Source organism: Arvicanthis niloticus, chromosome 7 (genome assembly GCF_011762505.2).
Source record: "Arvicanthis niloticus isolate mArvNil1 chromosome 7, mArvNil1.pat.X, whole genome shotgun sequence".
Classification (NCBI taxonomy): domain Eukaryota; kingdom Metazoa; phylum Chordata; class Mammalia; order Rodentia; family Muridae; genus Arvicanthis; species Arvicanthis niloticus.
The window spans coordinates 63597206-63669294 of NC_047664.1; the positions used below are offsets into that span (position 1 = coordinate 63597206).

The following is a 72089-nucleotide window of genomic DNA, read 5'->3' on the forward strand; positions in this document are numbered from 1 at the left end:
AATTATTTCACAAGATGAGGAATCACTTTTCAAAAATTCTTGAACATTTCATACATTTCACAGTTCAAAATATTTCCATTTTCATTTATATATTCTTTTTCATATTCATATATATGCATATATATATATTCCATTGAATGAGTTCAACAAAATTTTATGTAAGTAATAAGTCATTTACTTGACTCAAGTAAGTATTTTACCTGTGTCTATGACATGATATTAAGCTACAAACTGTGAATTATTGTTTGCTAATCATCTTCTATCACTATTTGGTGTATGTGAAAGAGTATGATATATACATTCTACTTTTGAGGCTCTCAATTTATAATAATAATTAAGATATGAAATAAAATGTTATTACAGCAAACAGTAACAGCTTTTGTAATATCTGACAGTTGAATATATAATATGAATAGAGAGAATTACATTTATATTAGTCAAAGATAAGAAAAGTTCCTAAGAAATAAAGTGTGTATCCTAACTCTAAATTTTCTTAATTTAGCAGAAATGTATGAAATTGAAGTACTTAAAGGAAAAGGCTATGATTTAAATTTTCCAATTATGTACTATATATATCCATGAACACATTTGTGTGTGTGCATGTACATATTGCTAACACTGAAGGATAAATTCTAAACAATATACATGAAATATTCAATTTAAAATTTGAAACAAAGAACCCAATTACAAATTTTATTATGTATGCCGACAATTTTAGGTTATATCCTTGAACTTTGCCAGAAGTTGAAAACTTATTGCTGGCTTTATGTATGGATGAAATTAATTTGGTAATTTACTATGCATATTCTCCAACATACATATATTTATACAATGTAGTAATATTAAGGAATAAAAATAGTCTTTTTAATTGACAATAAATTTTGTGATTTTATTTTAAGGCTATCTAAATATTTTATGAAAGTCTTTATACCATTATGCACTGAAAAATGTAAATGGGGCCTAAAATATGCCTACTCTTCTTAAACGGCCAGGTAAATATGAATAATAAAATTCTTCCACAGACCGGCATTCTTTGAGTTCTGCATGGATTCCATTGTAGTAAATGGTCATTACAGTTATATGGCTGTGCATTTAAATTTTTTCAAATACAAGGATTAATAGCTTACTTATGTCATAATGTGTAATTTCTGCAACTAAACTATGACATAAAAATATATTGCTCTATTTATTTAAGATTGGAGGTGCTAAAAACCTAGCTAAATAACAAGTAAATTAAAATTGGAATCTAAATTATCTAACCCCAAAGTTATTTTACACTTTTCCTCATTTGTTTTAAACCATATCTTCATTTACATGGCTTTATATGTATAATATAATATTTATAATAAAGAGAACTTTATATTTATATGAGAAATTGAATCACAGTGGTTTTTCCTATGAAAAAATCAAGATAAATATCTTTCTTCTTAAAACACATGTAATTTTTTTCTTGTAACAAAGACAATAAAGATATATTATTAATAAAATTTTCTACTGTCTGTAAATTCTTACTTGTAAAGACACAGTTATTTTTCTTGCTACCAAATAACCACTATTTTTCCAGAATATTTTTTGTTGAACTTTTAAAAGATACAAGGATTATTTTATAATACAGCTAATTTATCATCCTTGATTCAGTGTTTTCAGTAATTTATAAACATTCTTTGAATAACAGCTATTGTTACTTTAAAAATGCTTCTAGTGATATTTGACCTCTAATTTTGAGTTAAGAAATATTTTAATTGACTGAAATTAGAAATAATAATTACTAAAATATTCAGGATTTCCTTTTGTCTGTAATTCATCTTCAAATGCACTGCAAGTGTCTGATAGTAAAGTCTATGCAGAAATATTTGCTATACTTCCTTTCAAAGGCTGATTTGGTAGTGTAATCTAGACTATATTTAATTAAATAATAGTACTATTTTAGTTAGAAAAACTATGTTTTTTTTTTGCTTGGAAATGTTCTTTTTTTCATTTTCTTACACTCTCCCTACCTCTCACTCTTTCTGTTGCTTGTAGCAGAAATGAATTATGATTCCCCAAACAGGTGACATTTTCTCCTTAACAGTATTCAGAATCTGTATGAGGCAAGAAACGGGTAACTTTTTTCTGAAGAAATGAAAACATTTCTAAACAAAAAGTTCTCTCCCTAGAAAATGATACTCAGTGGTTTTAAACTTTAAGTGAAAAAAATTTGTCTTCTAATGTGTTGGGACATTTTATTTTTCACTCTTTGTTAATGTTACATTATTCCTGTTTTGTACTAAATTAACGTCTTAAGGAAAAGAGTGTCAGAAATCTGGCTTATGCCATAATTTATTTCACTGTCCAGGCATACCAGGTATTTCTTGGAAGAAACAAAAAGGAGTAAAGTGTCACTTTTCATAAAATAAACTGAATTAATCAAAGAGAAGCATCAACATGTTAATTTAGCATCTAAATTATTCAACTTTATCTCTGAAAAAAATATGAACCTTAAGCCCTATTTTATAATCATATCTTCAATTTTACTAAAATGTTACACAACTCATAATCATTCATTAGTCAGCCATATTTCCATTGAATTTTACCAAATTATTTTTCACCTAAGATTAATATAGGCCTTTCACCAAAGCAAAAATTGAAACTACCAATATCAAAGTTAAAATGTCGGAAGGTAGACTGTCATTTTCAGGATAAGATTCACCTTGCCAAGTTTCTTTAGTATTTATGTAGTGTGGAAGTTTATGCAAATGCATATAACTCTTACTGTGGAATAATGTGGAGTCATCATTTTTCCCTGTGCCTCCCCCCCCCCCCCAAAACACACACATACACATCTCATACTGCTTTTTCTCAACCATGGAAGCATGTTTCAGTGCTTCCCAGAATCCCAGCAGACAGTAGTGGCTTGGGAAAAAGCAGTCCATCTTCCCCTGGTTTGCCTCCCCAGTGTCCATGCTCAGCAGAGGGATGGAACGAGGACCCACACTATTTTAACTCTAAAAGTTGTTCAATCATATTTTGAAGTTATTCTTTGAAAGTTTCAAAATGTGTATGTTATATATATGGATCATATCCATCCTTTACTTTGTCCTCATAATTCATGTCCAGGATCTCCCATTACATCTTTCTGTCAACTTCAAGAACTCTAATGAGCTATTTATTTATTTATGTCCACTGAATCCAACCAGTGCTGCTCACATAAACATAGGTATAAAATGATCCGGTAGACAAGCATAACCTTACAGTAGCTAACCTCCAAATACAATTACTCTCCCTCTCTCTGCACCTATCAGGTGCCAATTGTTGGCACAGTTAAGAATGGGGATTTTTAGCCCATCATGCATATATGCTGGGATTTTTAGATAACTATTTTCAGATTAAAATAATATCAACATTTCCTTTTTCCTGTTCCTCTCTCCAGACATTCCCATGTTCTCCTTCCCTATCCCCCTTTGTCTTTCTTTATCCTTAATATATATTCCTAAATTTAACACACACACACACACACACACACACACACACACACACCTGTTAGTCCAGTTGATTTTACTTACATGTATATGTGTTTACAGCTGACCACTTGTTATTGAATAAAAAATTGGTGTGATGTTCCCGAGGAAAGATGTTCTTGGACTTCTCAGCATTTTCTTGATCTCTATAGTTTCTCTGTTGAGGAATCCTGGAATTTCCCCTTCCTTGTGAGCATGTCTAATGTTTTCAGTCTTGGTCAGACCATGTTTAGAAAATCTTGTCAGTGAGACTTCATCAGTATAACTTTCTAGAAAACATAATCCCATAATAAGCTCTTTAATCCTCTGGTTTTAACAGTGGTGAGACGGTTTTAGAGCCAAGGTGATTTTACTTTGTGTAATTGCTTACAGCTCACAAGTTTAATTTCATTGTCCTGTAAAGTAATATTTCACTGTATCTATGTGCCACATTTTCATTTTGCCTTTCTCAGCTTATTGTCATCTTGGTTGATTTCATTTTCTTGATATTGTGAAGAGAGAAAATTTGCAATTATAGCTGTAGTAAGATTTAAAGTCCCTTATAGTATCTGATTGGAGTTGGCAGAACTGGGTTGTATGGTAAATATATTCTTAAGATTTTTTTTTCTAATGTAGACATTCCATTTCCACAAGAAGTGCAGAGAATTTCTCCTTTCACTGAATCCATGAATTTGTTGTCATTTGTATTTCTGATGATGACCATTCAGACTGGAGTAATATGAAATCTTAAAGTAGTTTTCATTTGTGCTTTATTAATGCTTAAGATATTGAATGCTGATTAATTTTTGTTGGGGGCCGACTTTTAGCAGAAAGCGGCTATCAGCTTTGCAGCCATCTTGAGCCATATACCCTGACATGAGACTTGGATTACAATAGCCTACAACAGCTGAGCACACTCCGATAATCTTGGTTTAGATATCTTGAGATTAAAGGTGCGTGAGATTAAAGGTGTGTGAGATTAAAGGTGTGTGACTTAAGAGTATGACTTAGAAGTATAGAGATCAGAGTTAGAGACAAGACCTAAGGGCATGATTAAAGGTGTAACAGAGGTGTGGCTTAGAAGTGAGACATATAAAAGGCAGAGACAGAACAGAACAGAAATCAGACTATAGAAGACAGAACCAGACATGAGACGATAGAGGGAGAATCAGACAGGAGACACTTAGAGGAAGAGAGACTGAAGAATAAACGGGATTGAATCATACCCTGTCTGGTCTCCATTCTTTGAATCTGCCCTCACCCTCGCTCTTGCTGAACCCCGACCCGCAGACCGGAGCAGCAGCTTGGGCCAGGATACAGTGGCCGCCCAAACGTGGGTCGGACCAGGCCTCAACATTTTGCCTGGTCTGCAACATTTATTTTGGCCGCCCCAACGTGGGGCTAGTGTGGACCCCAACATTATTTTGGCGCCCGAACAGGGACTCGAGCTTTGGCCTCAACAAATTTTTTAAATTTATTTTTATTTATTTATTTATTGAATAATTTATTTACATTTCAGATGCCATCCCCTTACCCTATTTCCCCTTCCTAGAAAACCCCTATCCCATGCCCCCTTCTCCATTATGCTTTTATACAGTTTTTAAATGTTAACCAAAGGTTTTATAAGTTTGGTAGTGCTCAATATCAATCAGAAGTGTAACCCAGTACCCAACCTAGATATATCAACTATCTTTGACTGGCAGAGACATGTGAACATCCGCCTCTATGTCCTGCCCCCCCCACACACACACTTTGCCTCTCTCATCACCTAGCTCCTCCTCTCCTGCTCCTCTTTCTCTCCTTACTCCTCCCACCTTAACTCCTCCTACATATCACCCTTCCTGTTAAAATAAATCTTTTTTTCTCAAAATACAATTAAAGAATAACTATACCAATATGTGTCAGTAAGGTGCAAAATAGACCTAATATTCAGTCCATCACTTTGTTGACTAAGCAGAACCTCTGTCACCCTTCCTAACTAAAAGATTTAGTTCTGAACCTGGCTTTTTTTCTTGGCTTTAGAATGAATGTCAGCTGAAAAACATCCACTCAAATCTTTTCTCTCAAAGTAAATAGCCAGGATTGGCTATGAGACTATAAGTTTTCAACCCTGTCAGAAATCCAGAATGACTGAGTTAACTGAAATTATGGGAAGCACAAAGCATAGCTTCTAAACCTTAGCCAATTTATAGAGACCGCAGCACACCTGGACAGTTCCTATACTACAAAATGTTGGAGCATCTGATCTTCAGCCTTAGGGCGCAGGATCATCTGACAGACCTTAGTGCTGCAGAATTATTAAGGGCTGATTACTCTGTATTGGCAGATATAATCATTCAACTATTCTATAAGTTTGTCCTTTTCTGGACAGCAATTTGTCTGTAGTGGCTGTCTCACCACAATTGGAGTAACTCCAAAAATGCTCAATTTTTTCTTAGAATCTAAGACAGGAAGCTGTCAGGAGCAGACAGGTCTCTAATCAAAATGAACATTAATGCAGAAATGTTTGTAACATCAATTCTGTGGACTTCTGATGTTTTGAAAACCAACTATCCTTGTAAGATAATCTGGACTGTTGTCTGTTAACTCCTCTCAACTATTTTTAAATAAAATATAGAAAACACCCTAACAATAAACTCAAAGCCATGGATTTTCTATAGGCCCTTAACTCACAGTCTAACCATCTCAAATCAGTTTAAAAAAATGAAAGAAGGACTGGGTCTAATCCTTGTATTCCTAAATGTGTTATACAGGCACAATGCCTATGAGAGTAATAATATTCATTTCACTTTTATATCGATAAGAAGCTCGTACCAATAAAAACCTTAAATTTGTAATCAAAGTAAATTTTGTACCATTTAAGAAATTTTAGCTTCATCTCAATAACAATTGTACATATTTCTACCAGTAGGTTATGGCTATACAATTAATCCTAGCTAATCTTCCCTGTTCCAACAGAACCACTACTTTTCCCTAGAAACAACGCCCAATATTAACCACCTCAGTTCCAAAGCCCTGGGAATAGGGGCTCTGACTCTTCATTAACTTCTTCAAGCTGATTATGGGCATTGAGATATTACAAGGGAGGCACAGGGGAGAGTTAAAAAAATCCCTTAAAGGATTACAAGAGAACATAATCAAACAGGTGAAGGAATTGAGCAAAACCATCCAGGACATAAAAATGGAAGTAGAAACAATAAAGAAATCACAAAAGGAGGCTACCCTGGAAATAGAAAATCTAGGAAAGAAATAAGGAGTCATAGACGCAAGCATCACTAACAGAATACAAGAGATAGAAGAGAGAATCTCAGGTGCAGAAGATACCATAGAAAATATCAACACAACTGTCAAAGAAAATGCAAAATGCAAAAAGTTCTTAACACTAAATATCCAGGAAATCCAGGACACAATGAGGAGATCAAACCTAAGGATAATAGGTATAGATGAGAGTGAAGATTCCCAACTTAAAGGGCCAATAAATATCTTCAACAAAATTATAGAAGAAAGCTTTCCTAATCTAAAGAATGAGATGCCCATAAACATACAAGAAGCCTATAGAACGCCAAAGACCAGAAAAGAAATACCTCCCATCACATAATAAGCAAAACACCAAGTGCACAAAACAAAGAAAGAATATTAAATGCAATAAGGAAGAAAGGGCAAGTAACATATAAAGGCAGACCTATCAGAATGACACAAGACTTCTCACTAGATACTATTAAAGCTGATTAATTTTTATTTATATATTTTATCTATTTATTCTTCATTTGTGCCCAGCCTCCACTTCCATTCTCCCTCAGATCCACTCCTCTAGTTTCTTTTTAAAAAGCGCAGGTCTCTAAGGAATATCTGCCAAGCATAGTGTAATTAAAATTAAGACTAGCCATATATCCTGATATCAAGCTTGGATGAGGCAACCTAGTTAGAAGCAACAGGTCCCAAAGCAGTCAAAAGAGTCAAAGAGTCCTACAGTTGGAAGTCCAACAAGAACATCAAGGTACATAACCATATGTGCAGAGGAACTAGGTCAGATGCAAGCAGGCACCCTGGTTATTCCTTCAATTTCTGTGAGCCCCTGTGATTCTGTGTTCTTGTGGTGTCCATGACCCAGATGGCTCAAATGATCCTCTCTTTCCATCTCTGCAGTATTTCCCAATTCCACCTAATATTTGACTATGGGTGTTTCTTCATTTGCTCCTATCAGTTTCTGAATGAAGCCACTGATGACAATTAAGCTAGGCTCTGATCTATGAATATGGCAGAATATTATTAGATATCATCTTCTTGACTTCTTTTCAGTCATGTTTGGTTCTAACCTAGGCCTCTGGGCTATCTAGCCTCTGATCTCTGGCCCTGTAGTCGGTGTCAGGCATGGGTTCCTTCTCCACAAGTTCTGTGTCACCTTTACCTCAGCACATCTTTAAGGCAAGACACAGCTATTAAAAATAATGAATTTGAGAAATTCTTAGGGAAATGTATGGAACTTGAAAATATCATTCTGAATGAGGTAACCCAATCACAAAAGAACACACATGGCATTTACTCACCGATAAGTGGATATTAGCTCAAAAGCTTGAAATAGCCAAGATTCAACTCACAGACCACATGAAGCTCATGAAGAAGGAAAACCAAGTGTTGGTGTCTCAGTCCTACAGAGAAGGAGTAACAAAATACTCAAGGGAGCAAATATGGAGACAAAGTGTGGGATAGAAACTGGAGGGGCCATCTGGAGACCATTCCACCTGGGTATCCCATGTGCAGTTACCAAAGGTAGATGCTGATGTGGATGTCAGGAAATGCATGCCTGACATAGCTGTCTTCTTTGAGGTCTGCCAGAGTCTTACATATTCAGAGGCAGATGCTCACAGCTAAACATTGAACTGATCAAGGGGTTTCCAATGGAGGAGTTAGATAGAAAGAGCTGAAGGAGCTGAAAGGGTTTGCAGCCCTATGGGGAAAGCAGCAATACCAACCAACCAGAGCTCCCCAGGGTCTAAACCACCAGCCTGGAAGCACATAGGGAGGGACCCATGACTCCATCTGTATATGTAGGGGATGATGGCTTTGTTGGGCATAGGTGGGAGAAGAGATCCTTAGTCCCATGAAGGCTGGACACCGAGCGTTGGGGAATTCGAGGGTGGTGAGGTGAGAGTGGGGTGGTAGGTGGGGACATATCCTCATAGAAGCAGGAGGAGGGGAGATTGGATAGCGGTTTCCTGGGGGTGGGGGTGGGGTAAGGGTATAAAATCTGAAATGTAAATATAATATCCAATAAAACAAACAGGGGAAAAAAGGCAAGACAAATTGTAGATCAAAGGTTTGGGGGCATGTTTGGTAACAAATTTCCTCCACTGATCGCTTGCCTCTTTTCAGTATATGGCCATTTCAGACTCCATATACTCCATTACTAGGATTCTTCACTAGGCTTACCCTAAGAAATTCAGGGAGTTTCCATTGCACTAGGCTTCTGCTCTGTCCCCCAAATTTCTCCAATTCTAGATGTGTCTCCCAGTACTTACTCCCTTTTGGTCTCCCTCCCAACTTTTGTCCCCATTTCCACCAGCTCCCAGTCCCTGTGATATATTATATGTCTGCTTCCCAGGGAAATCAATGCATGTCCACTTGAGCTATTGCTGTTATTTAGCTTCACTGGGCTTGCAGATTATAGCATGAGTTTATAGTTAATATTCACTTATATATAAATACATACCATATTTGCTATTCTGGCTCTAGTTTACCTTATTCAGGATTATATTTTCTGATTTCATCCATTTGCCTACAAGTTTCTTGATGCCATTTATAAAAATCAGTTGAGTAATACACTAAGTTGTGTAAATGTACCATATTTTCTTTATCCATTCTTAGGTTGAAAAATATGGAGGCTGTTTACACATTCTGGCTATTAAGAATACTGCTGCTATAAACATAACTGAGTGTTGGTCCCTGGTTTGGAAGGCTTCCAAGGAAGATCTCCAGCCTGGCCAGGTACGGGGTTCCAGGCCAAGGGGATAGAGTGTGAGCAGAGAGGAAGAATCACCTCTGCTGCCTCCATTGATGCCTCTGCCCTTGTGTCCTGAGTTGCTGCTCAGTTGCTCCCAGGTGCTGCACCTGTCTCTCTGTGCTGAGCTGGTATGGCCTGGGCTGGGCTGGTGAAAATCCGGCAAGCTAGCAAAGAGGGGAGGGTCCTGAAGGTGCTTCGGGAGAGCAGATCTTTTTCCAATTGTTACAGCTCTTGCTACGGAAACTCTCAGACAGCATGATGATTCTCGCACACCTTTACTTCTCCCGAATAGGGCTCTTATATACAGTTTTGGAGTGGGTCAGGATCTGGCAGCAGATAACACCTATTGGTTTGGTCTGAGAGCTTGGTGATACCTCATCTACATGTGTGAGGGCCTGAGGCACTGTTCTTATGTGACTGATGGCCATAGACCTCTCTGTGGGAGAGTCTGTGGAGGGCTGAAGTTAAGTGGAAGGAACCAGGGGCACAGAAGCAAAGCTGAACACCTACCTTCACGTTAGGGTCTGGGGTTCGAGGTCTGTGCTTGACCAGGTGCCCAGCTGCCTCTCATAGCCCACCACCCCACAACTGAGCTTGTTCTTCTTCTGAGAAATTAATTCTCCATTTTATACTCCATTTCATAACTGGGTTGCTTTCTTTCTTTTGTGTTTTATTGGGCTCTTCATATATTCTAGATACCTAACATTTGTTGCATGTATAGATAACTTATTTTTTTATTTGGCTATTTTATTTATTTACATTTCAGATGTCATGCCATTTTCCCATTTCCCCTCCCTAGAACTCCCATCCCATCCCCTACCTCCATTTTGCTTTTATGCAGTTTTAATTATGTGCATGTATTAAGGTCAGTTCTAGGTTGAGGGTCTAGCAATACAATAGAAGCAAATAGTCAAGGAACAAGCAAGACAATAAACACAAATAGTCAAAGAACAAGCAAGGTATTTTACACAATTCTGTGAACACTCCCATGATCACTTTTTCTAAGAGCTTATCAGGATGACCAAAATATCAGAGCGGACTTGCATCCTAGCCCAAAGTAATTTTCATGTCTAAAACCTACTTCCTTGTTCTAGTCAAAAACTTAGAATCCTGTCTGAAATTACTTCATTGTTCTAGCCCAACACTTAGCTTCTTGCCTGAAATTATGTCCTTGTTCTAGCATAAGATTTAGATTCCTGGCTAATATTACTTCTTTGTTCTAGCCTAATGTCAGATTCCTGCCTGAAGCCTATTTCCTTATCTTGGCCAATGCCATATTCCTACCAATCAGACCATTTCCTTGTCCTTGGCCCATGTCAGATTCTTGCTAAGCAGTCCCAAAGGCTCTCTGCCTCTCCCCATTTTTTATTTCATTAACAAGACTGAGCCTGTCTTAGGTCATTCTGACAAGAATGCCTTTCTTATCCATCATGAAATATGCATTATCCAAAGCAATGCACGTCTATCTAAGGTTGGTAAGGCTCTGTGCAGAATCTTATCTGTCTTTGGCTTGCCAGCCTGTTAATTTAATAACTCTGTCTGGGGGTCCGTTTTCAGGTTCAAACCATATACTTGGCTGCCACCATGTTGATGTTGTTGAAGATATGCTTTAACATAATGGGCAGAAATAAAAGTATTCCCAGGAAAAAAAATGACTAGCATGATCAAGCTATATATGCCATTCTTAAAGCTTGACCAAAATAGAAATACTGACCTCAGGCCATAGATAATTTTTTCAGCATTATCTGCTGCATCAACACTCAGCAGAGCAGCATTCTTGAAATTCATAAGCTCAATATGTAACGTTAAAACATCCAGAGTTATGTTAGAATTATGCCAAATACACTGCAAGTGTCTTTAAACTTTTTCTTAGTTATAATGACTACCACTGTAAATTTTAGAACTAACATGAATCCAATGGTATTTGGCATGAAACTCATGATGGCTCCTTACCCTTAAATTCTGAACCTCTTTTCAATAATTTGAATAAGATAAAGGGCATCAATCCAGTCTTCAAAATGCCTATCTAAATCCTCTTGTATTTTCAACAGATTAGTAACAGTTTTACTAAATGATTAACAAAAGTAGCTGTCTTAACTTCTTGTGTCACAGCAATTGCAGAAACAGTGGTGCTAGCAATTAATGTAATTAAAGCTTTTATACCAGCAATAATTAAGCCCACTACCTTCTCCTAGCTTTTTTAGAAATAGCATCCATTAAGTCTCAAATTAGAAGTCTCAAAGCTCCAAAGGGTCTATTTCCTACAGAGACTCAAAATTTAAAACTAACTAAAGTGGCTGTGGCATTGAAACCAATGTTGATTCATGGGCAGTGGGGGAGTCAAGCATATATATCACACACCCAAGCCTCATGGTACGTTGCAGAAGAGGACACATAAAGAGTGGAAAAGCTAGAATAGCATTTGTTGTGTTGTGTTTTCTTCATGTATATACTTGTCCAAAATTTAGCACAGAAACCTGGTATGTGAGAGACTCACAGGACTCCATGGGGGATAATCTTAGCCACAATACCCAACAGTGGGGAGATAGACAGGGCCCCAGTGGAAAGATGGGGGCACCAACCTACCTGCATTGTTTTTTTTTTTTTTTTTTTTTTTTTTTTTTTTTTTTACCCAGAATTGTCCCTGTCTAAAAGAAATGCAAGGACAAAAATGGAGTAGAGACTGAAGGAACTGGCTCAACTTGGGATCCAACTCATGGGCACCAAAGCCTGACACTATTACTGATACCATGTTGTGATTGCAGATAAGAGCCCAACATGACTGTTCTCTGAGAAGCTCTACCTGCAGCTGACTGAGATAGATATAGATACTTACAGTCAAATGTTTGACTGAGGTTGAGGACCACTATGGAAGAGTTAAAGGAAAGATGGAAGGAGCTGAAGAGGATGGTAACCCCATAGGAAGAACAACAGTATTAAGTAACCCTGACCCTGACAACCTCCAGAGAGACTACGCCACAGACCAAAGAGCATACATGGGTTGGTCCAGTCTGTGGCCCCAGGCATATATGTAGCAGAGAATTGCCTCTATGCCCTCATTAAGAGAGGATGAGCCTATTCCTGTAGAAACTTGATACCCCACAGCAAGGGAATGCTGGAGCTGGGGGGGGGGTTGCAAGTAGAGGTGGATGGGTAGCTGAAGGAGTACTCTTTCAGAGGCACAGGGGAGCAGGTGGAGTGAAGAACTCTGGAGTGGGGACAAAACAGTGGGGCAACATTTGGAATTTAAATAAATAAAACAATTTAATAAAAAAAGAAAAAGAAAAGTAACTCAAGAGTCTCAGGAAGCTTGTCAAGCCTGCCAAGTCACTGTTCAAAGTCAAATGATCTGAAAAATCTGCTGAGAAAAAAAAAATCTCCAAGTTCCTGAATGTCTTGCATGTCATACAGGCAGCCTCAAAGAAGCATCTTGATAAGATATCCTATCCTGGCATGGCATTTTCAGTCCACACAGCTTCCTACAAACCATCCTAACTCCTTAGTTTTTCAAATAACACAAAATAAATTCAATGGCTCACTATGCTTAATTTAAAGAGAATCTTTCCTTCAATCGTTTATTTGCCTTATTTCACCCTAGGAAAAGGCACATAACAGCCGCCATTTCACTAAAATGGACTTTCCTTGAAAAACACAAAAAATGTTGCTCATGATAGCACAAGCTTTTAATTCCAGCACTGGGAATACAGAAGCAGGCAGATACTTGTGAGTTTGATCCTAACCCTGTTTACAGAGTAAGAAACATCTCTTAAAATCAATCAATCAATCAATCAATCAATCAGTAGTAAGAAAAATAATATAGGAGGGTTTTTTTTCATTCAACCCCTAACTATACATATTCTACTCTTAATACCTCATGCTTTGTTCACTGTGACAAGAAAGCAGTATGAATTAGGGAGCCATGCCAAGGGGGGAAATAATCATGTCAAGCAGGATGAGTTAAATTATACCATGTTTTCATATAGTTCTGACATCATTCTCGACTTCTGAAATATGGTGGATAAAACACCTTGTAGATTGCTATGATGTAATATTTTTAATATTTTAAGTGCGTTCCCCTTAATGTAAGGCATTTTGTTGGTCTAGGGTTAAAAGATGAAATTGATTTGTTTTTCTTGTGTTTACATACTGTAAATGCATCTGATGACAGAAGGTGAACATAGCAATTCGTATATGAGCCTGCTGGTGTCTGGAGATTGAATTGCAGAACAACCAGAGGTATATAATCAATGACTGAGAAAGAAGCAAAAGAACAGATAATCTTCGCCTTAGTTTTCAATCCGTGTATTAGTTACTTTCAATTGCAGCAATCAAATGCCATTACTAAATAAATGTTTAGAGGAAGCATTTATTTGGGTGTACAACTGCAGTGGAATTACAGTGTGCCATGGACAGGAGGCATGGAGCAAAAGGCAGGCATCCTCTTTAGAGAAGAAAGATAAGCACTCAAACATCAAACCCAAACACAAAGCATTAGAGAGAACTAGCTATGGTGTGAAGCTTTTAGTCTCAAAATCTGCCCATATTGATGGAGACATACTTTCTCCGTCAATGCTGTACCATCTAAACTTCTCCTAACCATACCTTCAACTAGAACCAAGTGCTAAAATTACTGTGTCTGTGAGGACAATTCTCTAGCATACTGCCACACATACTTAATGTGATCTGTCATTTATTACATATCCAGAGCATGGTGGATGCGAATGGCCAGGAACAGGCACCTCTAAAACTATGAGTCCAAAGAAATCAGCTGACTTTTATCTTTTATAAGTTAATTTTCTCTGTTTTGTCAGTATAGTGATGGAAAGTTAAGTAGTAAAGTTTTACTTGAATTTCCCAGTCACTTCGAAGGAGTACATTTTTCTCTTAATGTTCTTCAACTCTGCTTTCTATTAATAGTCATAAGCCAGTATGATTTGAATAGGAATGATTCTCCTTGATAGGTGAATTATATTATGTCAAAAATTTATCAGAGTCAGTTCTCGATGAAAAAAGCTAATACCCTTGGATCTGCCCTCTGCTCGGTGTTCTTAAAATCTTAAGAAGATTCAGCTGACAAAGCAGGAAAAAACAAAAATTGTGAAACAAAGTCCATAACTTGACTTGCTTTTAGAATCAAAATAAATTCTAAAAAAATTATATCTGAATGAACTGTAAGCGTCTGTGTATCTTTGTAAACAACTGGATAGCCCATAACACATCACAGATTCACTTCCAAGCTATTACCTCAATTAGGTTTGATAAGAAATAATCAGATCCTGGATACACTGTAGATTCTGACACTATTCTGAATCAATCACATATTCTAATCTGGGATATTTGCAAAACAGATGAGTATTAATCTAATCTTAACTTCCTTGGTTAAATGTTAAAAGTTAATGCTGTAGTGTTTGAGGTACATTAAAGAATAGAATCCATTCAGCATAAAGTGTGAATCTATGCATGTGTGGCAGAATAGCTCCTGGGCAAATCTGACCTGTTACCAGAAATAGCTGGTTTGAAAGCTAAATCCTAGGCTTGGTAATGCTCTTTCCTCAAAGCATAATGCAGATTTATCACGCCTTTCCTGTAGGTAGATGAAGTGCTGACATTACAGTTTGTTGCAAAACTCAGTGTGTTCAAATCCAAAAGGACAAGCTGCTTGAGAAACACTTTGCTCTTCTAGAGGCAATTTACAGTGCCATTGTTGCTCTGAAACTTTGTCTAAAAACTTTGTCTATTTCTCCTCTTAAGAAAACACTTTAAATTATCTATGTTGTGACCTTCAATTCTCATTCCCAGCAGCATCTGTAACCATTATTTAAAAGAAAAGGATATCCCTAATTTATGTTAATGTGTGTACATTTAAACTGTATCTACCATATGCATCTCTCATATGCGCGCGCACACACACACACACACACATAAACACACACATGAACTTCATTTGTCTCTATTACTTAATAAGTCATCTTATTTCAAAAGGTCACAGGCACACACACATACACACACACAAACACACACAAATGTCACTGTGATTTAAAGCTCTATTGTCATCACAAAGAAGGTAGGCATCATTTTCTGACACAAATGTCATCTTCTGCTTCTCCTCATTAGCAACTCGATCAGTATCATTATGCCTCCTATTCTTTACTGTATGGTCTTCACAAAATCGCACAGTGGAATGTTTTTTGTCCAAAGATGCCATGAGGTTATGATCCTACATAGGTAGATATGCTGACACAGTTGTTTCTAAATCTTTGACTTAGAATACAGCGACCACTATCTCTCTTTCCTATATATCTTTGCAATGCTGAGTTGTATTTATCAGGAGAGGCTGGGCGTTTGTGACTAATTAGATGGGATAAAGGTATAACTATGATGCCAATTTATGAGAATTTTGATGAATTCATCAATGGCTGTGAGTAACATTATTCTCTTTTTTTTTTTCTACCAGAAATCATTCCAGTATCATCCTTGGAAAATTGCTATAAGAATGTAGAGTTACTATAGGCAACATAGGGAAACTATTTATAAAACAGAAATTTTTATGCATGGTATTTAACATGCAGAAACTTTTATGCACATATTTAACCATTTCTTTTATTATATAAATTCAGATAAATACAACTAGCAGTCTATAGTCCCATTACTTAAATTTTTTCCAAATTTAGATGTTTGTATAAACCATACATTACAATGTCTTCAATGACTCTTGATACTTATAAATTATTTCACATGTTTTCAAGTGTATACTGAAAAACATACAAGTAGTTAATGTCTTAACTGATGAAAGCTTGTAGGAAATATTATGGGATTTTAACAAAGAGTTTTGTGAGAAACTGTTCAATGACAGTAGAATAAGAAGAAATTGTAGTCAACGATGCCCAGAAAAGATTATTTGCTTAAAAAACATATGAAAATTATATAAGATAGTCAAATGATCTCCTTGTACCCACTTTCCTCCCTGGCCTGTAGACCCCAGCATTCTGTCTACTTTATTATTTTAAGTGTTCAAATTGGCTTCCCCAGACCTCTCTCTTAAAGCATTAATTTTTTTAACCATTTCTGGGCACCAATCTAGTTTGATGAGATATATTGTATGCCACCCTAAAATCCACGTTTAAGGATTGGAAACTATGATCTGCATAGAATAAGTATGATAGTTGTTTTTCTGAACCTGGGTTACTTTAATCCATGTGAAATAAATTTTCAAAATAATTGAACAAATTCTATGTTTTTTTAATATCACCTTAGTGCCATGTTAAGATGTTAAGTTTAATTGACTTTAGGAGAGCAATTTTTTGTTTGTTTGCTTACTTAATACAGGTTGTTAAACCCAGGCAGGGCTAAAACTTGCTAAGGAAGTTTAAGGACACAAGATCCAAGGATACCCTTGAACTACTGATCTGTTTTTACCTCCCAAGGGCTAGGATTATAGAACTGGGCCACCATGCCTGATTGAGAGCACAAGTTTTTAATCTTCTTTAGAATAGCAGAGGAATCAAATGGTACTGGATTAAGATGATATCATTTTATACATTAAAGAAAATAATAGATTGAGTTAAATGTTTGCCTTGATGCTTTTGATTCATGTGACAGTAGTTCTTTCGCATAATCTCAAACATCCATCTTCACCCTTCTGAAGACTAAATAGGTATGAGTTCAAATTTCCATTATCGCAACATTGGTAGGAGAAATATACTTTCTTATCTAGTGTTTTGAAGCTTAATAAAATTTTTCTTGCATGTCGTAGAAAATTTAAAATCTTGAAAATAATGATGAATTTATAGTCAAAGGGTAATGAACAGGATATATGCTACTGGTTCATGTACAGATGTTTTATACTTCTAGCTTTAATAGTCCATACGTGTGTGTGTGTGTGTGTGTGTGTGTGTGTGTGTGTGTGTGTGTGTGTATGTGTGTGAAGAAATGACTCAATGATTAAGAACCCTGGTGGTTCATCTAAAAAACTGAAGTTAAATTCATGAAACCCATACAGCAGTTCATAACCCTACTATATTCATAACTATATTCTAAGTGATCTAATAACACCTCCAGGCCCCTCAGGGTACCATTGCAAGCCCATAGTATGCTGTTATACATGCAGACAAAATGCCCACACACAGTCAAAAATAAATAATAATACTAACTAATGTTAAAAGTCTCTGAACAAGCTCTGTTATATAAGTAATATTAATTTTATGATTAGTATATTGATATTATATGATACTCTACTGACATTCTTAATATTGCTTTAAAAATCTTGTTCTTGGGTCTGTAAAAGCCTCATCCACCAAAGATAGAAAGTTTTTATCTTTTGTCTCATTTTGTTTTTTTTCAACCTGTTCTTGCCTCTAACAAACCCCAACTGAAATAAAAGTGTAAGTTTTGATGGATGTTCCAATGTGGTGGCAAATCGTGTCATTGTCTTACAAAATCCATGCACATTTCCAATCTCATAACTCTGTCTTTGAAATTCAAGAACATATTTAAGATAGCACAATGCTTCCAAACTGTCCTCAGGGATTTCCATTCTTATTGCCAGTCATTGCTGAAAGAGGAAAGGAAATTCAGTGTGGAAAAGCTTTGCCAGCTTAGTGCTTTTATATTATCTTCTATGTAGCAGAACATTTTATCTATCATTTCTAAGACTGTTCTGAGAATCTCCTAATTGCAGCACTTAGAATGAAGACATAATTTATCATCATTTTGTTTGCGATTGTAACGATTCGCTCAAATTCAAAAGTAGTTTCCTAATTTCATTCCCGAAGGTTGTGTTGACCTTTTCTTCATATTGGATAAGTCCTAAGTTCCTCCTTTTTTTAAAAAAAGTAAATCAAGCCTATTCCAAAATAAATGACTTGTACTTTACATGTTATGTTCATGTGTTTTTGACACAGCACGTTTACATTTTTAAATACTTCTATTACACTATATTTAAATTATTTCCTGTTTCTCTTTGATTTCTCCAAATTCCTCCATAATTTTCCTCTTTTTCTCTTTCAAATTTCTTGACTCTTCGTTGTTTGTTTTTACATACATGTACACACACACATACACACACACACAAACTTCCAAATCCATAAATACAACATATCTTGTCTGTATAAAGTTACCTATAAGTATGTTTTATGGCTACCCATTTCATTTAAAGTGACAATATTCTCCCTGAGTATTTCTTTTACTTTCATCATTCTTTGTCTATAGTTCTTTGTCCTGGATCGAGGCTTCATGAGAATACCCCCATCTACTTTACTACGATCTCTTGGCTCTTAAAATCTTCCCATGTCTTTTGACCTCAATGGTCCCTAAAACCAAACAGTAGTGTTCTACAGATCTCAGTTAGTATTGGAATCCAAAACTCTGCATTCAATTGGTTGTAAATTCCTATTATTTTTTTCAGTCTTGCAAATCTCCCTTAATGGAAGCTAGAACTATACTAATCTGTAACTAAAAAAAAAAATATATTTATAATGTTGTTAATAACTAGGTATTATTCTTGTTTAGTAAAGTGGTCATTGTAGATTATCCTCCAATAATCACTCACAACTTCACTAGCCCTGGTAATGGGCTAATGGATTATCAAGTTAGTTTTCTTTATAATTACTGTGCCATAAGCCAATTTAGAGAGCTGTTGAGTACCACAAAAATATCTACCACCATTATTGTACACTTAACGATTATCACTCTGTGTTAGTGTTGTGCAGAAGTGACCTGAAAGCTTCCTTTGAGAACTACCTTTCATAGCACAAATGTATAATTTTTTAATTTATATTTATTTTATTTTATATATGTGAATATTTTATGAACATGAATATTTGTGTGCCACATTATACTTTCTCAAAGCCAGAAGAGAACCTCTGAGCCTATGGAACTGAAATTATTGAAACTACAATGTGGGTACTAGGAACCAAACTTGTTTCCTTTCCATAGTAACCTATTGTTCAACCACTAAACCATCATTGCATCCCCTGATTCAATACATTATATTTATTCCACCTTCTTTCATATTATACAACCATGGGAGTGGCAGCCATTTGGTATTTCATAAAGCGTTTTAGTAGGTCTTTAATTTAAAAAGAGGTCTGATGGCAGATTAGGTCAAACCTGTACTATTTACCCCAAGCAAATGTTTAACAATCCCTATGGAATCTGTGTCATATGACTTCACACAAACTATGTGCTGATGTAGAAATTTTGGGAAATATACATATATATTTCTATATTGATTTTGCATGTTTTCTAAATTATCTTATAGTCTTAAATATCTTTGAAATCAATAATGGATTAACTTATTTCAAGCAGAGAGAAGAATCAATGCAAGTCTATTGTATATTTGGTTTCTGTTTATGAACACTTTTATTTAATGTCTATGTTTTTATGATGAGAAAACCTTTTAAATTAATAAAACATATGCAATAATTGAAAGAGAATATTGTCTACAACAATCAGTTGCTTTCACTGTAGGGAAATTTTAATTCAGCAACATGGCTGATCTGGCAAAGGATCACAATCAAAGACCTTCTATGTCTGTGTGACCTGGCTGCAATACAGAAAAGCCTTTAATCCTAGGAGAAAGAGGAAAGTATATCTATGAGTTCAAGGCCAGCCAGGTATAGAGCAAAGTTCAGGTAAGGAAAAAAAAAAAAAAAAAAAAAAAAAAAAAAGAAAAAAAAGCTTAGGTCCAGGTTTGGTGGTACAGGCCTTTAATCCCAGAACTCAGGAGACAAAAGCATATTGATCTGAATTCTATTTTTCTTGTTTTTGTCTTGTACTTTTAAAAAATATGTGTATATGAGTACATTGTAGCTGTCTTCAGACACACCAGAAGAGGGCATCGGATCCCATTACAGATGGTTGTGAGCCATCAAGTGGTTGTTGGGAATTGAACTCAGGACCTCAGGAAGAGCAGTCAGTGCTCTTAACCACTGAGCCATCTCTCTTGAATCAGTGTGATGAGAAGTTCCAGCAAGTCAGTTTGTAGAGATTAAAGGAAGTGTTTTTTAGGGACAGTTTTACAGAGAGAGGTGTCAAAACGAACAAGCTAGACACAGGTGAAGACAGATCAAGCTACTGAATAAGAGGCTAAAATATTAGATTGCCAGAGCTAGTTTGAGATTAACCAAACTAATTCAATGAAAAGCTGAAAGACGTTAGGTGGAAGCAGTTTGTAGAGGAGATTTGAACTTGAACAGCTGAGTTGAATGAGCCAGTCAGACTTCAGAAAGAGCTCGAAAGGGTGAGCTTATTCAACAGTTAGCCTCTGAAACCAAAATTGCAGCTGGCAAATAAAAACTACTTTTACAACTAGAACTATTTAGATATGTATTTATATGCTTATTAATTTTTTATACTATCCCATCATTCACTATTCCTTTTTTCAATCATTTTTCAAAAGTTGGTATCTCGTTTTTCAGTCACTATCATAAACAATGAAGTTTGCTAGGTAAAAGGTTACCTGACTGTGTGATTGATATATTCTAGAACTGCTCTGGGTCTCAACACCAGTACTAGACCAAGTGTTGGTTATGAAGTGTTATGTGTATTTGTAAGGCAAAGAGTTTGCACTAGCATTTAGATAAAATACTTTTTATTTTGTTCTCTAGAGTTGAACTACCACTGCATGTTTGTATCAAGCCTCTTGTTAGATGAGAAATAGAGCCTTGATTTATAATGTTGAGAAAAAACCTTCATTCATAACATTTTTAGATACACTATTATGTCTTCAAGTTGGTGTATGCACTCTAAACATTTCCTAATCTTACGGTAGTATTTTTCCAATGTAATACAGTTCTTATATCTTTCTTTCATCCATTCTTTTCCTTTCTTTCCTTTTTCTTTTCTTCCTTTCCTTTTATCTTTTTAAAGGAACTCTATTTGTGGCAAAATTTGTGGTTGAGATAAAATTCTATTAAGATCCATCTATGACTTCCACAATTTGTAAATTCAATAATTATATTGTCTTACTCATGTAATTCTAGAACACAGTACAAATAAACGTCTCTCAAAATTGTAACTATATTTATATGTATAACAATAACATTTGTTCATATCTCTGAGAATGGAATGAGTCAATTCTTCAAGATTAAGTGTTATTTGTGAAGCTCATTTGATGTTTTAGCAGGTAGAGGCACTTGTATACAAGACTGAAAAGCTGTATTTTATCCCCACAAGCCAGAGGCAGTAAGAGAAAATTGATTCTTAGAGAGTGTTCCCCTGACCTCATGTGAATTATAATATGCAAGCACATAGACAAACCAACCGAATAAATAAAGTTACCACTAGGCAAGAGAAAATAGGCATAATTTTCTAGATGCACAGATCGACATTTGTATTTGTGAGTACATGGCTGTATAGTTGCAAAATTTTGACATTAACTACAGTTTCATTCCAGGGTCACCTAAGAGAAACATGATTATTATGTCTTTCTAGAAATTCTTCTCATAATTATTCATAACTCAAAAACCAGGACAGAACAAATATCTTTGGTTTATAATAAATTCTAGTGTGAAGTTTGACATACTTTTAAGAAATTTATAAAAACCCAAATCTCTATTTTCTAGGAAATATATTATGAGAGAAGCCAGAGTTAGATCATATCAAACTAGTACATTATTACCATAAATTTTTGATAGTGAACACACCTTAGAAAATATCTAAAATTTATTTTATATGTATGTTTCAACAAATGCATACATCAGTGAATAGACACACCACATAAGAAAAACATGAATATTCTTAATAGGCAATGTAGACAGGTCTTTTAAACACTGTCCACAAACTTTAGAGATACTAGTCATCAAAAATGAATGTGCTCTTAAATGAAGTATATACAGTAATGATTGACTTGTCATTAAATTTTAAGTTAGATTGGACTAATATAAACATATTTTCTCTGCTCTGTGTTTTGTTCTTTCCCTATATCATTCTATTTCTTTTAGTATTTTATTGTGTTTTTTTTTTTTCATTATGATCACAAAAAAAGTATCCAAGATTTGTCTTTGTTTTTCTGAGTTACTAACAATATATTATGGAAATTTATCTTTCTGTATTTTAGAGTAGTATGTTTCTTGGGGAACTCTCTCTCTCTCTCTCTTTCTCTCTCTCTCTCTCTCTCTCTCTCTGGGGGGGTGTGGGTGAGTGTGCATCTGTCTCTTTCTATATGGCATGTGAAGAGGTTGCTGAATATGCTAAAGAAATAGAAAAATTTTCTCAAGTGTTTATGATGGAAAATAATAAAGGCATTTGATGATAGCAGTTACATGAAGTCTATATATTTTGCTAGAAATAATCTACTTGTTGCCATCATTCCTGACCTGGGTATTTTTTTGCTTGATGACATTTTATTGCTATTTCAATCTAATGACTCATTTTTTTGTTGTTGTCTATATACTCTTGGTTTAATTTTAGTGGAACATTTGTGAGTATATATTTATGAATTTATTTTTTGTACCCTAATTAATATTTGAAATTTGTTTATAGAAAAGTGTTCCCTGATGATCCTCCTGATTTTCATAAAGTCTCTTATAATGTCTCTACTTCCATCTCTAATTTTATTCAATTATGTTATGCTTGGTTGGTTTAACTCAAGTCTTGCCAATTCTGTTCATATATTTTCTTTTATCTAATGAATGACATCAATTCTTTGTATTGTACTTTTGTCTCAATTGCTTTCATTTTATTTACTCTGATCTATATTTTAAAGATTTATTTATTTGTTTTATGTATATGAGTACACTGTTGCTGTTTTCAGACACGCAAGAAGAGGACATTAGATCCCATTACAGATGGTTGTAAGCCACCATGGGTTGCTGGGAATTGAACTCAGGACCTTTGAAAGAGCAGTCAGTGCTCTTAACCATTGAGTCATCTCTCTAACCCAGCCCTGATCTTAATACTTCATTTTGTCTACACATTGTATCTCCTTTTTTCTACTTTTTTGAAAAACAAAATTTAAAGTACGCTTGTCTTGACTAGTTTTATTTTAACTTGACATAAGCTATGGTCATTTGAAAGAAACTTCAATCAAGAAAATGGCTTCCTAAAATCCAGCTATAGGGCATTTTAAAAATTGATAGGGATGGCCCAGTTCACTGTGGGTGGAGCTATCCCTGGGTAGTTGATGGTTGTAGGTTATATAAGAAAGCAGGCTGAGCAAACCATGATGAATAAGACAGTAAGGACATCCCTCAATTGCCTCTACATTAGCTCCTGCTTCAAACTTCCAGCCTTGCTTGCATTCCTGTCCTGAATTCCTTCAGTGATGAATTACTATATGTAAGTATAATCCAAATAGACTATTTCCTCATCATCTTGTTTCTTGGTGACAATGTTTCTTAAAAGCAACACTAACCTTATGTTAGTGCTATTGATATTTTTTTATTTGAATGGCTAACTGAAGAAATTTATTTACCCACTTATGTATTTATTTACTTTTTATTGGATATTTTATGTGTTTACATTTCAAGTGTTATTCCCTTTCCACGTTTCTCTTCCAGAGCACCCCTCCCATCTTTGCTACCCCTACTTCTATGAGGATCCTCCCCCTCCCACCTTGCATCCCTAGAATTCCCATTCACTGGATTTAAATGTGTACCAACAGATGAAAGGAATGCAGAGAATAACAATGCAATGAATTATTATTCATCTATTAAGCAACAAATGAGCCAGTTACAAAAAAAGTAAATAAAACAGAAGTCATAATATTAAACAAAATAAGCCAGTTCAATGAAGACAACTAGCAGATCTCTGCCCTGACATATGTAATTTAATAACATCAACATGAATGTAGAAGGGTAAATGTTTGTAGAAATGTATGCTCACAGGACAGAAATAGAAAAATAGAGGTAAAAGGAGAGTGGAAGGTACATTATGGAATGCAATTAGCTGCACAAATGATATATATTAGTAATTTAAATATAATATTAATCCTTGTGAGAAATAGAAGAAAACATGGAAACAATCATGAGTGTAATCCAGATTTAATAATTAAATATTATAGTTACAATTATAGTAGTGATGATTGATTTACTAGACTACTTCTCCTCTCCTTCTCTCATCCAAGCATCTTGTCAACAAACTGTCTTTTCACTTGAGATGTGTTTTACCACATCACTAAAACCTGACTTTTTTCAGATGTAACAGTGGTATCCTTTTTTATTTCTTAAAAAGAAATTAATATTGGTATGGTAGTCTTTGACTATGATCTCTGAAACTCATGAGGTTGAGGAAGACAAGAACAACTTGATTTTATAAAAGAAGATAAGCTGACATAGAGATTTATACAAAAACAGGTTAGTACCTAAAGATGTGAATGCATAAACAACAACAAAAGCCAAACAAAAAACAACAAGCAAACAAACTAAACAAACAACTTTATGTAAATAGTAGAACTTCAGTGACAATGAAAGCAACCTTTCACTTGAGATAAGAGGAAAAGTACATATAAAATTGGATAAAATTTGATGAATAAATGTTGGAAATCTGATTCAACCCTGTGTTAATGAAAGCATTTGTTAAGGAACCATAAAATGTGTTTGCTCACCTCCAAATATTAAAAACATAACTGCATGAGATTCTCAGTGAGAAGGCTCAGCAGAAAGAAAACACTAGCTTTAAGACTCAGGGTTTTTGATTCTGTGATAAAACACCATGAGCAAAACCTACAGTGGGAAGAAAGAAGCTTTTTACATTTGAAAGACTGTAGTTAGTCCATCACACTGGGAGGTTAAGAATTCACAGTAGGAACTCAAGACTGGAACTGGTGCTGAGACTATGGAAGAACACTGCTTCCCTTCTTGCTCTCTATGGCTTGCTCTGGTTGATGCAATTCAGGACCACCTGGCAGGACTGAAACAACTGAAAATAGGTTGAGCCCTCCCACATCAGTCATCCCCCAAGGCTTCACTAAGGGCTAATGAAGCATTAATCCATCTAACGGAAGCATTTTCTCAACTCTGGTTCATTCTTCTCAGATAACTCTATTGAGTGTTATGTTGGGAGAGAGAAAAAAAACAAAAGAATATACAAGCTTGACAATATGAGTGTGAATCCTAGAACTCACATGAAAAAGCCATATGCCGTGATGTGAAGTGCATCAGGATCTGGAGTGTTTGTGGGATACATTCCTAGCTGCTCAGTAGTGGGCTATACAGCAGAAGCAGTAAAGGGCCTGCCTCAACAGGTTGGGAGGTGGCAAAGTTGGCCTCTGACCTTTAGATATCCACTGTCTCACATGAACACCAGCACATATGCACACACACACACACACACACACACACACACACTCCACATACAATACATGCATAATAAAAATCAATGTATTAAATGATTTTAATGGGTAAAAAGATAAGAATGATAATTCTAGAGAGATGAATTAAGTGGGTCTCCCTGTGTTAATATTTGAAATGAAAAGATGAAAAAATATTCCATTTTGTACCAATAAGGTCAGCACTATAATGAAATATTTAGAGGTTCTCCCCACCTTTCTAGGCATCTATTTATGAGGGAAATCATAAAGCAATAGACCTCTACTTAAAAGTTTTGTGATCTCAAATTCTATGATGCATGCCATTTTCCCCATAAGTCCCCTCAAATCTGTTTGAAAGATAGATACTGTCAAAATCCATGTTTAAACTGGAAGTTAGCCTTCAGCAATTGGCAATGGCACAAAGCCACCTTTATGAATGCATTTATACTTGGAAAATCTGCCTGCTTTATGTGCTTCATCTCATAAGCGCTCATGTTAATTCCATAGTGGACATAATATCTCATTAGAAGCAATATGATATCAGCCGGTTATCTGCATTAAACATAAGTGTTACTATTCATTGTAGAAGTAAATCTATTATTTCTCAGAAAAATCAGAGTCATTAGTTCAAAAAAAAAGCTTACTGAAATCGAGCACTACAAAGCTAAAGTGAGGATTTCTATTTTAAAAGGAAATATACATATCATTTCAAAGTAAATGACACTTTAATAGGCATAATTAGCACTATAAAGTGTTCAAGAGTCTTGAGAAAAATCATATGAGTATTGAGCTTGAATGTGGTAGATTGCTTCACAGGCCATCTACATATTCTATTATGAGCAGGTTTAAGGGCATTAGTGCTTTAAACAGGCTTATGAAGAAATAGATATTCTTTGAAGCAAGAAACTGGAAAATGAATATGAGGAGAGAATTGAACTCTCCAAATTAACAGAGATCACCACTAAGTAAGCTTTTTCCTGTTTGATCTTCATGAGGAATTATTGCCTTCTATTTAAACATAATTGTCATGTAAAGTTAAGCTTTGCAACAACCTCATGCTGCCTCTCAATTTCCCTGGGCAACCTCTGCTTTGGTCCTATTAGATAATAAGATACTGTCAGAGTAATCATCTTATCATATCAGACTCCTATGCATGGTTGACAGATGCTCTCCTAGGTGTGCATCTATGTATATGTCATGGTGTTCTCACCTCTGTGCCTTGTCCTTTATTTGCTTCTCCTCTGACCTTTATTTTCCTAGCTGTTTGAATATCCAGTGACAGGTTATTAGGCTTTGTATGCCTGCTATGTACCCTGTTTGTATTACGTTCCTACTGTGACATTGCCATGATTCTGATCCTGCTACATTTAATTTACTTTTTGCTGTATAAGCTGTGTTTTCTATGGAACAGAGTCAGTGCTGGAATGAACATGAAATCATCAGATATCAAGAGCCTTCCTTGTCTTAATTCCAGGAGATACATGGTTCTTTCTTTCTTTTTTTCCTCCTATATATTCTCACATGATATGCTCTATTCACTTGAATAATGACATTCTAATGAAAGTGATTCTGTGACATTATTAATTGAATGAGTAAGGAGATCAGCAAAATATTCTAGTTCTTTGTCTTGAAGCCCCAAAGGCTGTTATGAACACAGCAAACTGAAAAACAAGAAAATAGATTTTCATGTTTTCTTGAAAAATGTCTTAGCCATTAGAGTATTGATCAATACCAATGCCATCTGTAATGAAGACTAGTAACTTTCAGCATATGCTCAGAACATGTAATGAAATAAACACAAATCAATTTTATGCTGACAATATTATATCCCTCCCCTTTGTTTCTTTTGTTACATAGTTCTGGGCATGAGACCCAGGGTCTAATGAATGATAAGAACATGGTCAAAATGTTAGTTACACTCAGATCTCTTCAGAATTAAAACATTCAATAAGAAACAATGAAGAGATTCTATGTTTTTACAGATTTATTTTTAATTGTTAGGTGTCTGATCTGTGGTGTGTGTATACAAAAGAGAAGGTACAAGTGGTATCCAGAAGCATCAGAACTCCTGGAACTGAGAGCTTCCCAGTGTGGCTGTGGAAAGAGACTCAAATTCTCCTCAAAAGCATGACCAGATGTTTCCTGCTGATCTATCTCTCCAGCCTCTAATTCTACTCATTTTTAACTCTGGTCATTTTGTTCTGGTATTGACACAATTAAACTTAGTATTCGTATCAACTCCTTCATTCCATGTGGTACCATTTTTAGTTTACTCAACTGTACTACTTTTATATTTATCTTTTGGCACATCACATATTTTGTCATTGTAACTATCATTTGCAAATAAAAATTCAGTACACAGAAAATTAAATGGTATCTTTAAAGATTATTGTCATAGATTTTTCAAGTTTCTTCTCACAGAAATAACAGTTTACTTATATTATTAAATTCAGAGATTTTCAAAGAATTTTTCACCCTATAGTTCTTTTATAATAGTAACAAAATATTATTTACATTTAACATCTGACTTGGTATCAACACAACAAAATTTAAACATTTTCCTACTTAAAGTTTTAAATTAAAAGTCACTAAGTAATGGTACTACTTGAATTAAGATTTACATGAAACTAAATATGTAATATGATTATGAGCAATATATTTTGTAAACAGAGTAATTCCATGGTGCTTAGTAGAGTCAGATTTGTGAATTATTGTCTCATAATATGTTTTATGCAAGTTAATAATTTTAGAAATCTGTGAATCTAAGGATATGAGTTTATCATAACCTTAATATAATATACAAACACAGAAGTAATATTATACTAATAAAAGGTCATTTCACAAAGTAAAGTTTGATAAAATAATGTAAAATGTCAAACGGAGATAATTTCCACTTCATCAACTTTAATTCTCTGTTTTACTAAACTTTTGAGCTACATGATATTTCTAAGAATCATTTTGTAAAACTTTTGCTATAAAAATCAAGCTCAGAGCAGACAATAAACACACTTAGTCAAAGAAACAAACAGCTTAGTAAATTGTGAGCTGTGGCGTTCTTGTTAGCATTGCTTAGATGTGGGCTAAAACTTTCACCCATTCCTTTCTTTGGCCATAACTCATAAGTCGTTTTTCCCTTATGGAGCAATGATTTAGACATTTTAAAGGCATGATGTATTTCCGATATGTATGCCTTTTCTGTTTCTAATTTCTTTTTTTTTCTGCTTATTAGCAATTGGTATTTTGCTTGAGTGTATGTCTATATGAGGGTGTAACTGGAGTTTCAGACAGGTGTGATCTGCCATGTGGGTGCAGGGAATTGAATTCAGGTACCCCAAAAGAACAACCAGTACTCTTAACCAACTACTAGGCCATCTTTCCAGCTCAATGTGTGGATTTTTTAGTCAATGTGTGTATATATACTAATTGTTTAATTTTACCATTTTCAACTGTAGTTTAAATATCTTTTATTATAGAGTCTTCTGCTTCGTTCTTTCTGTACATTCCATTTAAGATACACAAGTAGCACTTAGCAAAACAAGGATTTTGTGCCAAGGTTCTGTGAAATTTGATATTTTCTATAGCCTCTGAATTTTCTACAAATTGATGGCAAGCTATAAAGTTTTAATGAAACAGAATCTTATTTCTTTGAACAAAATCATGGAAAGATATTTTGATTAATTTTGGTGGGAAAAAGACTTTTGAAATTATAATCGTAGTGATCTTATGCATCCATATGCTAGACATGTTTTTCTACTGAAAAAATTTATACCATATATGTATCTAGTTTTGTTGACACCAAAAACTGAGTTACTAAGCTTTCAAGAAATTACTGAATACTACATGATTTTTTATTGTAACCTTTTAATATATAAACTATAGCTAATATAAAATAATAATAATGTTTGCAATTATTAAGAGTAACACAGCAAATATATTTTTCATGTTGTTTGTTTTCTTACTTCAATTACAACTAGACACAGAATATAAACCATTTTTTACATTATCATTTAACTATAAATACAAACACACATCTAGCTATATATATACACATACAAATAACTTGTTTTATTGAAATAATGTATTTTAAGACTACTTAGGTTGAAATAAGATTCATCACATAACTTACTCTAGTTATATAATTATAATATAATTAGTTATTTTTGAAATCATAAAATGTTGTTTTTATAGATTCAGACAAAACAGGGTCATTAATTAAATTTTCCAGTGGTTTCTCAGTTTGGATACATGATCTGTGGTTTCTTGTATAGCTACTGAAAAATTAGGGAAATATTTTCTAACAAAAACTTCTCAAAATTACATAATCTATCTGAAGTTTTCTCAGTATCACTTACAATGCCTAAATAACCACTTCTAGTCTTTTGTATTTTAGAATATTTCATTTAATTTTATTTCAGATTTCCTACAGTGTAGTGTGTTGGCTTAATTTATAAGTATCCTACTTTCTATTCCAAATTTTCCCATATCCCTCAATTTCCTTCAAATTTAAGACTTCTCTAGTTATATTTATAATTAATAAATACATTGAGTGTCTAGAAATCTTCATCTATGGGTGGGACCTTCTGAGATTTCCTCCATCTATGTTGGCATTTCAGCTAGTTTTGTGAATATAAAAGTCTTGTTTAGGATACCATATTGTTGACACTTCATGGGTACAATTTCTCTTTTATATACAGAAGTCACAAACTCATAAAACACACTTTTTTGTGAGTGTAAGACCTTATCTTACAGTCTCTCTTTTTCTTCCATGAGAGACCCTGACATCATTTGCTATAGTTGCATTGTAGATACATTAATTGGTAATGGGCTTCACAGGGCAAGCTGTTCTCTGTGTTTTTACCAGTATAGATTTCTGTAATTGTTTTGATTTGAGCAGTAAAGTGAATCTTTGAGATGGAACAGTGATAAAATGATCTGTGGGAATAAGAATAAGTATATAGGATTCAGTTAAATATTATACAGGTTTGTAAAAGTAATAATAGGTTCTCTCTAGATACTATGCCTCCACTTGTCACAGATAGCTAGCTAGGTTCAAAGTTTGAATTTTATCCTTTGATTTACCTAAAGTCCAACTAACTATATACTTTTTATTTCCAAGATATAAGTGTCACCAGTGCATTACTGTGGATGTTGTGAATTTCTGGTCATTGCCATGGTCCATAGTCATTAAAGCAGTGAATAACTATTATTTCCTTTTCTCTCTAAACACTTTACATAGCAGCTTTAAGAACCATGAGAGTTTGTCTTCAAGGAGAAGGCTTTTAGATCCCTTCCCCCAAGACCTGTGCTAGAATTATTTGATATCTTCAACAATAAGATCTTACTTTAAAATATATTTGGAAACTTTGCAATATCCTATAAAGTTTGGCCAATATCTTCTACTTCTGTAACCCACAACTATAAGGAATATTTTCCCGGCTCACAACTCTGGATTTGTTACTCTATGGCTTATAGGGGAGTATTATCACCTCAAGTGAGATAACTTCATTATATATCATATTGTATGCATATATGTATGCAAGTATGCATGTATGTATGTAAGTATATTATATACATACACTCAACACATACTACATATTTATTTTAAGTAAATATGAAATGTTTCTGTATGTCTTTTCAAATAACCTTAGTGTTATGTATTTTTCCTCTTCTTTCAATCTGTACCCTTCTGCCCTCTCCACAGTTGAGCTCTTTCCTGCAATTGCACATGTTTCCATACTCACAACTAAAGAAAGATTAGGAATTAAGACTCATGAATAAGAGAACATGCAGCATTAGTCTACCTGAGTATGGATTACCTCATTTAGTGTATCACCTGTCCCATTAACTTATCTCACAACTTTATGACATCATTTGTTCTTGCAGCTGAATGGAATCCCACCATTTTTATCTATTACATTTACCTTTTTTTGAAAGAATAAATGTAATTAATAAAAAGTAATAATACAGATACCTCTAATCCAGCTGTTTTCCAGTATAACTGAACACTATTCAAAATTGTTTCCATCAACAGGTGAAATGATAAATAAAATGTGTTATAAATTCACAATGAAGTATTTTTGAGTTATTATGATGTATATCATTTCCAGGAAAATGTATAGAAACAGACGTAACTATATTAAGTGAAGTAAGCCATGTCTTTTTGGGAGTTGAGTAACCCTTTCAAAGAAGTTGCCTAAGACCATTTAAAAACAGTAATGCGTGGGCTTAGATTTTTATTAGAACTTTTCTGAAAATATGATATAAATAGAAGGATATATTAACATGTATTGGTCATGTGTCATTAGCAAAGATTCAATTAAAAATAAAACTATAGGTTCTTATAGAAACAGATTTACAAGAGTCTCTTCAAAGGGTTATTAAATATATTCACTGGTATCTGTTGATGTTCACATTCAGGATAAGGCACTGAGATAACTATTTAATATACCAAAGTAGACCTACCTTTAGGTTCACCCAGTATCCTTAAGTCCCTACCTATTAGAGGTCATGGATGGCATAACCTGTTCTCTGCTCTAAACATTCCTGTACTTTTAGGCCCAGGGCCTTGGCTTCCCCTGCATCAGAGGCTCTTCCCTATGTAATCCAGACATTTTAATATTTCTCCCTGTTTCTCTTATTCTCTGTCTCTCTGTCTTTCTGTCTCTCTGTCTCTGTCTCTGTCTCTCTGTCTCTCTGTCTCTCTGTCTCTCTCTCTCTCTCTCTCTCTCTCTTTCTCTCTTCTCCCTTTTCTCTTTATACAGAGGATTTCTCTCTTTCTCTTCTTTTTGCCTCTGTCTCCTCCCCATGGAGACGTCATTTACCCACTTTTAGTTAGGTTTTTACTAATGTGAACAGACACCATGACCAAGACAAGCCTGCCTTTCTTTCTTTCTTTCTTTCTTTCTTTCTTTCTTTCTTTCTTTCTTTCTTTCTTTCTTTCTTTCTTTCCTTCCTTCCTTCCTTCCTTCTTTCCTTCCTACCTTTCTTTTTATTTCTTAACCTTTTTTTTTTTTTTTTTCAGCTCAAACTTTATCCCCTTCCTGGTCCACCATCCCACTGTTCCACATCCCAAACCTCCTCCCTCTGTCTCTAAGAGGATTCCCTCACCTCCATCCCCATCCTACTGAACCTTCCCACTTCCTGGGACCTCTAGATTGTTAGGTCCATTTTCTCAGACTGAGTCCAGACCTGACAGTCCTATGCTGTGTATGTGTTGGGAGCGTCATTATCAGCTGGTGTATGATGCCTGGTTTCTAGTTCAGTGTCTGAAAGATCCTAGGAACCTGGTTAGTTGAGACTGCAGGTCCTCCTACAGGGTCACCCTCCTCCTCAGCTTCTAGCTTTTTCCTAGTTCAACCACAGGTGTCACCAGCTTCTGCCCATTGGTTGAATGTAAATATATGTATTTAACTCTTTCAGTTGCTTGTTGGGCAGTCATAATAGGACCCTGTTTGTAAGCACACCATAGCATCAGTAATAGTGTCAGCCCTTGGGGCCTTCACTTGAGCTGGATCCCAATTTGGTCCTGTCACTGGACCTTCTTTTCCTCACACTCTTCTCCATTTTTGTTCCTGCAGTTCTTTCAGACAGAAACAATTCTGGGTCAGAGTTTTTGACTATGGAATGGCAACCCCATCCCTCCACGTGATGCCTAGTCTTTCTACTGGAGGTAGAGTCTACAAGTGCCCTCTTCCCACTGTAAGGCATTTCATCTAGACTATACCAGAAACCTGGGAGGTGAGAAACTCTTAGGAATCAAAGGGAAGGAACTTAGATGAAATTCCCAAGACAAGTCTTAAACAACATTTATTTGGAGCTGGCTTACAGGTTCAGAGGTTCAGTCCATTATCAATGTTGGAGCATGGCACCACCCAAGCAGGCATGGCATAGGAGGAGCTGAGAATCCAACATCTTCTTCCAAAGGCAGACAGGAGAAAACTGGCTTCCAGGGAACTAGGATGAGGGTCTTCAAGCCTATGTCCACAATGACACACTTCCTCCAACATGGCCACACCAACTCCAACAAGGGCAGACCTCCGAATAGTGCCACTCTCTAGGCCAAATATATTCAAACCATCACAGCCAATAAACTTACCTAAGAGCCATCTCCAACAAACCTGGCTTTATATTTTACTTTGGCTTGAATTGGTTCGTTTTATAGATACATATAACTTTTCAGAGTCATTCAGAAGAAATAATCTAGGGGATAAGAACAGGTGAAGGTGCAGGTGTACAGTTGACTTGCTGTTGACTTTATTTTTATAATCACAGAGATTAATAAAGTGGATGGAGTTGTGTAATATTACAAGGATTGATTCATGTATATGATTGGCTACATACATATCAACAGACAGAGATCATTGATGATTCAGGTAATCTTGGAGGCTAGTCACCATTCTAACAAGTCTAACCCTTAATTTCTAGTTGTATGAGATGTATTGGCAAATGTATATAACTATGGATAAGGTTCTCTGTAAAATAATAATAACTATAGTCAGCCACCTATTTAATAATTATTACACAAGCTCGAGCTAAACAAGCTAAAAATCTGATCCACTGAATATCAACTCTCTAAATGCCTCTTCCCATTTTGCTGATCAACAAAGCTTTGGTGCATGTCTTATATGCCTCACAACAAACTAAAAACTGAATCTGCTTTGTGATGAAAAGCATTTCCAAAATTTGATCAATTTGCACTCCCTCAGAGGCACATAGCCTTCTCTAAATCTTGAGTAGTTTTTTGTTTGTTTGTTTTTTGGCTAAATGTGCCATTGGCCTCATAACCCTTCTCAATATGCAACCACTTGTTAAGTTGGAAAACTGGAATGTATATAGAAGCAAAAAATGATTCTTTTATGGTAGTTTATCACTCTGTTACAAAAGTTTGTGAGTGCTCTGCATCACATCCAAATCACAATTCGAACTCAGCATTATGCTTAAGTATTTTTATTTAAAAGACATCTGCCAACTCCACTTCATTTGCTTCAATCCAGTCATCCTAGAAAAAAAAACCTGGATATTAGGTATATACATGTATGGTGTACTTTTTCCACACTTACCATTGAGGTTATTTCATCTGGTGTGAGTGGTATCGCTGCAATTTTTCTGTACCCCATCATAGGACATCAGTCATTTGCTCAACATTTTAAGATTGTGTAGAATTTGGATTTATCGTCTTTAGAGCAGAGTAAGTAACTCACTTTTGTGTTTATTACTTTTCAATTGTTTCATAAAATATACATATGCTAAATTTACATGTGTAGTTGCAACAAGAAAATACATTGCTGAAAGTGGAATCACTGAAAATTATTTACACCTGAACTGGCTCAATCCAAATGACTTTAGTCCTATTGTGCTTCAGACACATGATGTCATGAATTTTTTATACATGAAGATAATAACAGGAGAATAAAGATGTCCAAAATACCCTTTACATTGTCATGATTAAATCCTAAATATAATCTCAAATTTTACCAAGTGGGTATGTACCATTTTTTGATCAATTCAAATATCTATCATATTCATTATATTTTTAAGTCAATTCTTCAATAAATAAAATTATTATATGGAAGTCAACTGTGATATTTTTACTAACTTCATATATCATCTTCTTCCATGGACAAAGGAGGGGGAAGAAATGGAAATAAAGAAAAAGTAGATCAAATAATAATACAAAAAAATTTAATGTATGACCTATTTATTTTTATAATTTATTGCTTTAAGAGACTAGCTTCAATTAGACACATACTAATCAACAAATTTTTATAAGTTTTTGAAAAATTCATATACATCTTTCAGAATTTGTCATGAAAATTGCCTGTTATTAATACAAATTATTAAAATAAATATATATTATGAATTTCAGCAAAAGTAAGTTTTTTATCCAGAGTTGCTACAAATCTATGACTTCAACATACTTACATAAAGAGTAGTCAGCTGTAATCAGTACTGAATATTTAACTAAGCTCAGTCTTCTTGCTTAAAATTAATTCATTCTGTTCAATTATTTGATCCTCATCTTTTCAAGAAGATATTTTCTGCAATAGAAAAGAAAAACTTGAACAAACATTTTTGCTACTGGTTTCAAAATTACCACCATGAATTATGTGCTAAATGATTTAGAGTGAGTGATATTGCAAGGAAAATTTTGTCATTTTATTTTAAAATAGATAATTTACAAGTTGATTTGTTTTTAGGATAATGTCCAGAACAACCATGCTATAAAAAATATAATTCACTAGTCTGTTTTTAATCCATGAAACTGATCAGTTTAGCAAAGCAATGAAGTCTGCTTAATATAATGTCAAAATTGACATTAATCACTGTTTCCATAGACAACATCTTAACATCCCAAATTAGAATAAAAATGTAGACTAGCCCCTATATGGCATTTTTATATGAGCATCTGCAATACAAATTATTAATTTTATATTTCCCAATCAGCCAAAGAAGCAATGTATATACAAAGACATAGAGAAAGTATACTTGTGTCAATAATTTCATTGTGCTTGCATATGTAACACAATTACTTATCCCTGCATATTTTCTCATGAGATTTCAAAGTGTTTTCCAGCTCATATTACATTTATTCTAAAATTTTACATTGAACAGTTAGCCCAATGTACAAGTAAAGAAAACAAAAGAACTAAACGGGAAAAGCATACTTAGTTCTGGAGACAGTCTTTTCCCGATCACGTAAGAAGATACCACATTGTAAAATATCCTTTCTATTAAAAATTAATAGAAATATTTACTCAGAAAACACTAAAAATATGCATTAAATAATACTCTATTTAAAATAAAAATACAAAGTAGGCAACATATATTACATATATAATTAAATATATATATATGAGAAATTGCTTGATTTAAGAGATACATTTTCAAGTTTTTAGAGTATTAATAAGGTATTTAATAAAACAATCTTGTAGATAAAATATATATAACTAGGAATAATGAATGATAATTAGATATTGACTAACTTAATGTAAGTAATATTCATTTTTCTTGGTATGAATCAGACTGACTCTTCTTCCATAACAAGGGATTCAAATCAAATAGATACTGTCCCCATAGTGTTGAAGTTTCCAGAAATTATTTATTAGGTGCATTTACTTTTCAGACTCTATGATTCCACTATGTTCACACAGGGCAAACAAACCTAATCTTTAAAGTTAAATGCTGTGAAAATATTTCTGCAATGGTTATGATACACACTGAAAGTTCACACAGTAGAGTGAACTTCAAGTCAGAAACTTTCCTCTGATTCCTGCTATGAACAACTTATTATACCCTGACACTGGACGATGATGAACTCAATGTATCCGTATTTCAATTCCACAAACTACAAACTGAGCAGTTGAAGGACATGCCACACTTCTTTCATTTAAATCAAATAAATAACACATGCAAAGTTCGTACCACATACTAAATAGAAATAGCCTTCAAGATTTTTTAACATTAAATTTTAAATAATATTTATTTATAATACCTCCAGAAGTCAAACTGGAGTCCAACATCTCAGCTGAGCTTTGGGTGATTAATATTCAGTAGATGCATAATCTTCTTACCCTCAATCACAAAACTTCAGAAATGTTTGTGAACTCTTTTCATTTCCTTATTATAACTGCCATGTTCGTGACCATGACACTACTAATACTGTTTTCTGTGAAGGTGAAAGTGACTTCATATATTGTCAAAACTGTCCCTAGTCTTCATCCACTCCCTCTTTACTTCATGGGAGCATGAATGGAAATTTAACACTTGCATTTTCATGACATTATATTCCTTAGAGTTTTATAATCAAAATCATACAACTTGCACACACAACCTGATTTTTATTCACACATTTTAGCTCATTCTAACCTTACTTCAATTATTTTTTCTGTTTTTTCTTTTTTCCTTTCTTCTTTCCTTCCTTCCTTTCTCCCTCTCTCTCCTTCCCTCCTTTATCTCTCTCTCCCCCCTCCCCCCTCTCTTTCCCTCCCCCTTACTCTGTGTGTCTTTCTTTCTTTCTTTCTTTCTTTCTTTCTTTCTGTCTTTCTTTCTTTTTTTCTTTCTTATTTTGGAAGCTTGAATTTCATAGTTAGCCCCAGGAGGAGAAAGTAGTTAAATAAAGGACTAAACTTCCCTGGCTAGCTTTAGGAATGTGATCTAACAAGGCTAGCAAGGGAAAGAGAATGGTAGAAATGTTAACTTGCCAGAGACATGTTTGCCATGCTCTGGCCTAATAAAGCCCTTCACCTTTTCTATACAAAATAATGATTTTGTAATGGAACATTAATCTTTAAAGATGATTCATTTAGGCATAATTTAACATTTAAAATTAATAATTATAATTATTTTATTTTGTTGATCTATGTTTAAGATGTTAACAACATTATTGTTTTTATAATAATATTCCTGTTTATATTTTTATGTATACCATGCGTGCATTTTGTTGTAATGGGATTTTAAGTTAGCACGATTTAATAAAAAAGCATAAATAAAATATTTTACTTCATTCTCTATGATTGTATTAAATATTGGGTCTTTTTTTCCTAAATAATTAACAAAATTAAGTGGCAAATAGTACTCATATAACAAATTATTATGTATTTTAATAATATATCCAGGCTGTGTGATTGAAAGTATTTTATGATATGTCCAGCTTTATCTCCTGTCCTGAATTTTTTCCATATTGTATTTCATAGAACTTGAAGCTAGTCTTTATGAATTCTGCATTATAAAAGTCATTAATGGGATTGCCAACCCCTTCAGTTCCTTCAGTTCTTTACCTAAATCTTCAATAGGCATCCCAGACCTCCACCTAATCCTATAAAGAATTGATGCCCCAGAGGAGGAGGATGCCCAGAAAGGTGGGAAAGAAACCATTTTAGAAGTGAAGGGGAGGGGGAATGGGGGTGAAGAATTCTGTGAGGGCCAACATGATGGGGGCATCATTTGGGATGTAAATAAAATTAATTAATTTAAGAATTTTTTTTTAAAAAAAGCCATCAATAATCTTACCATATGCTGGACACTGAATGCTACAATACTAGCCTGTGATCTCAGATATGCCCACTGTTTATAATGGTACCCAACCATTGTTTTCATTGAATCTGAAGCTGTCTAATGCGAGGGAACTTATGTTTGGTTCTATAAATATATTCAAAATTTATGTCTATAAAAATAACAGGTTCTAAAAACAAAACCTAGTTCTTTGTCTACAAAATCACATAACAAACTGTCTTCTAAATATTCTATATATTCTAAATATTTATGTTTTATGTATAGGTTATGTTTTATGTATAGAGTCCAACCTTGATTAGAGGTAATTGCAGTAGGTAGTGGTAAATAGACTCATTAATTGTCCTTTTTAGTCAGATTAAGTGACTCTAAGTACTCAGAAATAGGTAGGATATCAGAATCAACCCCTAATAAGTTATTTGAGTTTCTGCATATAAAAAGAGATATACCCCATGTTTAATTGTATCATTTGGTATTTTGAGTATCATGAGTTGTCATTATTAATTGTTCATCTTAGTGCTTGAACTACTGCTGTTTTGTTCAGTAAGTCTTTCCCTGTGCCTATTGTTTCAAAGGTATTCTTAACTTTCACTTCTATCAAGAAAAGTGTACCTGGTATTTGTTGAATTATGTCAAGTTACCCAAATGAATTGATGAATACTTAGGATTTTTCTTATGTAACCAGGACATAATTTTATTAATATTTTTCACTTGTATTCTTATCTTCAGCACTGATTTGGAGATAAAAATTAAACTTCTTAAATATTCTGTGATAGTAAATATTTGAAATGAATCATCTTTTATTTTTGGTCAGACATACATATTATTTTTGTTCTTACTAATCAATGACACAATTTATAACTTGTGTTTAACATTTTTGTGAGTGTAATGAGATCTATTATTATTTTATATTTTAGTGTTTCAGTAAGCAAAGAGCTGAGTAAATCTTCCTATATATAATATAGAAATGATGTTATAAACTTATTAGAAATATTAACCAAATGACTTTTATCACTTACTTTAAAACTATCTATTTTAAGGTAACATGCAATCATTTTATATTATATTTTTCTGTGTCATGCCCAACCTATCTTAGCAGAGCAGCCTTAAAAATAATTCGTGGATTTTGGATATCTCATTACAATACATAATTCTGTATATTTTTCACATACAGAGTAAGTTTTAAATTGTTATTATCTTTTTAAGTTCTTGAAGGTATTCTCGATGGTTAATATTATTTTGATGGTTTTTTAAAAATTTCCCTATTTCGCAATCATTGCTGTTCATCAAAATTTTATGAAATATATATAACAGAGATTACTGGAGATTTAATTATTTGGTTCAAAAACAAAGAAAAATTAATGTTGGATGAAGATTATTATATCTATATGAGCTCTAAAGTGTGAAAACAACCAAATAAGTATAATTTCAGGTGATTCTGAAAGCAAAACTTTTCTTTATTCACTTAAAGACTTCTGTAACAGGATAAATTGTAAAATTCCTAAATAAATACATAAAATGTTACCACCAGAAACAAAATCATAGGTTCAACTCAGATACTGCCAGGCCCCAAGTCAATATATATAGGGAATTTGAAGACACTGAGAAAGGAGATGAAAGAGAGGGAAGACAGAGTAAGAACCTAGTATAGTAAATAATAATGAATGGTATAAATATATTATTGTGGTGAAATCTACAAGATCAATAATATTCACTAATATATAACATTATCAAAGACAATATCCTTTAAAAATATTCTGTTATTTCAATCATTGTGTTGACAAACTTTATATGTGATATGTGGTATAGAATTTAAATTCATGTCTAAAATTTCATCAACGGGAATCAGTAAATGTTATTATCTGTTTGTTTCAATGATTAATGTGTTGGAATACACACTCCACACTTATAACAAAGCTATACCCAATCTACACACACATACACACACCACCACCACCCCCATACACACAAATATATAAGCAATTTGGGAAAAGATCATTAATATGTAGACTTACTGATCATCAATATAAGCATTATTATATAAAATTGAGTGAAATGGAAATACACTATGGAAACATAAATGTATTTAAGAGAGATTGTAAAAATTATCTTCATTAACTGACAAATGACTGTTTTGAAACAAAAGTGACTTAAAATTTTAATATTCTTAAAGTGAAAGCATAATTATAAATATAAAATATCATTCATTATACTGCAAGTTAAAGCTGGAAGTTTATTTTCATTAATTTTAGATGGAAGGAAAACTTTATTACTATTAATGTATAAGGCATAATTTAAAAATCTAATTTTATGAAACAGCAATTTTATGTTACGCACATTGTTTTTACAATAAATCTTATGCTCTGTGTGTGTGTGTGTGTGTGTGTGTGTGTGTGTGTGTGCACGCATTATTTACTGATTGTGAAATTAGGATTGCCTAAACTCTGGTTTTCATGTTTTGTTGTGGAAATTTTATGAGATGTTAAGATGAAAGCAAATAATATATAGTAAAGTAGGCTGTGTCTATATTCACAGACCAGTAAATTTAGACTTGCTCTGTACAAAATAGGATTATAAAGTGAAAGAGAAAAGCAAAATAAAATGCTCATTGAACAATATCAGAGCTTTTAATTGTGGCTAAATTACCTTAAAATATATACATTAAATATTTATGTTATTTTGAAAATGTGCATCAATGATTTTGCATAAATTAATTTTGAAAAGTCTAGTTGAAACCAATAAAATTTCCTTTAGCGGATTTATTACTGTATAAGCATAGACCAGTTTTGGGAACCTTGAAATGTTCTAATCTTTCTTATTTTATGAGTCTCACTCTTTTTGTCTTATTGATAATGTCTCAATTTAGATGAAATAACTGTATGACAGTTGTAAATTTTAGTTGGATACCTTTTAAGCTTCCCATTTGTAGACTAGAGGATTTTTTTATTTATAAGATCAAATATATAAAGCAGCAGACATACTATTAGATCTCAAAAAGCTAGTGTTCTCAGATATAGGTAAATCCACATAACTATATAAAATACAAATTATTTAATTTTAACAAATTAAAAGTAGAGTTTAAAAAATGAATCTTGGCATGAATTCCATCATCTTAAGCTAGTTGCCCATTTACTAGTGCTTAAATATCATTTAAGTTCAAACCAAGTGCACAGATGTGTTCTCTTTCTTCCTTCCTTCCTTCCTTCCTTCCTTCCTTCCTTCCTTCCTTCCTTTCTTCCTTTCTTTCTGTTTTCTTTTTATCCCAAACCCTTCTTCATTTCAACAGTGAAACTCATGACTCACAATGGTACTCAGAAGATTTGGGGTCACAGTATCAGCTCCTAAATCTGTGCTGTAATTCTGGCTAGTCAGGAACTAAATAAATATAATAAATAATGATGAATAAAAATTATATATTAAAAAATGATGAGAAGAGTCTCTGTTGAGTAATTTTCCTAATAAGAGAAACAAGTTTGATAAATATAAAAACTTCATCATGTATTGAGAAATAAATGAAATATTAAACAAATTATATCGTGACTGGTTGTCCCACACTATTGCTTTCAAGACTTAACCTTTGTAATATATGTTATTTTGGAACTATACACCAGAATAAACCCTACCTACCTTAAGTTGTCTCTTGTGAGATAATTGATTGCCACAACAACAACACCAATGAAGTCAATAACATCAAAACTAATATAAGAAGTATGACAACTATGTGCAACATTTTTTGTTTGATTCTAAATTCTATTCCTGATATTCTCACATTCCAAAGGATGTTGCCTTTTGTTACCATCACCTGGGAGATTAGAATATATGAAATATGGAATTTGGAGGACCAGAACTTTTAGCCATAGTGCTAACATATTCTGCCTTGTCTTCCTGATTTTTTCCAGTTGTGATTATTTCATTTAGGTCTTAACTGCAATCATCTATTATTTTACTTGGTTTCAAAAGCCTAAATATATTTCCTCTAGATCACTGATGTTTTTCTCAAAGTCATGTCTGATGTGGAAGACCTTTCATACAGAAGATACCATATCATGTGGGGTGAGTTGCAAAAGAACTAAAGTCCTAAGCCCTGCTTTCCTTTAACACCAGCAGGGCTGTAGTTCTCTATAAACTTGTTTACTTGTCTGTATCTTTCTCTCCTTATTTGTAAATCATGGGCATTGCTCATTATTTTGTGACAGTGATAGGATTATTACTATGGTCAAAGGATTTGTTGCATGACAAAATGGCATGTCAACAGTAAAGAGATATTTTAGCCTAGCTGAAATCTCAGCCTAAGGCTGACCTGTCTTAATAATTCATACTCATGGTTTACCCACGTTTCAGTCAGGTTTTATATTAAAATGATAATTGCTTAAAATGTCTGTTTTTAAAACCTAAGCATAGAAATGTTTTCTATTTCAAGTACTTTTCAGTCATGCACTCTGTGCTTTTGTGCTAATTCTATTTGATTTTTCCAGTACACAAGACAAACAGAAAAAAATAATGTAAAAAACATTGATCAGTAGACTGACTCCATTAAGATGAAAAACCCTGAAATGTTCTTAGATGAAAATCACTTCCTAGGATCTCCACAGTGTTTTACTAGTAAGTTGTACAAACAGATCATAATCCTCACATTCTAACCCAATAACTTGTGATAGCCACATGAATATTTCACTTTAACATATTTAAATTAAAATTTAGGCACAAATAAACAGCCTTAGGATAGAAAAATGCACAAGGTGATAATATCTCTTAATTATTACAGATAGGTATTAGGTGATTAAAAAGAAAAATCAACAAGCTTTTTTAAAGTCCCAGACTCATTTAGGATGACACTGTGTTAGCACACAGATAGCCCACAGTAGTCTAAATCATCTCATTCTTGATACTATACTACATTAATTGGAGTGAGCTGCTGAGTTCCTCAAAACAATGTGAATTGATCTTTATTTTTTGGGATTCCATTTAGTCTTGACTGAGGAAAGTTCAACCTTATGCCTTTAATCTTATTTATATTCAGATACTGCTGTAATTCACTGATGCCCACACTTTAAAAACACAATGATTGCATCACTTTTTTTGCATTTCTTTTACTTTCCTTGACTGAAATGAATAAATATGGATGGGAAATGCAATACCATAGGTACAACATACAGAAATTAAAGCAGCATATATGTTGTTCTCACTCAAGAACTTTTTGTCATGGTTTGTTTTGTTGTTGCTTTTATTTTTGTTGTTGGCTCCTCCACTTTGCCCTCCTCCTCCTCCTTCCTGTATTCCTCCTCTTCATCCTCCTTTTCTTCATGCTCTTCTTTCTTCCATCCTTCTTTCCCTCTTTGCTTTTCCTCCTCCTCTTTCTCTTAGTTTCCTTCTATATCTCTTCTTCTTAGCAATTTCTACATGTCTAGCAAATTTTATCTTCTATAATTAAAATATCCACATTGGTTAGAAAGTCCACTTGTTATCAAATGGAACACAGATGTTTTTTGTGTGTGTCTGATTTATAAATGCATTAATATATAAATGTATATATATGTATATACATAAATAATACAAATGCTGATGTATACTGTTTATTGTTCTAGTTAACAAATAGAATAGATAATTTGTTTATTTCTGTAAGAGCAAAAGCAATTTGCTGATTATATTTAAATCAATTTATCTATCAAAAAGGTAAAAGAGGCAAAAAAAATACCTTGTTATAAAGAAAGAGACCAAAAAAATGAAATTAAAAAAGAAGAATGGAATATGTCCATTTGGAATGAAGTGAATAGTGGATTGGAATAAGAACTTTCATTTGCATCCTTCATGACCTATAATATCATGTTGACAAAACTGAATACATTTTAAAGGAAATGCTGTCCTATTTGTTTTTTTTTTTTTCTATGATGAAAACACTGAACAAAACCAAGTGGGAGACACAGAAAGTAGCTCAGCAGTTCAGGATTCTCATTGCTATTGCAGAGGACTCAGTTTTGGTTCCCAGTATTTATATTGTGTTTCAAAACCATCCTGTGGCCCTAGTTCCAGGGATCCTAATTCATCATGAGCACCAGGAGAGATAAGCACATGATCACGTGAATGAATCTACATGAATATAGGCACATAAAGAGAACACACATTTACAAACATTTAAAAATAAATTATTTTTAAAAACAATTAAAACCACCAAGCAGTAGAAATTGATTTACTCATTGAACATGTTGCGATCATAATGTAGAAAGCCAAATTTGGAACTCAAGATGGAATTGGTAGTAAGGAACCTGGAAGCCTGGAACTGAAGCAGGGGGCATAGCTGAGTATTCATTACTGCCTTGCTTTATATAGTGTTCTCTGCTTACTTCCTTACCCAACCATATCACTTTCCCAGGGATAGTACCACTCAGTGTCATAGGACTTCCAGTACCAGTGGTTAAACATGGATGCCCACTAATATGCCACAGGTCAATGTGATAAAAGCAACTCCTCCACTGAGGTTCCTTATTCATTCTTGACTACTTGTATCAAGATAACAAACATAACTAGCACATCTTATATTAAAGCTTATAGAGAGATTTTTGAAAAGAATATTTTACCAGAAAACAGCATGTAAGGACAAGTTGTCTAAGCAGACAAAGCCAGAGTACAGTTATGGAAACTTGAGTACAATCAATGCAGAATCTCAAAAATTTATCAAAATACTTTAATCTGAGCCTTTAAAATGATGTTTAACGTAACTTGATAGCAATATAACAAGAAAGAGATGTTACTAGAGCCATAAATCTTTAATCCTGTATAACTTCAAAAATTGTAGTTTCTTCGCTGTAAACAAGCAATACAACTCAGACTGTCCCAATGTAACTATTTTATACTTATTAAAATAGTTGAAAAATTTTCAACCAGAAATATGTCTACATAGAAATAAGAGTCTAGAGTATAGAAAATTAATATGAACTGAAATTACAGACCAGGAAGCCATTTATAAACAGAGATCATAAATTAATCAAAGAAGTGACTCTTGGGAAATAGGGGTACAGAAAGTTACCAGCCTGAAACTTGCTGTAAGCCAAACATGTCTGTGAATTTGAAATTGTTTAATCGAATTTTTATATCTTAATTTTTGTGAGGTTATATACATTATAATGATGAGTTAAAATATTATATTTTGTTCTATTCTCATTTTATAATATTTTGGCTGAATACTCATCTATTAAACAGCATGTAATGATCCCAAACATGTTAACTACTTACTAATAGATCTATATTTTGATCAATCCACTTTTTGTAACTTAATTATGAACTACAAATAAAATTATATTGTCTGTGATCTTCAGTGTCAGTAACTGTGATATAGATTATATTATGCATTTATGAGAATTGATATGATTCATATTTCATGTATGATAACTTGGAATGGTCTCTTATGTATTATGGTGGTAGTCTAGAATTTATAAGTACATAGCATAAGTACTTAATTCTTATAAATACAAATGAAATATAAAAACATGAATTTAAATTGTATACAAAGAAACACATATATGTATATGTTTGTATACCTATGCATATATGAGAGATTATGAGTGTGTATGTGTTCACATGTCTATTTGAATGAATTTGAAGAATATGTGTGGAGACCAGTAATTGATATCTGCTGTCTTCCTCTATTGGTTTCTACTATATTCTTTGATTCAAATTTTTTTTTACTGAACCTAGAACTTACAATGGCGGCAGGCATTCCTGGCCAGCTAGCTCCAGGGATTTTTTTATCTCCATCTCCATAGTACTAGCATTACAGGTACCTTCTGCCATGGGAGCTTTAACTTCAAATTCAGGATGATGACAAGTACATTATCACAAAACTACCTCCTCAAAAACCTCAAAATTTTATTTATTTTTTGTAAATATTACAGAAATGTGCATCTAACTATTAGTTCTCATTATTGTCATTAAAATAATAAGCAAACAGTGTATGTACCTATTCAAACAGCAACTGGAAACATTCCAAATATCATGACTCACCAGATAAATTATGCATCCTAACTTATGGACCCTCCTTGTTGTCCTTAAAGGAAATTAAATGCTATTTCACTTAATTTAATTTCACTAAACTATTTGGTAGAATATAAATAATGCTACTTGATTAGCATAATTACTTTTTTCTAAAAAAATAACTGAAATAATATAATAAATATGATATATAAATAAAAGGTGTTTTATGAATTAAGAAATTGGAAATCTCTTTAATAATAATATAAAAACAAAAATAACAAAATTACTTTTTGTATTTTATAGATCACAGAGATGCGTCTTTAGAATAATTAATCAAATTTTATAAATTAATTCATTGATCTATTAGAACCAAGGTCTCACAGTGTAGCTTTGAAGAACTAGCACCTAATATGTAGGAAAGGCTGGCTTTGCCTCATAGAAATCTGCCTGCCTCTGCCTTCTAATTGCTGGGATAAAACCATATACAACTATTGCTGGCTACAACAGTCTTTTGAATAAAACTATTTTCTTTCTTAAGATTTTACATGCTTCCCTGTCTCCCCCCAGATGTTCATGTATCTCCACCAGTCAAAGATAGTTGATATATCTAGGTTGGGTAGTGGGTTACACCTCTGATTAAGCAATACCAAACTTATAAAGCCTTTGATTAACATTTTTAAAAAATGTATAAGTGCAAAAATGAAAAGGGGGCATGGGATAGGGGTTTTCTAAGGGGGGGGAATGGGGAAAGGGGATGGCATCTGAAGTGTAAATAAAATATCCAATAAAAAATGGGAAAAAAAGATTTTACATGCTTGTCATATTTCATCTCATCTTGGTCTTTTAAACATTCCTTAATATATCCTGAACTTCATATTCGTTTTCAAACTCTATGCTGTATAGAATTTCAAGCCAGTTTTATGAAATTGCCTTAATGGTGCATAAGTGAATAAAACAATATACAATATTGAAACTATAAAATGTAACATGTAGCTTCACAGCTTCCACTTTTTATTGGATGTTCTATTTATTTATATTTCAACTGTAATCCTCTTTCCTGGTTTCCCCTCTGGAACCCCCTTATTCTATTTTTTCTCCCCCTGCATCTATGAGAGTACTCCCCAACCCACTCACCCATTCACTCCTCCCTGTCTTCACATTCCCCTATACTGGGGCATGGAGCCTTCACAGGAAAAAGGGCCTCTCCTCCCATTGACGCCTGACAAGGCCATCCTGTGCTACATATGAATCTGGAGCCATGGGTCCCTCCATGTGTACTCTTTGGTTGCTGGTTTAGTCCCTGGGAGCTCTGTGCGGGGGAGTCTGGTTTGTTAATATTGTTGCTTTTGGTATGTGGTTGCAAACCCTCTAATGTTGATTCTAACTTCATATAAGTCTATTATGTTGTATGGACTTAGAGAATGGTAACCTTGGTGTGCTTCATTTTTATTTAATTTAAAGGGGTTTTACTAGTAATTATATTTCTCTTTAAAAATAAATAGTAGTTTCTCTTTTTTTATGGAGAGTTTCAGAAATTTTTGTGCTTCTATATTGTCTGTAACATTACTTTCTAGTCATCGATAAATTCAGAATGCAAGGAAAGCTATTGCTTCTCTAGAGTCTCTATGCCTTGATCTTTACACTACATTTATTGTCTGTCTTTCTGTGTACTTCTCAGTGACAGATTGAATCAAGAGCTACCTGTGAGCAAGGTATGTGTTCTAACACATCTACAAAGATTTGCATCCCTGTTTCCTTCTGTATTTCATGGAGTTCTCTGACAGTTCTAAAGCTGTCACAGTAGAAGATTGCTCTTTCCTGAAATACATTCTCTACCCCTTTATGCAACCCCACACTTTTCTGGTTTTCTAGACCATTAGTGGCGACTCCCTTGCAGGTACCCTTGTGGAAGAATTTTCTTTGCCCTGGTATTTAAATGCTAAAATTATTTTGGACTTAATTTGGGACCCCTTTCCCTCTATCTACTTTTTTTTACTCGTTCTTACCTTCCATTGTCTACATGATCTAGTTTACATTTGCTATTTGAAAGCTATAAAATTATTCTTAGGTATATATAAACAGCATGATACTGTGCACTCTTAAATAATTAACATCAACATCTTATTTTTAATTCATATATTTTCAGTTGATCATTCAAAAATTTAACAACTTTTTCTCAAAATACTTTTTGCTATATTTCCCATGCAGTAATATTCAATTAAACAAAACTCAAGATATTGAAAACTGTCATTGGTGTGTCTGGGTCATTGACTCCCAGGTTTAGTTATGCAGTAAGTATATTGTTTCTAATATATAATCTCCAGTGCAGACCTTTATTCCACTTCCATTGCTGGCTACTCTCCTTCTTCAATTTCTAGTCAGTTCTCCAGAGAGCTGTCAGATTATAGACACACACACACACACACACACACACACACACACACACACACCCCATACATACACATACACAGAAATATGCATATGCACACATATAATATATATATAAACTTTGATCCCTTTGGGTGAATATTTGGGTGCAGATTCTAGTTCTCTGTACATTATTATCAGCTCTGTCATTTTTCCACTAAGCATTCATTAACTGTAAAGCATGACTTTTCTGCTGAAAGATCAATGTGAATCTTCTTTTGCCCCCACTTCACTGCTAGGCAGAATAAAAAGTATGGATCTTCTGTGCTCATAGTTAAAATGTACAGGCAAGGAAAAACTCTCTTATGGTTTGTTCTAGCAAAGTGTTGTGACAGAACTACTCATAAAAGTTAAGCATTAAGCATGTACCCATTAGTGTGAATAACATATGTTCAGTTTAGCTAAAATAAGTTTTAGATAATTAATGATCAAAAGTTCTAAAATTTTCTATAAAAAGAAGAAAATATTTCAATCAAGAAAATACCAACCTAATAAATACTTACTACTAAGCCTGAGCCTTGTCATATTTTAAAAGGAATTCCCTGATACCACACAATGTCATATCTAGTCATCTGTAGCTGAGTTGATATGCAGCATGCTTGTGGCAAAAGTAAATGTAACATATTAATGTTAATTACTCTGAGTAATTGTCTCTTGCATGAGCTTGGTCACACACATCATTTATGTTTTAATTTCATATAAATCAAATTTAATACATTACATAGATGTTAGTGGAATTATGAAGAAGAATATTTTTCCTGATCACTGGGAGTTTATTGTTGAACATATGAAGAGGAGGGAAATGGAGGAATTTAGTTACTGCAGCTTGATAAAGCATATGGAAATGAACACTTACATTAGTCATTAGGAAAAATAATTGGGAAGTCATCATCTTCTTCTTAAAGTAGATTATTCAAATATTTAGTTTTGATAGTTCCAAGTAATTATTTAAAGGACGTCTGTTTGCCATCTGCTGTAATTACAAAAGAGATCATGTCTAATTTAACATTACTTTTATTGATGACCACCTCAGGTGATTATTGAGTATTCATTTCTCTTTGCTTCATGAACCAAAGTAAAAGATTGACCTAAATGCAAATGTTTTCTCATTTTCTCAGTCACAAATTTTCAGTTAAATTATTGCTTTTACTATCACCAAATCATTCATTGAACACTATAAACTTTATAACATGCAACTGCCTTAAATTCATTGTCCTCCATAGATGTTTAACTGTTGCGAATATTATGATATTTAAAACTTTCTTCATTGAAACTCAGTACAAAAATTGATTAGGAGATGTATTACTTAAGAAACAAACAGCAAAACATTTGTTAAGATGACAAATTATTTTATCCAGGAAGTGCAGCAATAGGAGAAGGGACTCCTGTGTAAAATACTAGCTTGATCTTGGTTACAAGTGCTAAAGGGATTTGTGAATGACAGAGTTAATGTAATTCTTCTTAAGACAGAGTTAATGTAATTCTTCTTAAGACAGGCTGGATGGCCAAACACCACCTCAGGATGGTGCAGGAAAAGAAATCCATGTAAATAGGATGTCAAACAATGAATTGGTGAATAGTGCCTGAACTGAGTTAGTAGAGTTCTTGTTAAAATTGAATGATTAAAGATACTCATTTAGAATTCCTGAAATAGAGGCTTATTTTAAAATTCACTCAGTAACACTTTCACTTGGAAAAAAATTAAGATTTTGCTGATGCTTGTTCAGGATGATGATATTCTGATGTTCTCCATGTGATACTCATGTCTGGAGATATGAAGGTTTTGAAGAGTTGTTCTTTATGGTCAAGGCATTGACCATAATGAACCTGATGAAAGACGGAAGAAAGCAAACATAACACAAGAGGTAAAGTGAACGGAGGTGAGTGGAAACAGGAATTTAGGAATTGCTTACAATTGCCCTCTTATTGCTGAGTGGTTGGATTAATTTCTTAAGTACAAAACAGGACAATTGTGATCACAAGGAAGATATGTGCAGAGTTTTACGTTTGTTAGGATCGTATGCAACAATCACAGCCGGTAGGGACGGGCTAGCAAACAAGTGTAAGTTGGTCAGCATCCCAGGACATAAACTGACTTCACTGTCATCTCTCTTTCATTGTAGCTGTTCTAAATAGAATTAGTTGTTTCCTTTTTCTTTTCTTTTTTAATGTAGTTCACCATGACTGTATAGAAATACTTCTGATTTTTTTTTATATATTTCTGATTTTTATCTTGTGACCTCACTAAGTTCCTTTATCAAAGCTAAACGCTTAGGGGTAGAGTTGGATTGGCCTCTAAATACAAGACAACACCATTTGAATCAAGAAAACTTCTTTACTTTGCTTCCTTTTCTTTTTTTATTTTCCCTGATTTTTCTTGTTTTAGCTTTCAGGAATATCTTCACTATATTGTTATTAAAAGTGGACATATTTTTGTGTTCCAGATCTTAAAGGCATTTTTTTCCATTCAGTATATTAACAATGAATGTTATGTGACCCAAACTGACCTGCATCCAGGATACATTATCATCAATATCATCAATATCATCATCATCATCATCATCATCATCATCATTATTTTATTATACATAATTTGTTGTCTTTATCATATAGTTATTAAGATTTCAGTGTTTCTCAACTGAAAAAAAAAAATGAAGCAAAGAGAGGGTATCTGAGGTTCTACTGGGGCTTCCTCTGCAGAAGTCTTTTCTGATCTGAGCTGGTTCTTGCTGAAAGATCGGTGATAGTACCATGTTCTCCTATCTGTTTTTTACCAGTTCTGTCTAAGATTCTCTGATCTCTATTTTTCTGGAATCATCAATAAACTTAGGCACTATCAGTTACTATAATCAAAATATAATTATTTGTTCATAAATTGGGTATCTTTATAAGAAGAACAATTGTTAATGACTTCTAGGAATATATTTTGCTAATCTTACTCAGGCAGTAAACAAATCTAAAATCTATTTTAAAATCTGTTGCAAATGATATAGAGGTACACTTTCATTTTGACAATTTCAGATAGAAAATTGCAAAGTGAAACACAAGTTTACATTAACATAAGAGATTAAATTTGACTGTTATATCCCATTTTTACATAATCATTAACCTTTGTTAATAAATACAGGAGGCAACATTATTTTAGAGCTTGATTCTTAAAGGTTATTATTTATCTGATTGTCAGATTTAATTGATTTATAATTATTGTACTTGTTATTCAATGATAAAAAGGAAGCTCAAAGGTGCTATATTTATGAAGAATAAATAATACTTCACTTTCCTGTTTGGTATAATTAATAATAACTTACAGCCACTGCCAATGTTAAGAGATATTTTCCTGATTGCTACAAAAATAAACATTCCTTAAGAATCTTCTTTTGAAATATTTATTAAGAAAACTGTATTGTCCTTCTTTTAAAAATGTGTAATGAATTTACCCATATCCATGAACCATGACTTCATTCATTCATTTCCAGTTGTAAAAATTATTAGATTAATTTCATTGTTATCTTGGTTAGAAATCTGCCCATAATTATTAATTTATCCCATCTGATTAAACTGTAAAGTAATATTATACCATGGGAATTGAGTAATAACAATTTTATTTTCTCTAGAACATTCTTGTATTTTTTTCTTTGCATTATTCTTCTCTCATATATTACATTGCAACTACAGTTTCCCCTCCCTCCTATCCACCAAGTCTCTCCTCCTTTACCTTTTGTTTACACTGGTTCTATCACATCACCTTTCACCTCCCCTCAGAGAAGATTAGGCTTTCCAGGGGAATCAACAAAACTCAGCATAACAAGGTACAAAGTAGGTCAAAGTGATGAGACGGATCTCATTCACACTGTTAGGAATCCCCCAAGAACACCTGGCTATACAACCATAACATATGCACGGAGGAGGTAGGTCAGACCCATACAGGTGCCCTGATCTCTGTGAACCCTCTTGAGTTGCAGTCAGTTTATTTTGTGGACTGTGTTCTTGTGGTATCCATGAAATTTCTTACCCTTGTTTTTAAGTAAATATTTCAGAATGAGATTATGTAACATAATCTTTTCTATGCAGTAGGTAACAATGTATATTTTCATGTATATACAAGTATGTCTTCAATATAAAGAAAACTTAAAAAATAAACATATTCAAGAGTATGTGTTTTCAAGATTGACTTGATATGCTCCAAGGAGATTTATACTAAAATGAAAAAAAATGTTGTTGTTGCTGCTGCTGTTTGTTCATTTGTTTGCTGTTTGCTTATTTCTATCTACTGGCTTCAATCAAACTTCAGCACTCTGCATAAGGATATGTGCTCACATTTGATGTTATAGCAAAACCCTGTTTCTAGAAAAGGGGAAAACCAAGTACTTGTCCATTTTGCTCAGTGCATGTCCATGTTACTTCCCAATTAAGTAATTTTACTGTAATGTTTAGCTAAGATTTTAGCCACATTCAATCCTCATGTCATTCTCCACACATATGATATGAAAACAACTTTCTATGGAACAATCTGAATAATGAAGATGAAAATTTTGGTCATCACTACAAAATTAACAAATATTTAATAGAAAATTTGTATCTCCTGTTAGGAAACAATCCAAACAATTATTATCTGCTTAGGTGCTATCGATGTCAAATCTCTAGTTGAACTTCTGGTTTTTTTTCTTTTTTTTTAAATTTATTTTTATTGGATATTATATTTACATATCAGATTTTATCCTCTTATCTCCCTTCCCCCCACCATCCAGGAACCTCCTATCCCATCCCCCATCCTCATGCTTCTATGAGATTATGCCCCCACCCATCCCCCCACTCCCACCTCCCCACCCTCGAATTCACCCCCACTTGGTGTTCATCCTTCATGGGACCAAGAATTTCCTCTCCCACCTATGCCAGACAAGGTCATCCTCCCCTTCATGTACAGATAGAGTTATGGGTTTCTCCCTATGTGCTCCCAGGCTGAACTTCTATTCTTTCTTTAAGAACTATTGTTTCATGTTAGTTTTTCTCTGTTGTGGGGTGTCACAAACAAGCATCAAAGAAGCCTACACAGAAATGTGATGACAAACTAACAGAGTGCTTTTAATCCTGTGGTTTTCAACACATTTGAGAGCCAAACAACTCTTTCAAAATGGTTGTATATCAGATCCATACATATCAGATATTATAATATGATTCATAACTGTAGAAAATTACAGTTATGAAGTAGAAATGCCAATAATTTTATCAGTGGTGGTCATTATAACAGGAGGAACTTGATCAAAGTGTTATACCATTAGGAAGGTTGAGAAACACTGAACTGAAGTAACAATTCCTACAAATTGAACAGGAGTGTCAATGAATATAGTAAGAATAGTCACAAAGGTACAAGTAAAGAGTTATTTACTGGGCCAATCATGAGTCAAAGAAAAGCACATTCACCATCAAAGAGCCTGTTCCAGTTGAATGACAAATGACATTAGCTGAAACTCTGGAGTTCACTGCACAGCTTTCAGGCAATTTGATAGGTCAGGTCAGAGTTTCCTAAAGTAGCTTGGCCCTGCAAATTCCTCTCACTCCAGAAGTTTTGTTTTGTTTTGTTTATTTATTTATTTATTTATTTATTTATTTATTTTAATCTTGGAGAGGGATGTGTTTAGAATCATTTTGTATCTTATACACTCTGAAATTTGTCTGTTACATAGTTCCTGAGTCAGATAAGAATATCTCTCCCCTCCTGTAAAAATCTTGTAATTCAGAGGAAATTGCTACAAAATAACCACAGCTTTACAAATTTCATGTGCATGTTTGTAGTAGTAGGAAACTATCTAAGGGTAGGATTTGGATTTAAAACTTAGGAAATAGGGTAAATTTAAACATTGTCTCCCTTGCTTTTATTTTTTCTGAAAAGGACAGTGGGTTCTATTTTCAGCATCTGTCTCTGAAGGCTCTAGACAGTATGCTTTTCCACATGCACAAAACAATTACTGCACTGACACTAGTTTTACCAGTTTCATTAGAACGAGTTAGTTTATATATTTCATTTTAACTGAAAATGTCAAATTCATCAAATAAGATAATTCTTTAGACAATACAAAAACATGAATAGTCTTGTTGCTGGATGAACAACACAATAAGTCTCCTCTGAGTTCATGGCATGACCCATGAGTAAATACCAGCAGGGAAATACTTCTTTACACTCATGTCACTGTATTCTTGCAACATAGTCTTTCTCTTGTTTCTTCAATAGTCACTGTCTCTTATATCTTCTCATTATTTCTTGCTTAAATAGATTATTTTAGAATACACATAAACTATATAATATTGAACATGAAGAAATGAATGTATTATTAGCATTTTATATATTTATTAAACATTAGTTTATGGAATAACAGGAATTAATCTTCAAAAATTATCACCAACTTCGGCCATCAAGACAGCTCAGTTGATAAAAGGACTTGTCACTAAGCCTTGACAACCTGAGTGTAATCACTGGGACCCACACAGTGGAAGCAGAAACTTAAGCCTAAAAATTGTTTTCTAACCTGTTCACATGTACTCTGTAACACATGCATACACATTCACTCAACAGCACACATGCACGCACAGACACGCACATACAGTTTATGAATAAGTGTAATTTAAAAAAGAAATCACTAAGTATTTCTCATTTGAGACTTCAAGTGTGATATTAAAATATGTAGATTTTAACATATATTTTACTGTTTTAAAAGCAACTCATTACATATTGAAATGGGTATGAGACAGAAAAAGAAGGCAGAGAGAGACCCTTGTGCAAGCTGAAAATTTAATATATAAAAAGAGAAAATTGTCACCAAGGGCAGTTGGAACACACATATAGGTGATCTAATTATATCCAACTACTGGACAGGAGCAGAGAACTGCCAGAGTGTATGAAGATATATGCTTTCTCAGTGAATAGTCTATGCTTTATCTAGAATTTGATGGCTTGCTTAACTTTATTTTCTATAACAGAAAACTTGAAACATATTTGACAGATCTTACCAAATTTACTATAGGTAGGTCTTATGTAAAATCTAATTGTTGGTACATGATAAATAGGATAATTTTAATTTTGTTCTACTTTTATTTTCTATATTGGCTTAAGTTTCTAAGTTAACATTTTTGAAAACTTTTGGTTTTATACTTGACATTTATTCTTCAAATGTCATTTATTCACCAAATATGTAAGGTAATAAAGGAATGAAAAAGAAAATACACTATGGTCAGTGGTGCAGCTTATCCTTATAAGCTTAAAACTGCAGAGATTGATTTGTAGTTTAGAAAACTTTCTCTTCTTGCAGAACACCCATGTTTGATCTGAGCACCAACATTGTCTGGTTCAAAACCACCAGTAACTCCAGTTACAAGGAATGCGACATACCCTTCTGGTCTCTTCAAGTACCTGCACATATATGAAGGCACACATTCATATTCATAAATGAAAATAAATAAATGAATGAACAAAAACAGACACAGTAACAGTTCTCTTGGTGAGAGAATAGCTTTTCTGAAGGGAATACTGTTACTTTACAGCTGCTGGAATTTACTGTATGACCTAGGTTAGTTCTGAGCCATTTGTATGTGTTTGTATTTGAATAGATAAGAACCAGAAAGCTCACTATGATAAATATTATTTTCAAAATTATGTGTTTTGTTGATAAATTATTTTCACTGACATATTCAAACATTTATATATACATGTATATATACATGTACACACACATACATATATATATATATATATATATATATATATATCAACATGGCCATGGCTTTGTAGTTATTCTCTAGCAGCTGGTTGGTAGGTTTAGCAATAAGTATACAACAGAAGAAAAATTTATGTAAGCATTTTACCTGTGTTATTTGTCAGTTCTTAAATATAACTAAAACACAAGTGATGTCATATTTTAATGTCCTCAGTTAAATTTTATAACACGTTTGTTTGTGATTATTAATGGTCTAGTTCCAGTCTTTTCATCTTTGTAAGGATGAAAGCAGGTTTTCCTACAAATTCAAGAAATGTAAATCTTCTAGGATTTTGGAAATTTCCCAACTCTAAATATAACATTTGAATTATGCCAGAAGTATGAGAGTAACATCTGTCTATTCCAGCTGTTAAACTGACACTATAACTGTTATAGGTACTGAGAGTCTGTCCTTACCTGCCTGACCTCAGCTGAGGTCAGGCAGCTAGATGAGTAGATCATTGTACCTGTCATCTTTTGCATATACTAATGAATTTTCATTTATGGAACATGGTGAGAAATCTTTGTTAAGCTTTGTACCCCCATTTTAATAGGGTTAGTTAATTCTCTAGAGTCTAACTTCTTGAGTTCTTTGTATATTTTGGATATTAGCCCTCTATCAGATGTAGGGCTTCCTAATCTGTGGGTTATCATTTTGTCCTATGGACAGTGTCATTTGCTTTACAGAAGCTTTGCAATTTTATGAAGTGCCATTGGTCGATTGTTGATCTGAGAGCATGAGCCATTGGTATTCTGTCCTGGAAACTTTCCCCTGTGCTGGTGTGTTTGAGGCTTTTCCCCACTTTCTCTTCTATTATATTTAGCATTTTTGATTTTATGTGGAGATCCTTGATCCACTTGGACTTGAGCTTTGTTCAAGGAGTTAAGAATAGATCAATTTGCATTCTTCTACATGCTTACTGCTAGTTGAACCAGCACCATTTGTTGAAAATACTGTCTTTTCTCCACTTAATGATTTTGGCTTCTTTGTCAACAATCAAGTGACCATAGGTGTGTGTGTTCATTTCTGGGTCTTCAATTTTATTCCATTGATCTACCTGCCTGTCTCTGTACCAATACCTTGTGGTTTTTATCAAGTTTGCTCTGTAGTACCACTTGAGGTCAGGATGGTCATTCCTCCAGTTCTTTTAGATTGCTAATATTGGATCTGGTTTTAGTGAACCATTTAAAAGAAATCATTTTTTTTTTTACTTTACCATAATTTATTTATTTATTCACTTTACATTTCTATCACTGCTGTGTTCCTCTGAGTCCTCTCCTCTGAGAAGAGGAAACTTGCCCCCTCCCCCTTGTGTACTAAAATTCTTTGGCACACGCTTACTGTACATCCTCTCCCACTGAGGCCAGATAAGGTAGCCCAGTGAGGAGAACAGGATGCACAGGTAGTCAAGAAAGTCAAGGACAGATACCACCCCAGTTGTTAGGGTGCCCTTATAAAGAACAAGTTGATATTCTGCCATGTATTTTCGGGAATTGGGGGAGGGGGTTTAAGTCCAACCCATGTATGCTCTTTGATTGGTGGTTTAGTCTCTGGCCTGATGGGTCCCCTTTAGTTGACTCTGTTGGCCTTCTTGTGGAGTCCCTATCAATTGTAGGTCCATTAATCCTTCCTTCAGCTACTCCACAACCTTCCAGATCTCTGTCTAATATTTCCCTGTGGATTTCTACATCTATTTTATTCAGCTACTGGGTAGAATCTCTCAGAGGAATGCCACGCCAGGTTCCTGTATGCAAGCATAACAGAGTATGATTTACAGTATCTGAGATTTGTGCTTGCCCTTGGGATTGATCTCAAGTTGAGCCAGTTATTGGTTGGCCAGTTGCTCAGACTGTGCTCTGTCTTTGTCCCTGTATTTCTTGTAGGCAGGACAAGTTTTGTGTTGAAGGTTTTGTGGATGGGTTGGTGTCCTTATCTCTCCACTGGGATTTCTTCCTCATTACAGGAGGCCACTTCAGGCTCCATGTTTCTCATTGCTATAGCAGGATGGTGTCCTGCCTCTGCTACATTGTTTTCAGTGGAGCTGATTGGGGAGGAGCTAAAGTGAGAGGAGCAAGAGAGAAGGAGAGGAAGGGGAGGGACGAAAAAGAGAGGAGCAGAAGAGAAGAGGGCTGGAGACTTCCGGGCATCTTTAGCAGTCTCAGGTAGTTATTCATATCTAGGTTAGTTAACTGGGTTAACAATTCTAATTGTGTGGGCATCTTGTTAATTGAGCATTCCAAATATATGTACCAATTGGATACCTTTGAGCTTTGAGAGTCTTCATTCTACCAAGAGCGCATGGCTGGTATTGTGTGGGGTCCAGCTAAGCATTGTGGACAGATAGCATGGTGGGTTGACAGAGCCAGCTATCACTATGGCATCTCGTGGGTGCCTAGGCCTGTGATTCAAGCTCGCCAAAGCCAAGGTCCAGAGTCGGAGCTGCGGGAAAATGGTGGCTGTCTGGTAACAGCCTGGACCAGGCACAGCTTTTTAAATATTAATTGCAACACATTGCTAGGAATCTCAGCTAGAGACACCTACCATAGATACCCTGAAGCCTTTCCTACCCCATGTTTCTGGCAAGTCCTAGAGAAATGCCCCTTCCCCAGCCATTGATTTACATTCACTCCCCAGGCCCTTTCTTCCAGGTTCTCCCTACACCTCATTCCTATTGAGGATGCCAAAACTCTGAAGAAGCCATAAAGAGATTAAAGTTATAGCTAACATATTTATATATAAGATATATTGATTGACCCTACGTTTTAAATAGTATAGCATATTTGGTAAGAAAGAAATTTGATAAGTAACTTCCACTGGCACATGCATTAATGCATGCCTTCAGTTTTACTATTCTTTTCAGTATTTACATGTGTCTCATCTTAAAACAGTGCTTAAGCTAGTCACAGTGTTGACTCTCCTCTCTGCCTTTTCCCTATTGCTTATTGGTTTTGCTATCCATCCACAAAATTATTCCTTAATGCATGTATAATAGCACAAAGAACTATTTTCTGGGAGATCTCTCTTTAGATAGCAACATCTAGATCATGAGTGCTTAATACAATTATCCTGCGTAGTCTTCTTCTTATTCCCCTAATATCTAGGAAGAAGTTCATATAAAGCTTATTAGTAATAATATACATTCACAGGACTCTTGCCATTTGAGATAAAAAAATGAAAGTTTATAGTATAATATTTAGATTATAGAAAACTAATGATTTTTAAATGTTGTTGAATATCTAAGAAGAATATTCTTGGTGAGTATAAGATACTCACCAGTATTATCTTATTGTATTATCTTACAGTAGTGTCCTGTAAGAATATTATTATTATCTTATTGTATTATCTTACAGTAGTGTCCTGTAAGAAAGGAATAGTGGTAATTAGAGGTCATAAAGACTGTGAAAAACTCTTGAAGATTAGAATAACGCATAGAAAAGGCATTCCCCATTTAAAATCAGTCAAAATTTTAACCGAATCTTTACATATTAAAGTGATTTCATATATACAAGAATTTTACAGATATGGCACTAAACAATATGAATAGTAGTAACATTTTTAATATAAAATGTAATGTTAATATTAATTAAAATTTCAATCTCATGGTTTGAAAAGAAAAAACAAAATGAGCTTATATCACAGGCAGAAAAAAAAATAAGCTTGATATATTTAAGTGATATAAATTTTCATTTATTTTGCCTAAAATGAATGGCAGGAATTCATTTCATTGGTGTATTTCAACTTCCTGATATCTTTCTGTAAGTACTCAATAAACATGAAAATTACCTTGAATTTGTTTGTATTCTACTGAACTAAAAATACTGTAATTGTATTCTGTTTCTTATTTAATTTATAACTAATTGAAAAACAGCTCGTACACACATTTCTACATTGTGTACCAATATATCATAAAATATCTAATGTGTAGCACCCAATACAATGTTAGTCTGTATAGCAATTTCCACTAATACATTTAGACTCACTTTTCACCCTTCCTCCTTTCTCTTCTTTATCCAACTTTTGGACTGTGTTTAATATTGTTTACACTCTATGATTTCTAACAAGTAAATGAAAAATATGAGCAGGACATCCAAAATACTATAAAATGAACTTATGACAGTTCCCTCTCCGCTTCTCCACTAGTATTCTTTCTGATTTATAAGACAGTGCTCTTAAGATTTAGCTGAACTATAGCAGTACTTAGTTTTCATCTTAGCTGATTCAAAGGTATGGGAAGTAATTACATTCTCAAATGTCCAAGAACAAATTTTATAAAGTCCTGAGGTTTTCTTATCATTACATCCTTAGAAAAGACATGTTTTATAATGAAAATGTTTATACCCTTGTCAAGCATAGATGACACAAATATATTTATTATATTAGAATGAAATGTATACTTACACTCTAGCAGAGATGATGAGAAATATGTCAGAATCTGGGCAATTAAGATACAATAAAAAATATAGTAAGTTATTTCTAGAAACATCACATGTAACAATTAAGTTTCAGTGTGCTTTTCTTCATGTTATTGATATAAGGGCAGAACATACTTTAATCATGACAGATTCTAAATAATCATGTTTCTTGAGAAAAAATGGCTTTACCTATTTTCTCTGCTTGATTAGTTTTTCTTGATTTAGGTTATTATAATTTTCTTGCTTAGAATTTACCTTTTATAAACCAGACATATAAAGTTAAAACAGAATCAAAAATTTTGTCTCTATCTCTTTGAGATGTCCTTGCCAATATTTAAAAATGTGTCTTGCTAATTAGGTAATCCAATTCTTTCCTTCACAGGAACCTATGACCTATACCTGTAACATATAACAAGAAAACTTTCATAGCCTCTCATTGAGTGAGAATCAAGTTTCAGTTTTGGGAACTAATATCCAGGGGTGAAGAATTTTTATTTCCTTTATCCAGACCAGTTGACAACTACAGAAGTTAGTGTGTTGCCTTTCCCTTACACTTTATCTACAACTTTATAACGTCTGTCTCACTGGTCCTCAGCAGAATGGAGTTCCCATTTCTTTCTTACTATTCTATGTCGATATAACAGATTTGGATACTTATCTTTATCTTTTATTTTTGTCAAGTATGATTTTTGCATTGACAAGATGGAAAGTGTTACATATTCCATTTGCATTCCTGATTATAAACTGTTTAAGAAAATCGTAACTCTTGGAACTCAGTTCTTATCCAAATTTTGAGGAGAGTTTAGTAAGCCACATTAGTCTTCAAATTTTCAGTACAATATGACAGTCTCACAATCACTGTGCTCATGTCAACACTTACTAATTAGAATAGTCAAGATTAAGAGCAACACGTGAAGAAAGAAAGCAAGGTCTGCTACCGGCAGAACAGAGAATTAAAGATAGGAAGGAGTCAAGGTATCTATGTAATATTTTTATATTTTACAATGTAAAGATTTTTATACCCCAGAATGTAGCAGTTGCCCAGCATTTACATTTCATGTTACTGTATGCATGTGCTCCACTTAGCATCTACATATAGTAGTTACACTCCTTGGTCTGCTTTAATTCTTCAGAGTACATGAGCCGAATAGTTTAAAGTTTACACCAGTGAAAATTAAATATATACAGCATCCAAAGAAGAACCTGATTTCAGACAGCAAGAGAATGAGAGAATAGTGCTAGGTATGGATGTGAGAGAGACTCAGACATCACAAATACAAGAAATACGGCCGACCATCTAACCAGAGAGGCCAGATTGAGTTCTGAAATGATTTACTTCTACTAACCATACTGGTTAATGTCTAGAAATGGGATCTAAGGCATATTTTAAAGATGTTAATCTTTGGCTCTTTAGATTGTGAGACTACTGCATAAAGTTTTATCTCTGTTCATTGACATTTGGGATGTTAGATATCATGAGGTCAATATAACAGTTAAAAATATCTTACAGTTGCAGGTGCCTTGACATGTCTAAACTTGTTTTTTTTTTTTTTTTTTTTTTTTTTTTTTTTTTTTTTTTTTTTGCTTCCAGGTAAATACAAGAAATGCTAAGAATGATGAAAGGGAAGGATTGTGACTTGACATTTGTTTCAGGGTCATCTCATATGATGTCTATGAGAATTTTCAGCTCATTAGATGTCTACCTTCATTCTTTGCAAAGCAGGCAGTTTGCAATCGCTTCTGTCATAAGTATTCCTTCATTCGAAATAAAAATGGTCAAACTTACTCTGATATTTATTTCTTCACATAACAGATTAAGAAAGTTGTTTTCTTGTTATGATATCTGCATAAATATATTAGCTGTCTTTCTATGTTGACCAAAATGAACATATTATATGAATGACATATTGACTTCTGTGTTCAAGAAGAATCTATGGGAAGAATGGTCACCAATTGTGGGAATGCATGGAAGCATCTAGTTGAATGCTACAACTCACACAAGGCAAAATATAGATTTAGGCCAAAGTGAATAATGTTCTTGTCTTTTTGTTTTATTTTGTTTGCTAGAACACACACTACCTTTTAAGAAACACTATGGTAGATATTTTTTCTGAATTTAATTTCTTGATTTTTTTAACTGAAAGCAGAAAGCATTTATGAATATAAAGTTTTTGTAAATTATTTTCTGTGAGGCGTGCATAGCATGAATGATTTATTTTTCCATGCTATGTGGTGTATTTCTAATAGTCCAAAATACTTTACCTTTTGAATCATTAGTAGTGTATATGATGATAGATTAATAAAAGTTGTAATTCCAAGTTTTACCTTACTCAGACACTGCTTTTTGTATGTTTCAGTAATAAATTGAGTATAATCATCAAAGCCTTGAAGGCAATGATTGCCAGTCTGTAATTTAACAACTGTCTGTCTCCTGAAAGATGGACCTCTTTTAGATAGGCTTCAGATGGATTCATATTTTGAAACAAACCTGCACAGGTGTTTAGACTTTGGTTTCAAATTTACTTGTCAAACTCTAATTCATTTTTTAAAACAAACTCCAGTATTAATCATGTATATGTTAGCAACTTATTAACTACATCACTACTGATTAACAGTTAGTATTTTATCTTAACAGATTATATATCATCAATTATGACCAGCAGCTGTAAACCCTTTTCTCATTTGGCCCATAATGAAATGTTTTCTATGTTAATATATTATGATGAAAAGTACTGTAAATACCCCAAGGAATAAACTGCCGTCCCCTGTTCACAACTCACACACTTACACACACACACACACACACAGACACATACCAAACATACCACATACAACAAAGAAGTCAATGCAGAACTGAGGTGCATGGGCTCCTGTTTATAAAAAAAAAAAATGGCACATACATACTATGTGTACCTTTTGAAGACTGACTTACCCTTGTAAAACTGAAAATCTTTCTGAATCTCTAAGAAAGATAACTTGGTGTTCTTACAGTTCATTAGACTAAATTTTTTATCATGTAAATGATTTAAACTTCCTTATTTTAAACATCACAATTAATTATGAAACTTGTGAACATGAATGGAAGAATGAGATTTAAGTAGAAGGTATTAAAATACCCCTCTGCTGTCTTTCTACTTTTATTGTAAGAACTGAACAAGATAGAACAGCATTTTCCTCAATTTTGTCTTAAATAATCGGAGCTCAGTAATTGCCCCTTTCTTTCTTCTTCACAGGTGCCTAAAAATCTCGTTAGCATTACATTTTTTCTGGTCTATATTTTTTCCTTTCATTATTCTCTATAATACTTTTGCAAAGCACTGAACTGCTATTTAATGATCCTGAGTTAAAGAGTTTCAAACATTCTTGGGCTGGAATCACACAGAGTAAACAGGATAGCTGCTAATTATGTGTCAGAAATTAGCACTTAGAAAGTCTCTCTTCTTATCTCAATACACATGTTTTGATACTTCTTTCTAAGTGACTGTCTCTTTGCCTCTTAGGTGCTCAATGAAAAGGATTTTTTAAAAGAGTGCAGATTTTCGTAAAATTATGTCTGTTTTTTACATGTATTTCAGTTTTGTTCACAGGCATAATGCAATCATCTGGCTAACCTGAAATATTAAAGTAATCTTAAAGTAATTATAACAGGAAGTCAAATCTCATAGCATGAATAAGGTGTCAAGTTTACTCTAGGGCAACCAGTATTCCATTTTCTAATTAAAAGGTCAGTGGCAGTTCCATTAATTATTGCCTTGTATCTCTGAAATATGCACTGAAAACTTTTATTATAATTTAGAAAGGATATCCTATGGCTGTATTATTTGTATCACATATAAATTCAGCCATACATATATACATATATATATATAGGATACAAATATAATGCTAAAATATACTTTATCTCAAAATGTATATTATCATGTGTCAGTATTTTACCTACTATATTTATTATAATAATTAATAATTCTCACTAGAAATCATATAATTTATTTGCTTTTATTTTGTAGTATGTAAATAACCATGAAGGCACTGTTGTTTTCGTTATACAGTAGCAAACAAATTCCAAAGAAGATACAATATGCCACATTATACATTGAAAAACCAATATTAAAACACAGGATTCTGTTCTAATGTAATTTATTTCAGTCACTTTTATCAGTAACTTATTATCACTAGGCAAACTGTTCTACTGTCTATGTGGAAGATATAGCAAGAGTGTTTTATGAAAATAAAATGTTGGTCAACCTTATAAGATCAACCTAGATACCTCATGGAAGATGATGTAAAATAAGGGGAAACTTGTAAATCACTAGAATGACTCAGAGACTCTTGATGACAGTTAGTAATATTTTCTAAAAGGCTGAAAACAAGAAGTACCTCATTCATAGAAATATATGTGTTATATTGTCCTACTTTATGTACACATCTGAGAAGTCCTTACTTTCCTTAACGTCAGGTCAGTCTATTATAGAATTATCAAAGTTACACATACAGACCACAATCCCATTACAAAGGGTTCTTGAATCATAAGGGTTCACATCAATGTGTTCCCCTGCTCACTAAATTTCAAGCTTATTTGAAATGTTCTATAGAAGACAATTCTTCATGAGACTAAGGCTGACTAGTAGATGCTCAATTAAGTTTGAAGGAAGGAATAAGACGCCTCAGTCATGAGACAGACTTGTTTGGCAGAACACATGGAATGGAGAATGAATCTGAAATTCTAAGGTGTCTTTTTATTTGTACAATTACTATATTATTCTCTTTAGTGGCATCAATTATGTAGTTCATATTTCTGAGTTGCAACTTTTTAAAAATGTTGAGAATCATTCACTTTCTTTTCTAAGTTACCCAAAATATCAAGGGGTCCTTATAACAGATATAGCCTTAAACCAGCATCTTTTGCAGAGCAGAAAATACATACATTTCTTAAAATGTGTAAGTACCAAACAGTCAACTTAGAAGAGGTCTGCATGCATCTGCACCAGGTCCTCTGTGCATACGTCATAACTGTTAGCTTAATGTTTCTAAGGAACTTCTAACACTTGAACTGGGTGTTCCTCTGGCTTTTTGGCCTGCTCTTGATATGCTTTTCCTCCTAGTGTGTTGCTTAATTCAGCCTCAACATGAGGGCTGCTGCCTTAGCTTGTTGTATCTTTTTTGTGTACATTTTGGCAATCATCTCTGTGGGGCATGTTTTTTTTTCTGAAGGTAAGAGGGAATGGATTTGGGGGTAGAGGGGACGGGGTAGCTCTAAAGAATAGAGAGAGGGGAATCTGTGGTAGAGATGTGTTGTGTGAGAGGGATATATTTTTAATTAAAATAAAAAGGAACTATCGAAAATCTTTTAAAAATAAAGAAAGATAATACTTGAATATAAAGATCTCAAGAAAAAGAAGAATTTGTAATTTAAAATTCTAGGCATGCATTTTAACATTTTTACACTATGCTTAATAGTGCTTTTTCCAGTGACTTTGAAAAGTTTTCCTAGGTTGGCAACTACCACAATTTCTGCACCATTATTTTCTCAGCACGTGTTGCAGGCAGAATGATTGTAGGTCTAGAATATTGTTGCTGACTTGATGTTCCTGTCCATGCATAAGGGCCTTACCATGTGTATACAAAGTGATCAGTTTGGGCTCTATATTCCTCATTATTAGGGGATGCTAGGTTCTTACTCATATAGATTAAGTAGATTATAGTGTGTTTCTACTGTACTAGGTTTTCTATATCACTTCCCAAGTGCCCCAAATCCAGTCATTTCTCCCAGTGCTATCTCTCTCCATCCCACTCTACCCTTGCATGATCCCTACAGTTCCCATCTCTACATGATCCAAGACTACCTTAAAAAACTATTATATTGCCCCTTTTCAGGAAGAGCAATGTGTCCCCTCTTTGAGTCGCCCTATTACTTAGCTTCTCTGAGTCTGTGGATTATAGCCTTGTTTACCTTTATTTAACAGCCAATGTCCTCTTATAAGTGAGTACATACCATATTTGTCTTTCTGGGTCTGTAATTACCTCACTCAGGATGATCTTTTCTAATTTCAGCCATTTTCCTGAATCTTTCATAATGGATATTGTTTTTAACAGCTGGTTAACACTCTGTTGTGTAAGTGAACCAAATTTTTAATTTATTCTTAGGTTCAGAGACATCTAGGTCATTTCCTGTATCCACTATGAATAAAGCTGCAATGAACATGGTTAAGCAAGTGACTTTGTGGTAAGATGGAACATTCTCTGGATGTATGTCCAAAAGTGATATAGCTGAGTCTTGAGGTAGATTGAGCCCTAATTTTCTGAGGAACTTTCATAATTTCCCCCAAATGGCTGTACAAGTTTTCAATCCCACCATCAGTGGAGGAGTGTTTCCATTGCTCCATTCATATACTTGCCAACATGAGTTGTCACATATGTCTTTAATTTTCGCCATTCTAACAGGTGTAAGATGAAATCTTGAAGTAGGGGCATCATCTAGCAACCAATGGGAGCAGATACAGAGACCATAGCCAAATACTGCAGGAGAAACATGCTGAAAACAGCGAGGAAGGATTGTAGGAGCCAAAGAAGATGAGGAGACATAAGAAGATAGGCTACAGAATCAATTAAGCAGAACTCATAAGGTCTCAGAGAAACTGAAGCAACAAATGTGGACCCTATGGATCTGAGCTATGTCCCTATGCACTTGCATTATTGCTGTGTGTCTTGGTGTTTGGGGGAAATGCCCCCCCCCCAAAAAAAGGAGTTAGGGTATCTCTCACTCTTTTGGTTACACTTGGGATTCTTTTCCTCCTAATGGTTTGTAAAGTCCATGTGAGATATGAGGATGTGTACCCAGTCTTACTGTATCTTGTTAGACCATGTTCACTGTGTTTTCCTGGAAGTCCTGGTCTTTGTTTTTTGGAAATAGAGGAGCAGTTGATCTTGGAAAGAGAGAAGTTTGGAGGAGGGACTGTAAGGTATGGAGGGAAGAGAAACTGCAGTTAGAATGTAATGTATAGGAGAAAAATAAAAATTATAAAGAAAGTTTTTCTAGCTGAATGTATTTCACTGATAGTAATAATACTCAATAATTTTCAAAAAATGATTTGGAAACAATTTTAAAGAACTCCTTATGGATATAAAATTAGAAAATATATATTCAAATCACTTACCAAATAGGCAATATCTAATAAAAAGAAAAGAGAATTGCAAGAAGATTTAAGCTATGAGAGACACTTTAAGTCAAATTTATGATGCCATCTTCCTAAATGTTTGACCTTAATTTTATTATTTAATAGCACTTAACTTCATTATTGCCTCATGAAATTTAATATAAGAACAGAATAATTAAAACAGAGATAGGCTGAGTTGCATTGCTTACTAATTAATATATATTATCAAATGATAAACAAAGCAAAACATAATTAAATAATGTAACACGAGTATAAACATTTAGATAAAATGTCACTGTAAGTTATTCTGTGACTTGAAATTTATCATATATTATGTAACATCACCAATCTGTGTTAAAAATGAAATGAAAATAATTTCAATTCAACTCACCGCAATATAAATCTCCACTTTAGATTATTTCCCGTGTAATGTTCCTTTAACTTCAAGTCATTCCATGAGATTAAAAAAGCAGTATCTATCTCAAAAATCATGTAGAAGAAAACAAATTTCTTAAAGATTAGGACCTTTTTTTTCCTTTAAACAAACAGCCAAAAAAACTCTTGTGTTAAAACCTAACATAAGAAAATTCAACCAAAAATATAGTTCTTTCCTGTGCACACTACATGTATTCATTCACAGATAAAGTCATATACAATGATGTACACTGAATTGTGTTAGTGTGTGTGTGTGTGTGTGTGTGTGTGTGTTTTGCTGGAAAGATGTGAAGAAGATAATATTTATTACTAATAATGCTCTAAGATAACTGAAAGAATTTTTAGCACCTAAAATAAGTTTGGTGAACCAATTAATTTATTGAGGTTGATCAAAGGAGTATTATCAACTCAGAAAACTGCTTCACCAGAAAGCCCATCTAGCAAAGAGAGATGCATCCCTGGAACTCTGTTCAACTTTCAAGGAAATCTACCAAATAATTTCTTATCTTATCAGTTGTTTACTGCTTGTAAACCTGAGGGAGATGCCTTGTGATTCATATAACTTCTGAGCTTCTTTAATCTCTTCTAGAGGACATTTTTTCAGCTCACAGGGAGTAACTACTCTACAGTGCTTTACCTATAAACTGTAAAGCATGTTTCAGAATGAATAAACTAGTTAAGTGATTAAAATGCCCTATATAGAAAAATGCTTTTATTGAGACATGGTATTTTTTTAGAACCAAGAAACACAGAAAACACATCAAACATGTGTAGTATGAACAAATGTACAAGTAACAATACAATTTCCCCTGCATAAGCAAAGCCCTGGAATCAATCTAGGGTACCACCAAGATGCAGGAAAAAATTCAAGAAGAAAATAAACCTTCAGTTAATATAGCAACAGTGGAATAAGAAAATGAGACCTTGAACTTGTGCAAACAGACAGAATATAGATTTACTAGGAAGGAGTGTGTGGGGGGGGATCATAATGTTTTTATATATTTTTTCTTGAGTTTCTTTATTTATTTTTAATTATTTCTAATCTTTCTTAACAGTTCAGTCATTATTCCCCTCCTGGTCTGCCCTCTGACAGGTCCTCATCTCATTCTTCCTCCCCATCTCAAAAGTCATTAAATCAACATCCTCACTGATGGTCTCCTGTCAGAAGAGGATCTATTTCTTTATTTCTTGTTTTTCTGAAGCTCACGGTATTTAATTGAACGATGAACAGTTCAAATGCTTCAACTCACAAGTTAGCTCACTTAAAATATTAGTTCAATTTATATGTATAACATATTATAAGATGTAGTATGCCTTTGAATTCCAAGCAAATATAAAATTTGTCTAAACGTTTTGTCACAGTGTTATTTAAACTGTGACTATTTATTCTTATCTTTAACAATTTGAAGAGACTAATTATAAAGATCTTCATTGTGGGATACAAATATGTAACCTCACTGGGTAGCAAGACTTGGATGTAAAAATAATGAATGTAGAAATCACAAATTCTCCTACAAAAGGCCCTTCTGCCACTCCCCCACTGCAGTTTATTAAGTTCCCAATACAAGTCAGAAATTTACATAAAATGTAACACATAATATTGTCTTTAGACAAATAAGAAAAGTTTACAAGTAATTTAAAGAATATCTTATGCGTAATATGTAGGTTTAGGAACAATAATGAAGAATAACTAATTGTCAATTCAGAACATATTAAATAATAAGAATGTAACAATAATGAATAATAACTAATTGTCAATTCAGAACATATTAAATAGTAAGAATATTGTCTGATTAAAATGATAATTTTTGGAATGAAGGCCTCATTCTAATTTATATAAAACCAGTTCATAATTCAAATTAATGATATTCGTACTTATTATCAGTGTGACTGATTCACAGTGGAAGGCCCCAAATGCTCACATTTAACTGTGGTTATTTTTTACTAACAATATAAAAACTGTATAGCTCATTTATTTTCCTTTGGTAAAGGCAAATAAACCTACTATTAATTTAATGCTGCATTATAAACCCAAAAATACAGCCTAGTTTGCTTATTGGAGATATGGGAATGGAACTGCATAATTTCCTAGTATTATTCACTTTTATTTTCTTTCTTTTAAAAACTGTTTTTATTCAGTTTTATCTGTTACAAAAATAGAATTGTTTTACATAGCACAAGTTACAGTCAGAAACAAAATTGAGGTGGGCTCCTTTTTCCCCTTCCTTTCGCAATATTCATGTTGCTATCTTTTAATAGGAAATAATTTAGTTAAATTATTTTCAGTGCTAGCTGCTGATTACATTCTAGAAAGGAAATAGGAAAGATAGGGGAATGCAGGAATTCATTTTTGTTATTATTTCCTTCACCATTTCAATTTCTAAATTCAATTACTAAGGTAATGAATCCACACAAGTTTATACAACAAAGAAACATGGGTTGCTTTCAAGATCCCAATTAACTTTATATAATCTATTTATTACGTTAGAGGACTTTAGATCATCTATGTACTTGTTATAGTTATATTATGAATATAGACTGAATATTGTTTTAAATTAAAACTCAGATAGAGATGTCACTCAGTGCTTGGAAATATGCAGATGCTCAAGGTTGAAGTGGGTAGAAACTCTAGAAAGTACCAGAGACCTGGGATGGAGGAAGCTCCCAGGACTCAGTGTGGATGATGTTAGCCAAAATGACCAACAGTAGGGATATGGAACCTAAAGAGACCACCTCCAGTATTTACACAGGGCCCCAATGTAGGGATTGGGAAACCAACACACCATCAAAAATTATGACCCAATATTATTCCTGCCTTAAAAAAATGGGGAGACAAAAGTGGACCAGAGACTCAAGGAAAGGGTGACAAGTGACCAACCCAACTTAGAATCCATCCCACGAATGTGCACTAAATCCTGGCGTTATTACTGATGCTATATTGTGCTTGCAGATAGGAGCCAAGCATGCCTGTCATATGAGAAGCTGTACCATGACCTGACTGATACAGATGCAGATACCCACTGCCAATGATTGAACTGAGGCCAGATCCCCATAGAAAAGTTAGGGGAGGATTAAAGAAACTGAAGGGGATGGCAACCCCATTGGAAGACCAAAAGTGCCAAGTAACCTGGACCCCAGGGAGCTCCCAGATACTATGTCAATAACCAAAGAGCATACATGGGCTGGTGTGAGGCCCCTGGCACATATGTA

The 72089-nt window shown here is 33.8% G+C and overlaps 1 long non-coding RNA gene across 1 annotated transcript; it reads right to left on the reverse strand.

Annotated features, from left to right (window-relative positions):
* Window positions 1-34657: 34657 nt before the first annotated feature.
* Window positions 34658-42467, reverse strand: LOC143442970 (uncharacterized). Its single transcript, XR_013111599.1, has 3 exons — window positions 42362-42467; window positions 35648-35763; window positions 34658-34724 (listed from the first exon to the last, which is right to left on the reverse strand). It is a non-coding gene; the product is annotated as an uncharacterized LOC143442970 (long non-coding RNA).
* Between the last annotated feature and the right edge of the window lie 29622 nt (window positions 42468-72089).